Source organism: Eretmochelys imbricata, chromosome 9 (assembly GCF_965152235.1).
Source record: "Eretmochelys imbricata isolate rEreImb1 chromosome 9, rEreImb1.hap1, whole genome shotgun sequence".
Lineage (NCBI taxonomy): Eukaryota > Metazoa > Chordata > Testudines > Cheloniidae > Eretmochelys > Eretmochelys imbricata.
Genome location: NC_135580.1, coordinates 54,321,493 through 54,382,440, shown reverse-complemented (window position 1 = coordinate 54,382,440; position 60,948 = coordinate 54,321,493). Strand labels below are relative to the sequence as shown.

The 60,948-nt window shown below is 45.5% G+C and overlaps 2 protein-coding genes across 11 annotated transcripts; both read right to left on the bottom strand.

Annotated features, from left to right (window-relative positions):
• Positions 1 to 743: 743 nt before the first annotated feature.
• Positions 744 to 31,346, bottom strand: RNF168 (ring finger protein 168). Of its 10 annotated transcripts, XM_077825833.1 has the most exons (11): positions 31,127 to 31,345; positions 28,958 to 29,042; positions 22,378 to 22,462; positions 21,695 to 21,823; positions 12,197 to 12,540; positions 8,300 to 8,376; positions 6,338 to 6,514; positions 5,342 to 5,466; positions 3,854 to 3,941; positions 2,067 to 3,136; positions 744 to 1,777 (listed from the first exon to the last, which is right to left on the bottom strand). In XM_077825833.1, exons 5-11 carry the CDS (start codon positions 12,495 to 12,497, stop codon positions 1,693 to 1,695), a joined length of 1,923 nt encoding a protein of 640 aa, XP_077681959.1. In that variant the 5' UTR covers positions 12,498 to 12,540; positions 21,695 to 21,823; positions 22,378 to 22,462; positions 28,958 to 29,042; positions 31,127 to 31,345; the 3' UTR covers positions 744 to 1,692. The 10 variants fall into 10 exon arrangements, with proteins under 10 accessions (XP_077681959.1, XP_077681964.1, XP_077681960.1 ...); XM_077825838.1 differs by lacking the exon at positions 21,695 to 21,823; XM_077825834.1 differs by lacking the exon at positions 28,958 to 29,042.
• Positions 31,347 to 34,548: 3,202 nt separating this feature from the next.
• On the bottom strand, positions 34,549 to 37,371 carry SMCO1 (single-pass membrane protein with coiled-coil domains 1). Its single transcript, XM_077827234.1, has 3 exons — positions 37,346 to 37,371; positions 36,741 to 36,890; positions 34,549 to 35,202 (listed from the first exon to the last, which is right to left on the bottom strand). The coding sequence occupies exons 1-3, from the start codon at positions 37,369 to 37,371 to the stop codon at positions 34,779 to 34,781; spliced, it is 600 nt and encodes a 199-aa protein (XP_077683360.1). The 3' UTR covers positions 34,549 to 34,778.
• Positions 37,372 to 60,948: the final 23,577 nt, after the last annotated feature.

Genomic DNA, 60,948 nt, shown 5'->3' with positions numbered 1-60,948 from the left:
TTAGGATATTTTATAAAGAAAAATACAGTAAGTGAAGCCTTCTACACAAGGGTTGAGAAAGCAATAACCTGGGCAAAGTGGAGAATGGTTTTGTTTTGGGTCTGGTGTTTTTTTTATTTTAAATGTATCATCTCACCTATTGTCTTTGTTAGACTGAAAAGCTCTTCTGGGAAAGTACCATTTATGCATATAATGCTCATACCATGCTGCTATTATTATTGTCATAAACATCAGAAGACAAAAAGTCATGCACAGCTTTTTGGCTTGTCCCACTGCTTATGCTTTCCAGAAATTATTTTAAAATGCTGTTTACACCAGTGGTTCTTAAACATGGGTCCAGGGCCCCCTGGAGGGCCATGAGCAGGTTTCAGGGGGCCACCAGGCAGGGCCAGTGTTAGACTTGCTGGGGCCCAGGGCAGAAAGCTGAAGCCCCATTGTGTGGGGCTGAACCCCAGGGCTCCCAGCCCTGCCACCTGGGGCTGAAGCTTGAGCAACTTAACTTTGTGGGGACTCCTGCAGTGTGGGGCCCCAGGCAACTGCTCTCCTTGCTACACCAATGCTGGCTCTGGCTTTTATATGCAGAAAAAACAGTTGTGGCACAGACAGGCCATGGAGTTTTTGTAGCTCGTTGGGGGGCCTCGAAGAAAAAGGTTGAGAATCCCTGGTTTACACCCAAAATTTAAAAACAGGTATTTTTAGTCTTCCCTAGGAAAAGAATGGCAAAATAATTAATTCAAGTTACATAGTGATGAAAGCCATTTTAATTGATACAAAGTCAGAAGAAACAGCAGCTGTATTGTGGCTTGGGAACATCTCACACTTAAACCATGAAAAGTGCTTGACCTTAAAGACTAAACTCAGAGCCAAAACACAGTTTTTGTTTTGGAATTTTTCATTCCAAGTACACCCAAACTAATTGTTGTTCAAACAAATGTACAGATCAAAATAAGATTCAAACATTTACTGTAATACTCATTCACTAAAAATGTGAATATACATAGAATAGTGTCATCAATATTTCTGTATATTAACATTTAGGTAAACATTTGGCAAGTCCAAATGAAACAAAATTGTTAATTTTTGTTTCCTCACAATGCAGACAAATAGTAAACTGGGAATTTCAGAGAAGTAACGAGGAAGGAGAAATGTGGGCAAATGAGAACCCTTTATCTATCTTTTGTAGCCTGCAATAACTTTTCCTCACAGGCCTGAAGTTTCTTGTATTCTAGACAAACAGCAATTCAGATGAATTATAAAACTCTGATATTATTTGCTTATTTGAACAAAAACATTTAACATGTACCAAAAAAGCAAAGCAGGAGGAAAATGGTTACTGACATAAAGGGATGATATCCTACAAAGACAACAAAAAGAAAGGGTACTCTTATAACCAGCCAAATAAACTAACTCAAAACTGGGAATAAACCTAGTCCTTATTCACACTTGTTGATTCATTAATTATAACTTATTCCAAATTATAGTCTCTTTATCTTGACTTTTCCTCCCCCACCCCCCATTTTCCAGTCTGGTGATTTTGTATATTATATACTTTTGATGAAATTCATCATATTGTTATAGAAAAATAAGTAATGCTAATTTATCCAATATTTTCTATAGTAATCTAATTATAAAACTGTGAGGGAAAAAAACTACAACAGACATGGTTAACTGTCATATCTTCACCAGCCAACACTAATCAAGCAGGGTGAGGTTCCAGTCCAGGCCTTCAACATAATGCAGAGTAGCTGTGTTGATGGAAGTCTGTAGTGCTGTAGCCCTGCAGTGAACAAATAATTGAAGATACAGACTCGTTCTGTATTTAGTTAAGAAATTAACTAAAACTAATAAGGTCTGGAGAAAAGGAAGGCATTAGAGGCTCCTTGGCTCAACAGCACTGTATAATTCTGAGTGCATTTATGCTCTAAAATGATCCTCCTTTAATACAATCAACTTAAAAGTAGCTGTTTACAAGAAGCTTTATCTGATACCAGGAAGGATACTGCTTTATTTCCCATCCACCCCACTGTGCCTTCATAGTCCTATTGATCGTTTACTTTGAAACAGACCTCTTAAACATCTGAAGGATTGTCTTTTGCTTATTCTTGGTCAACAGAGATTGGATATCCTTTGAGGCACAGCTGTTGACACAGTTCAACACTTTTCCTCCTCTGACACTGGGCGATTTCATCTGGAGCTTGGTGGGAGGCTGCCAGTTCTCATTGTGGGAGCTTCTTCGCAGTTTCCGATGACTCATTTCAGTCTGGCTCTTGGGAGATGTCGACTCACTTGCAGTCTTATGACTACCTCTCCCAGTTGGAGATTCCTCCAAAGATGGAGATGCTTTAGGACGCAGAAGGTACTCATCTGGAGAGCCTTTCTTTCGGTTTAATGTCTTTTGCTCCCTGTTTATCTCTCTCTGAAGTTGTAGAGCCAGGAGCCTGTCTTGCTCCTCTTGCTTACGCCTCTCATAAAGCTGCTTCTCCAAATCTATATGCATTTGCACATTAAGATCATTTACATTCTCCTCTTGGTCTTCAAAAGTTTCTGGAAAAATTTTCCTCCTTTTATCAATCAAGCATAAATCAACTGCTGCTTCAGTTGGAGATTCTTGAGATTTTCTTTTTGGAGTTTCCTTACTGTTCTGTAACACATTTTGTTTCTTTCCTTCAACTGAGCAGTTTGCAGCCACTTCCATGAGATTATGGGATGCATCCCTGTTCTCTAATTTGCCAGACGTCACAGAATCAACCACTTCCTGAAGAGAAGAGCTAATTTCTACACATTTTTCAAAGTCTATGTTTTCTGTACATGTAGAGTTATCATTTTCAAAGGCACTTCTGGCTACCTCTCCACTAGAAGAAGGAAGTCCAGTATCAGGCCTTTCCTGTTTTGTGACATTGCGAAGTGCATTTGTAATTTTATCTACCTGATAGTTTGCTCCTGACAGACCTTCCCACTCAATGGGATGAGACCCCACTACAGGAGAGGTATTTAAATAAGTCAGACATGATTCTAAAAATGAATCCTTAACATTTCTGTCTTGAACAGTGGAGAAAGTTTGTGGAGACAATGTTGGCATTTCCTCTCTATCCTTTTCTTGCCACATTAAGATGTCCTCTTCAGTGTTATTATTTTCCTACAGAAAAGATAAGGCAAAACTGAAAACAAACCGATCAAATACAGCTTGGTGAAAAGTTATTCTATAAACTTTTACTTCTGTTCAGAAACGTTTATTGTGCTCTGATAAGCTTTTATATAAATAGAAAATTTGATAAAATAAAAAGCACGTTTCATTTCTGTTGGCTGCATTAGCTCTGAAAGCTAGAGGGTATTAAGTTGGATTCTTTTCTGGCCTGTGCACCAACAGAACTATTAACCAAGTCACCATTGTACAATTCTTGTTGGGGATGATGCACAAGTCAAAATGAATACAAGCTTGCCTTCCAGATGCTATGTTGAATTTGCAGTTAGAATATTTTTTTTGGTCAGAAAAGTAGAGGTCTCAAACATAAGGCGAAATTACCCCTGTTTAGCAGACCTTAACAATGAATTTTCTGGCTCCAACACTTGATATCAGAGAATCAGAATATATATTTGGATCTTGCAATTTTTCACAGAGTAACAAAAATATATTTTGCCTAGTCAGTGATACAGATTGTATGGATGAAATGCTTTCTAAGGCCATTTCTGAAATTCTGTTTAAATACAACCTTTACCTTTTTAAGATGACAGTGTGTTCATTTTTATGGCTATATATGTACTTCCAGTCTATATACCCTCAACAAAAAGAAAAGAACATGCAACTACTAATAAATTGTGCCATATATAACTTCAATATGGAGACATAGATTACCATAGAAAAGGAGTTATTCCTGCCTTTCTCTGCTTTTTTAGAGAGCGACATTGATACCGAGGCACAAGGTGATTTTGGAGACAGATACCTTAAGGGGGGGGAAAAAAGCACATAGTAAGACAAAACTTTAAGCATCAAATTAAAGTCTGAGAGTCCTCCACATTTCTCTGAATCTTCAGATCAGTGTAGGTGAGTGTCCCACTATTATCTTTCACATTATCCTGTGCTGAAATACTGTAACATTCAGTAGCTTCTAGTTACCATAGATTACCAAAAAAAAAAAAAAAGTATGCTAAAAAAAGTAATGCAGATCACCACTAGAATCCAAAGATTACGCGATAGCTTATTTTACAAATGAAAAACCATTTACCTATAGTCGTTTTGAAGGTGATTTATTGCATCAACAAGAAACAAATTCTTGCCATTACACTTTCTAAGCCTCCTTGAAGCCATGAGAAATAGTTCATATTTACTTTAAAAGGCAATAGTGATTACCCAGTGTGGCTACCAGCCACAGCTGGAGGACCATAAAGGGTCAAGTTCTCTGATCCTAACTGGAAGACTGGATGGCATACAAGTCCATAAGGACTGAAGAACACTTCTCTGAAAAGGTTTCTACTCCTTTTCTTCTCTGAAAAAGTGAACTTAAAAACGAAAGGTTTCAGAGTAGCAGCCGTGCTAGTCTGTATCTGCAGAAAGAAAAGGAGTACTTGTGGCACCTTAGAGACTAACAAATTTATTTGAGCATAAGCTTTCGTGAGCTACAGCTCACTTCATCGGATGCATCCGATGAAGTGAGCTAGTGCCACAAGTACTCCTTTTCTTTTTAAAAAAGAAAAGAAGTTAACAGAAACTGATCTGCCAGGAACAGAACTAAAGGTGAGTAACCAAAGGGGCCACAGTGATCAAGTTTAAAGAATATATCAACATAGAATAAATTCAGCCTAAGTAGGCCAATGAGACTACAACAGGATATCGAGGCAGAACACAGTGATCTTAAAGTGAGGTTACAATCGAAAGAGTCAACTATGCAAAGGCGGCACTTGTTATTCAGTAGATCTACCTGTATATGTCAAATCTTATCTGTTTACTGACGTTTTCACTATTTGCACTGCAGCTACAGGAGAACAAGACTGATTCTATTCTTGGCCATACATCAACAGAATTACTAAACGAGCTCCAACTGCAGAATCTCTATTGCTATGTCATCTCAGAGTAAGAACACAACTTGACTTTCAGATTCCAGGTTGAATTTGCTCTACTGACAATTAGAAAATCCATCTTTTTATCTGTTACCTGAGCAAGTTTGATAAGGAAGTAGTTGAGAGAATCAACACAGAATGCCAATGTGCTCTTTTACAGGGGTACATTTTCAAGTTTAGCCGCACTTATTTCTTTCCAAACTAAAAACCATATTTCTCCTTTCACATGCTGTGTATGTTGTGGAAATGTACCAACAAATCTTGGACAGAAAGCTTGATTACTTACTTTTGGATGTCTCCAGAGTTGCTTGATTTGTTCTTTGTCTTGCATGAACTAATTGGAGATGGGCCAGACGTGTGACTGTTTGCAAGTAAAGGAGTGCTGAACATGTGTTCACTGGTGGACTTGTTCTTTAATGACAGGAAACATATAGAAATTAGACAAAATTGAAAATAATTGTGCTTCTGTACACAGGATTAGTTATTTGCACGAATTTTTTGGTGCAAACAAGAAGTATAGATAGGGAACTGCATTCAGCATGCATTAAATTTACCTGGAGGCAGTGATATCAGGAGAAGAGGAGTTTTTCCATTAGTGATAAATCCATTGTTTTTCATTAGTATACTGGACGCTTGCTAGAACATGGGATTTGGGATCCATGCGCAGTACCGCGTTAACGTGGGGGGACAGCGTTATAGCAGGGACTGCGTTAAAATGAACTGCAATTAAAGTAATTTGGGGATCTATGGCTGCGACCATGTTATATGTGAATTCGCACTATATAGACGTGCGTTCTAGTGAGGGTCCAGTGTATTACCACAAAATGGCAGGTTATATCAAAATGCAACTGAGGCATGTACATCCCACATCTATATATATTTCAATGGTTAGGATTCTTCTAAGTTACTCTTTCTCAAACAATGCCATTGCGTTTTCCACTCCTAAACACAGGCTACAGACATTAACCTCCTCCAAAAAAGCATTTTTTAAATGACGGGAGAAGAGAGGAGCTCCTGGTATCCAAGAAGGTGGTTACTATGGATGAGATTTTAAATTAACTACTGGTAAGCACTTCAAAAAGTGGAAATTTTTATTTTCTCCTCTCTTTTGTTGGATTTTAAACTTATTTAAGCACTGAATATTTAATGTTGGGTTCCAATATAAAATTTGAAGAATTTTTTTGGAATTCTTCATAAGGATTTTTGCATATGCTCTGGAAGATATAAAGATCACTCACTTTGAGAAACACACTGCTCTAATGCCCCCTAGAGCCAAACTCACCAGATTGATACTCAGCTCCCATGCCAGCTCTTCATCTTGTTTAAGCTGTTCATCCATCTCTCTTTGCCTTTCTTCTGCCAGCCTGTGCTCTTCTTCTTCCTCTGCTAATAGCCTTTGAATGTACTCCTCACTTGCTTTGCTCTCCTCTTGTTCATGTGCCCACCTCTCTGCCTTCACCTGTAAGAGAAGTTTCTAAAAGATCTCAAATTAAATTTCAAGTGAATCTGCAGACAACACATTAATTACACTAGTACCTCTCTATCTTGCACTTCATTAATATGAACAAAACATTCACAAAAAGGCACTCTTCATGTTCTCAGCAAACATTTAATAGCAGAGTGCTGTGAAACTTCACTATTAAGACTTCACTAATTTTAGCATATATACAGGATGCAATCTAGGATACTATTAAGTATTAAAGAATCAAGTACACTAATGAGCTACTTTTTAATTCTTAGAAAACTGCATTTTCAAACTTGCTAATTTGCAGGATTCAGTGATTTGCAAAGGGTCTCCCAGTCAGTGTGAAAAGGTTACTTACCTGCAGCTAGAATTCTCCAACTACGTGTATCTACAGAGAACCTTGAGAAAAACATGTGCCGCAATACAGTAGACTGGAAACCATCCACATTGCAATGACTGCTGAAGCTGTTCATTCTCTCATACAGCCGATCATTTAATGCAGGGATATGGAAGATGGCATAGCACTCACCTCTTTCAATTCCTTTCTAACCCTTTAGAGCATCAAAAGAACTTTAACATAGTAGGGTGGGTGAGTATGGCTTTCTTGATGCAATATACTGAGAACTCCAGTTATGGGTTAAAAATCTTTTCTTCCTTTAGGAATTACCTCTGCAGACTTTCTTTCTTGGGAGATCAGCCAGAAGAAACCACCCCAGTCAGACTAAAGGCACTGTGTTTGTTCTGCATTACTTGACTACAGATTGGAAAAGCCTGAACTACAGAGTGGAGGTGTAGAAGTGGCCCAGAGAAGCATGTTTTAAGGTGCTCATGAGTGTCTGACCTTGGCAAACCCTCGCAGGTTTCTGGGCCGAAGACTGGTGGAGTGGGAGGGCCCAGGCTCCCTTACCACCCTCTAACCACAAGGCGCCATCTCTTTCAAGTGCCAGCCATCACAACCTTTCTCCATTCTTCCATCAATGCCAGCCTTGACATCCCTATAATCTCTTTCCACACATGCTGTAAGAGGAAGGTCGCACATGATCACTGGGTTCACTCAACTTCCTTGTTGCCATAATGAAAAACAATGCAGCCATCAGGAAAAGGTGGTACAAGAACATTCATACTTTGGTTCAAATCGAAAATCTATAAAACATTATTAGTACCATGTTTAATTCCACTTAGAAGGGTCCTAAAGTCGAGAGTAAAAAAGAAGCAAGTGATCGAATAATTCCTGCACTGAGCCCAACAATTTGTGGTTAAACAAGAGCATGTCTTTAAAGAAACATCCAATCTTTATTGAAAGATGAAGATTGAGAATTAGTCACATTCCTTGGTAAACTACTCCAATGGCCACCTACGACAACTTAAATCAGGTGTACAATTTTCTTGTTTGAATTTTTATAGCTTTGACTTCCGGACATTTGATATTGTTATGCCCTTGTGTGCTAGATTAAAGAGCTCAGTAGTATCAAATGCCCTCTCCCTGGATAGTGTCTTGTACATCATGATCAAGTCACCTCCTAACCTTCTCTTTAATAAGAAAAACTGAACTCAAGTCTGTCACTGTAAGGTGTGTTACCAAACCTCAAACCATTCTTGTAGCTCTTTCCTCTTCAATTTTCCAACACAGCACTAAACTTACTTTCTATTTTAAAAGAAAGAAAGAGGAAAGTTATTCTAATTAAATAGTCAAATACTGGAGTCATTCTATACATACAAGATTCAAATAAATCAATAGTCAAGGCAGTTACTACTTTAAACAGAATTTTCTAGACTTACCTTGCTAATCTCTGCCTCATATTCCTCTCTCAGTTCCCCAGGCTTGCTTAGCTGATGCAGTGGTTGGGATATGCAAACTAATCCAGAGAAAGAGAGAAGGGGAGTGTGGGGAAAACAAAATGATCACTTTAGATAGCTCAGATTTTTATAGATTATTTTCATCCTATAGTCCATTACAATTTCATATTATCCTAGTTTAACTTAAACCTAAAATATGCAGAACACAATCATATCCAATACTGCACCTTAACTCAACTGTGTCCACCTAGTGGGAACATGCAGTATGTTCCAATTCAGTGAGAAAGCAAATACATCTCTCAAATCACTTCCAGCTTCCCTCATCTTCTATGACAGGGGTGGGCAAACTTTTTGGCCTGAGGGGTTCTGAAACTGTATGGAGGGCTGGGTAGGGAAGGCTGTGCCTCCCCAAACAGCCTGGCCCCTGCCCCCTATCTGCCTCTCTCAGAACCTCCCACCCATCCAACCCCCCCTGCTCCCTGTCCCAACCCCTATCCACACCCCCGCCCTCTGACAGGCCCCCCGGGACTCCCACGCCTATCCAACCTCCCCTGTTCCCTGACCACTCCCCCCGATTACCTCCCCAAAACCTCCACCCCATCCAACCGCCCCCTGCTCCCGGACTGCCCCCCAGGATTCCCTACCCCTTATCCAACCCCCCGCTCCCTTACCATGCCGCTCAGAGCGGCATGTCTGGCAGCCACGCCACCCAGTCCGAACGCTGCCCGGCAGGAGCTTGCAGCCCCGTCTCCCAGAGTGCTGGCGGCACAGCGAGCTGAGGCTGCAGGGAAGGGGGGACAGCAGGGGAGGAGCCAGGGGCCAGCCTCCCCGGCTGGAAGCTCAAGGGCCGGGCAGGATGGTCCCACGGGCCAGATGTGGCCCACAGGCCGTAGTTTGCCCACCTCTGCTCTATGAGGAAAATGGCCAGGCTTCCTTACACTTTAGGATAGTGCAGCATGAAATGTAAAGATCTTAAAGCTGACCTTCAAAGGAAAAAAAAGAGTCTGTGCCCTCTTTTGTTCTTTATAGTACATAAAGACAGCCTGAAATGTGTGTTGCTCTGTTGATTTGAAGCTATTTCACAGGATTCTCACTCTTGAGCGCTAAAAATTCTTGACTGGATAGAACTCTCAAAGCTAATCTGTTGCAGGGCTTCACCTCCATATATCAACAGAGGAACATTCCCAGCCTGGATTGGCAGTGATAGAGCTCACTGGTGTCCTCAGATGTCAGTTTCTTTTTCAAATAAATGGAAGAAATTTATCAATTCATAGCTGTACAGGTAAAGCCACTCAAACTCTGATGACAGTGAATGGACAAGTGAGATTCCTGTAAGATTATTATTTTCAAAGAAGCAAAATTAAGCATGTCTCTCTCCTTCTTGATGAAGGATATGATGCCCTGATTACTTGTTTGAAATTTCTGGGATATCAGGCTCTGAAGGTTCTTAGAGCAATCAGAACTGCCCTTATTTTGCAAACACTAATGTGCAGGTTTCATCAGTGGAGCAAGTTCATAGCATGTGCCTATAATTTTATCACTGCCTGATCTAGTGTGTATTGTTGCTATTTTTATTAAATGGGACATTTCTTGAGCTATTTACTTTCTAAAAGTAAGCGTCCTTTCCAAAGTCTTGGCTGGGACGATTTAGTTGGTGTTGGTCCTGCTTTGAGCAGGGGTTGGACTAGATGACCTCCTGAGGTCTCTTCCAACCCTAATATTCTATAGTCATAACATCTTCACATGAAGACAAAATCTGTATAAAACAGCCACAAATAGCCAGGAAACCCAATTTAACACCAAGAGACAATCTGTGTTCCTGTTGCGAGCTTTATTTGGGGCCATCAGGCCTAGGGTGCAGGCTGCAGTGCAACAACCTCCCATAGTTTTGGGATTCCCTTGTCAGGCAGTCTGAGGGCCTGGCTGTCAAGTTACAGTCTGTCATCCCCCTGTGCTTCCTGGGTTCTCTCAGTCAGCCAGCAGAGGAGGGAAGGGGTACCAAGGTCCTCTCTCTCCAATGGGAAAGTGGTGAGGAGACAGTCTCAGACCCTCTTAGCTAATACACTAGACCAGCCTCTCCTGGGCCACTTCCTACATCTCCTGCTCTCTCTTTGGCTAGGGGTGAAATCCCCACACACTGCTTCCCTCTCAGCAAAGGGTTGCTCTCACAGTCTCAACAATTCAGATAATCATCTGGGGCTTCCCAGTTCACTTTCAGTGTCTAGTTGTTTCCTCTTGTTGGAGTGGGACAGAAGGGGGTGAGGCCCCTCGCCTCTTGGTCAGATCTTACTCCAGTCCAGACCTTTCCCCTATAGATCGCTTTGTCCCAGAAGCTACAGGACCTTACGCCTAAGGAAATTCTGCGCCACTGCGCAATGCAGAATTTTGCAGAAATTAATGTTGTATGTGCAGAATTTCCTTTAGCCCACAAAAATGGGCTGCAGTGCTGCTGGCCACCACTAGGGTCCAGTGGACCTGGAAGAGCCCAACTTTCACATAGAAGACACTGCCCATCATAGTCTCCTGAGCAACAAGTCTGTCTTTTGATATTTAAATACAGAACAGCAAAGATACTGAAATAATTTGTTGAAAATCCTGAGGAAACCTCAGGAGTAAATAAAATCAACCGATGTCAGTGAAAGCGTTCAGCCCTCCAAAACTATTTGGTTGGAACTTCCAAAGTCAATATGAAGTTGGAGGGTTAAGACCCAAGGCTGAGAATCATGATGATGATGATGATGATGATATCTAAAGAATTTTTTTCAATTTATTTTACCTTAGAAATATCAGGAATGTCAACATGGGAGCTGAGGTTGATATAACTATGTTGCTCAGGGGCATGGATTTTTCACTCCCATGAGCGACACAGTTATTCCGATATAGGTCTATAGTGTAGACCTGGCCTAAATAAAAATCATTCTAACTCTCAGTTAACCACGTTTCACTTCCTTATGACTGTGATGCCAATCCTAGTAGTTGTCAGAACCTTGGGCTTGAACCCATACCCACCGTTTTGTTTGGAAGTAGCCTAGGCCATCAGGCCACACCGACACATTAGGTTACAAGGGAATTCACAGACTTGGTGGGCCAGCTTTCAGGGTTCCATGACCTGCTTCTTGACTGACCACAGGATCTTGACCCTGATTGGTTGGTGACTATATATAAACTTACTGCCTCACTTCTGGGCTTGTCTGAGCAAGAAGCCATTGCCTGCTAGTTGCTAGTCAGACACACCTGACCCTGCCTTGCCCCACTTGACCTCATCTGGCTGCCTCGCCCTAACCCCAGCACCCTCCTCGCTGTACCTTCCCCTTGGATTAGATCTTCCAGCGGTCCCTTGTGTTAACTCTGACCACCACTTGGGACTACCCATTGCCCTGCCCAACTTCCCGCCATTACAGTAGTCTATCCAGCAGTCTCCCAGGCTGTGACCTGGTGTCAGTAAAATGTAGCCAGGGCTTGGGTATTTTTAACCATGTCACTCATACTATGTTGGTGATCAAATAAAAAGACCCAAGCACCATTTACATTTACAGCCTCCTCTATTACCACTACTGGTAATTTTCCTTGCATAGACAAGATGCCCATTTTTTGTGTAAAACACAAAACAGAAAAACAAATGTGCACTTTTGAGAAAACGAACATACATGTAGCTTGCCTTCTTTATATTACATAAAAAAGGGCACAAGCTCATTTCTTTCCTTTGCAAATTACCTTTAACAACAGCAAACTAGTGTGAGACTGCATTTCCCAGATGATTCAATAATTTAGCTGTGCCAGCAATTACTTTATGATCTCACTTCATGACATTCAAGCTCACTAATACCAATTACTTTGCGACAGCACAAACAGATACAAGACAAATGTCATTTTACTTACTGTCCTCTTCCAGATCCTGTCCATTAACTCTGCGCTGGCATTCTTCTGGGTAATTCTTTTGAATCCTTTCCCACAGTTCCCAATTGATAAGAGTATTTTTGCGGGCATTATATCGTGCCCAAGAAGAGACCCGCCGGCGGCAAAAAGGGCAGTACAGACTTGCCTTCTCTACTGTCAACTGGAAACAAGAGTTACAGAGTGTGTGGTTGCATGGCAGGGTCACTGGCTCCACAAAAATTTCCATGCAGATTTGGCAAAGACAGTCAGTCAAGGAAAGCGGAGCCTCAGATCTCTTTGACATTTTGATTCCAAGCAAAAGAAGGAGGTTAATGCAACATCAGTACCTGAAGCCAAAACAAAAAACGCATTTCTTAGTTGGTACTATCAAGAATACAATTTAAAACAGAGTTTAAAATGTTTGCTGAATAACGTATAAAAAGGCTTGCGCTATCAAAATGTGTGCTTAATCAGCTATTTTTGTTCATCACACCCAAGATTCCAGATTTGCAGAGTAAACTGGAAATCCTTCTCAAAGTCATCCTGAAATGTTACACAAAATGCTTGGAAATGAACTGCAAAGTTTTGCACAAATCCTAAATGCTCTATTATAAAATTCCAAAATAGAAGGGGGAAAAAATGTATGCAGGGCTTGAAAATTTACATGCATCCACTAGCTACGGTGAAAAATACTTTTCCCAACATACCCCTTTTCCCTTACAAAGATATGCCCCTTGCAACGCCACTTGTGGGATGGGGAGTATGCTGAACACGCAGGTGAGAAGCCAAGCCCATTTGCCCTATTTCCCCAGCCCCTCAGTTCAGGGACAGGGAAGGTATTGAGATTTCTACCAGGGTGATTCCCTTAATTAAATGGCGGATGAAATTCAATGTTGATAAATGCAAAGTAATACATTTTGGAAAACATAATCCCAACTATACATATGAAATGATGGGTTCTGAATTACCTATTACTAGGGCCCCACCAAATTTACAGCTGTGAAAAATGATTAACAGACTGTGAAATATGATCTCCCCTGTGAAATCTGGACCCCAGCCAGCAGCTCCTATCCTGCACAGGGCTCTAGCTGCTAGTGCCCGCCAGGGATTGAAACAACTTCTTCCCCTGCAAGACCACTCCCAGGGAAGGTCAGATCCATCTCTGGGATTCTCCCCAGCTGCAGGAAGCTCCACAGCTCCAGCTGTTACACCCCTCCTCCCTGCCCCAGAGGCTGTGGCTCCAGCTGTCACCCCTCTGTGTGGAGAAGCTGCGGCTCCAGCTGTCAGCCGGCCACGGGGAAGGGAAACTGCAGGAACCAGACCTATGGTAACTCATCCTGCAATACCCTGCAACCCTCACATCTGTGCTGCTGGTGGCTTTAGAGATGGGTGCCCAGGCAGCAGCCTTCCTCTCTGGCTGCCCAGCTCTGAAGGCAGTGCTCCTGCCAGCAGCAGGGCAGAAATAAGAGTGGCAATCCCACAATCCTGCTACAATAGCCTTGCGGCCCCACCACCACCACCTGACCACCTTTTGGTTCAGGACCTTCACGGTTACAACACCGTGAAATTTCAGATACAGTAACTCCTCGCTTAACCTTGTAGTTATCTTCCTGAAAAAGGCTACTTTAAGCGAAATGATGTTAAGCAAATCCAATTTCCCCATAATAATTAATGTAAACAGGGGCGTTAGGTTCCAGGAAATTTTTTTTCATCAGACAGAAGACATGTATATATATATATACACACACACATACACACACACACACACACACACACACACACACAGAGTATAACTTTTAAACAAACAATTTAATACTGTACACAGCAATGATGATTGTGAAGCTTGGCTGAGGTGGTGAAGTCAGAGGGTGGAAAAGGGGATATTTCTTAGGGAATACCTTACTGCTAAATGATAAACTAGCACTTGGCTGAGCCCTCAAGGGTTAACACATGTTGTTAACGTAACCTCACACTCTACAAGGCAGCACAAATGGAGGGAGGGGAGACTGCATGGCAGAGAGAGACAGAGACATCACTGCCCACACTCTAAGTACACTGCCTTTTTAAGTAGATAAGTAAATTGAGACAGCAGCTACTGCCAGCAAGCTCGCTCTGTCCTGAGCCCTATCGTGTGTCCCCCCTGCTCTGAGGAGATGGGGTGCAGGAGCAGAGGGAAGGGGGGCACCCTGATATTAGCACCCCTGTTCCCCCTCCTTACCTCCCCGCACAGCAAGTAGCAGGCTTTCAGGAGCAGCTCCAAGCCAGAAGGCAGGCAGGAGCAGCACAAGGCAGTGGGGGGAGGGACAGCTGAACTGACTGGCAATTGACAGCCTGCTGGGCGGCTGCAGCACAGGGAACAGGGAGCTGACGGGGCGGGGGGCTGCCTGCCGACCCTGGTTCCAAGCCCCCACCAGCTAGCTCCAATGGGCTGCTCTTCCTGCAAGCAGTGGACAAAGCAGGCGGCTGCCAAACAACGTTATAAGGGAGCATTGCGCAACTTTAAACAAGCATGTTCTCTAACTGATCAGCAACATAACAAAACATTAACCCGGCCAGTGAGGAGTTACTGTGTAAACATCTGAAAATGTGAAATTAACTAATTTTAAACACACACACACACACACACACACACACACACACACACACACACACTAAAATTGACCAAAATAAACCATGAATTTGGTAGGGCCCTAATAATAAGACCATAACTATCATAATGCCACTATACAAATCCATGGTAGGCCCACACCTTGAATACTGCATGCAGTTCCAGTTGCCTTATCCCAAAAAATACATTTTAGAAGTGGAAAAGACAGAGAGAACGGCAACAAAAATGATTAAGTGTACAGAACAACTTTCATCTAAGAAGAGATTAAAAAGACTGGGACTATTCAGCTTGGATCAGAGATGACTAAGGGGGTGTATGATAGATCAGGGGTTCTCAAATTGGGGGTGGTGACCCTCAGGGGGTCACAAGGTTATTACGTGGGGGACGCAAGCTATCACCCTTCACCCCAAACCCTGCTTTGCCTCCAGCATTTATAAAAGTGATAAATATATATATTATAAAAAACTGTGTTTTTAATTTATAAGGCGGGGGCTTGCTGCGTGAAAGGGGTCACCAATACAAAAGTTTGAGAACCACTGAACTAGTAGGACTATATATTTGAAGCCACTTATTCCACACCATTACTGGAAAAGATGAGCAGTCTCTCCTCCCTCTTGCTGTGTTTCCCGGGGGAACATTTCCAACACTGTACATATTTTCTAGCCTCTGGTTTGAGGTCCCCTTTCTCAGTCAACACCTCCATTAACTGCATCATGAAATTTGTCTATTCTTGTCTGTTTAACTGTTACCAACATGATTCTGAACACTAGTAAAGAAAACTGACAAGAGTCTGGTCAGATTTTACTGACTTCATCTGGCAAAGCTCTGAACAGAAGCATAGGCAGTGGGATTGTCAGCAGACTTAGCCCTGGTCTACACTACGAGTTTAGGTCGGATTTAGCAGCGTTAGATTGGTTTAGCCCTGCTCCCGTCCACACTACAAAGCCATTTTTTCCCCAACTTTAAGGGCTCTTAAAACTGGTTTCTGTACTCCTCCCTGATGAGTGGATTAGCGCAGAAATCAACCTTGCTGGGTCCAATTTGGGGTAGTGCAGATGCAATTCAACGATACTGGCCTCCGGGAGCTATCCCAGAGTGCTCCATTGTGACTGCTCTGGACAGCACTCTCAACTCAGATGCACTGGCCAGGTAGACAGGAAAAGCCCCGCGAACTTCTGAATTTCATTTCCTATTTGGCCAGCGTGGTGAGCTGATCAGCACAGGTGACCATGCAGAGCTCTTCAGCACAGGTGACCATGCAGTCCCAGAATCACAAAGAGCTCCAGCATGGACTGAATGGGAAGTACTGTATCTGATCACTGTATAGGAAGACGAATCCGTGCTATCAGAACTCCGTTCGAAAAGACGAAATGCCAAAATATTTGAAAAAAATCTCCAAGGGCATGAAGGACAGAGGCTATAACAGGGACCCGCAGCAGTGCTGTGTGAAACTTAAGGAGCTCAGGTAAGCCTACTAAAGAACCAGAGAGGCAAACGGCTGCTCTGGGTCAGAGCCCCAGACATGCCACTTCTATGATGAGCTGCATGCCATTCTAGGGGGTGCCCCTACAACTACCCCAGCCCTGTGTGTGGACTCCGTCAATGGACTCTCACGCAACAGGGATGCGGATTTTGGGGACGAGGAAGAGGAGGAGGTTGAACCACAGCAAGCAAGCGGAGAAACCGTTTTCCCCGACAGCCAGGAACTGTTTCTCACCCTGGATCTAGTACCCTCCCAACCCACCGAAGGTGGGCTCCCGGATCTAGAAGGCGGAGAAGGGACTTCTGGTGAGTGTACCTTTGTAAATATAATACACGGTTTAAAAGCAGGCATGTTTAAAGATTAATTTGCCCTGAAGACTTGGGATGCATTCGCGGCCAGTACAGCTACTGGAAAAGTCTGTTAACACGTCTGGGGATGGACTGGAAATCCTCCAGGGACATCTCAGTGCAGCTCTCCTGGATGTATTCCCAAAGCCTTTGCAAAAGGTTTCTGGGGAAGGGCAGCCTTCTTCCGTCCTCCATGGTAGGACACTTTACCATGGCACACCAGCAGCATGTAGTCTGGAATCATTGCATAACAAAGCATGGCAGCGTATGGTCCCGGTGTTTGCTGGCATTCAAGCAACATCCGTTCTTTATCGCTCTGTGTTATCCTCAGGAGAGTGATATCATTCATGGTCACCTGGTTGAAATAGGGGAATTTTATTAAGGGGACATTCAGAGGTGGCCGTTCCTGCTGGGCTGTTTGCCTGTGGCTGAACAGAAATCTTCCCTGCTGTTACCCACGCGGTGGGGGGAGGGGTGAAGCGATCATCCCAGAGAATTGGGTGTGTATGGGGGGGAAGAGGGTGAGTTGGGTTTGTGCTGCACGTTAACCTGAAAACCGCAGCCCCTCCTTTTAAATGGCCAACCCAACGGGTGCTTGGTATGTGAAATGAGGGCACTGCTGTTTGAAACCATCCCCACATCTTAGGAAGGTTAAAGAAGCCAAAAGACTGTGGCTGCAATTCTGTTGCCCACCGGCCCTGTGCGTGTCATCTCTCACACCATACCGGCAGGCCCTCAATATAAGGGGCAAAATGCGACCTTGTAAACAAAGCACACATACTATGTAATGTTAACAGCTTGGTTCACCATGAAAGAGTCTACCCCTTGTTCTCTAAAATGTGTCTTTTTAAAGACTAATCTCCCTTTTTTCCCCTCCTGCAGTGGCAAATGTTTCATCGCTCCACGTATCATCTCCGTCCCAGAGGCTATCAAAGATTAGAAGTAAAAAAAAACAAAAAACAAAAAAAAAACCCACACACTCGCGATGAAATGTTCTCTAAGCTCATGCAGGCCTCCTACACTGAAAGAGCCCAGCACAATGCATGGAGGGAGACAATGTCAGAGTCCAGGAAAGCACAAAATGAACGCGAGGATAGGAGGGACGAGCAAGAGGAGAGCTGGCGTCAGCATGATGAGAGGAGGCAGGATGCAATGCTGAGGCTACTGGAGGATCAAACTGATATACTCCGGCGTATAGCTGAGGTGCAGGAAAGGCAGCAGGAGCACAGACCACCGCTGCAGCCCCTGTGTAACTAACCGCCCTCCTCCCCAAGTTCCATAGCCTCCTCACCCAGACACCCAAGAATGTGGTGGGGGGCCTCCAGGCACCCAACCACTCTACCCCAGAGGACTGCCCAAGCAACAGAAAGCTAGCATTCAATAAGTTTTGAAGTGCAGTGTGGCTTTGTCCTTCCGTCCTCCCTTACTCCCCCACCCCACCCGGTGCTTCCCTACTCCCACCCCTCCCGGGCTACCTTGGCAGTTATCCCCCCATTTGTGTGACAAATTAATAAAGAATGCATGAATTTGAAACAACAATGGCTTTATTGCCTCTGCAAGCGGTGATCAAAGGGGGGAGAGGAGGGCGGTTGGCTTACAGGGAAGTAGAGTGAACCAAGGGGCAGGGGTTTTCATCAAGGAGAAACAAACAGAACTGTCATACTGTAGCCTGGCCAGTTATGAAACTGGTTTTCAAAGCTTCTATGATGTGCACCACACCCTGCTGTGCTCTTCTAACTGCCCTGGTGTCTGGCTGCGCGTAATCAGCCTCAACCTCCCGCCCACCATAAACGTCTCCCCCTTACTCTCACAGATATTGTGGAGCACACATCAAGCAGTAATAATGATGGGAATATTGGTTTCGCTGAGGTCTAATCTTGTCAGTAAACTGCACCAGGGTGCTTTTAAACATCCAAATGCACAGCCTATGGTTGAACAGCTCCTGACTACTGTCCAGGGTGCCTGTGTATAGCTTCATGAGCCATGACATTAAGGGGTAGGCTCGCTCTCCAAGGATAACTATAGGCATTTCAACATCCTCAATGGTTATTTTCTGGTCTGGAAAGTAAGTTCCTTGCTGCAGCCGTTCCTACAGACCAAAGTTCCTGACGATGCAAGCGTCATGTACCTTTCCCGGCCATCCCACGTTGATGTTGGTGAAACGTCCCTTGTGATCCACCAGTGCTTGCAGCACCACTGAAAAAGTACCCCTTGCGGTTTATGTACTCGCTGCCTTGGTGGTCTGGTCCCAAGATAGGGATATGTGTTCCATCTATGACCCCACCAGAGTTAGGGAATCCCATTGCAGCAAAGCCATCCACTATGACCTTCACATTTCCCAGAGTCACTACCCTTGATAGTAGCAGCTCAGTGATCGCGTTAGCTACTTGCATCACAGCAGCCCCCACAGTAGATTTGCCCACTCCAAATTGATTCCCGACTGACTGGTAGCTGTCTGGCGTTGCAAGCTTCCAGAGGGCTATCACCACTCGCTTGTGAACTGTGACGGCTGCTCTCATCTTGGTATTCATGCGCTTCAGGGCAGGGGAAAGCAAGTCACAAAGTTCCATGAAAGTGCCCTTACGCATGCGAAAGTTTTGCAGCCATTGGGAATCGTCCCAGACCTGCAACACTGTGCGGTCCCACCAGTCTGTGCTTGTTTCCCAGGCCCAGAATCGGCGTTCCACGGCATGAGCCTGCCCCATTGCCACCAGGATGGCCAAATTGCTGGGGCCCGTACTTTGAGAGAAGTCTGTGTCTATGTCCTCATCACTGTCCTCACCGCACTGCCATCGCCTGCTTTTGCAGGTTCTGGTTCTGCATATACTGCTGGATAATGTGCATGATGTCTAGAACAGTCACAACTGCCGCGGTGATCTGAGCGGGCTCCATGCTTGCCGTGGTATGGCGTGAGCAGGAGAGCAGAGTGGCAGCAGAAGCAGCGGGTGGAAGACGATGCTGACAGCAATATGGCGCCCGCGCAGAAAAAGGCACAAAAAGATTGTTGGCTGTTGTTTTCATGGAGGCAGGGAGTGGGGAGAAAGGGGTAGGCTGGCAGCAGACAGTGCAGTACGACTGCTAGCTGTCAGTCTCCTGGGTGGTCACAGTGCTGCTGGCTGGAAGAGCGACCTGAGGCAGAATGGTCCTCTCAAGGATTGAACTCACAACCCTGGGTTTAGCAGGCCAATGCTCAAACCACTGAGCTATCCCTCTGCCAATATTCCAGGCAGGACTGAATCTCCATTAGACAAAACTTAAAGAAGAGAATGACTGAGTCACTCCTGTTTATGTCCAGGGGCCCCTGACAGACCTCATTGAGGTCTTCCAGGAGCACCTGTGTCTGCCCAGGCGCCCCAACCGACCACACCGAGGTCGGCCAAGAGCTCCCAGGAGATGGGGAGGACGGCTACCAGTCGTAATGCACCAGCTGGGGGGGAGGGATAGCTCAGTGGTTTGAGCATTGGCCTGCTAAACCCAGGGTTGTGAGTTGAATTCTTGAGGGGGCCATTTAGAGATCTGGGGCAAAAACTGGGGATTGGTCCTGCTTTGAGCAAGGGGTTGGACTAGATGACCTCCTGAGGTCCCTTCCAACCCTGATATTCTGATTCTATGATCTGCTGCCACAAGGCAATGAGCTGCTGCTATGTAGCAATGCAGTCCCGCACCTGCCAGCACCCAGGAGATGTACGGCGACAGTGAGCTGAGAGGGCTCCGTGGTTGCTGTGGTATGGCATCTGCATAGGTAACCCAGAAAAAAGGCACAAAACGATTGTCTGCCGTTGCTTTCAGGGAGGGAGGGCCTGGCAACATACCCCGAACCACCCCTGCAATGTTTTTTGCCCCATCAGGCACTGGGATCTCAACCCAGAATTCCAATGGGGGGCGGAGACTGTGGGAAAGCTACCTACAGTGCAATGCTCTGGAAGTCGACGCTAGCCTTGGTACTGTGGACGCACTCCGCCGACTTAATTGCTTTCTAAAAAATCGACTTCTATAAATTCGACCTAATTTCGTAGTGTAGATATACCCTTAGGGAAGCAACACTATATCTGAGACATGTTTGGAAGGTCATTTTCACAACTATAGAAAATACTTTATTTTGCAAAGTTTAGGGAACTCCTTGCTCAAGAAAGCTTCCTACTCACCATTGGCATGTGGATTTTTTGAGCCCTGATGTTGCTACACCCCAGTTTTTAAACAATCACTTGGAGGAACCCCTTCAGTGGGCCAGAACCCCATTAGATCTCATTGCTCCGAGACCATGCATCCTCACTGCCTCCTGGACTGAGCTACTGGCTCCCGCTCTCCTACTTCACATTGTAAGCTCCACACAGCGAGTCCAAATGAGATAGCCCCCTGGTAGAGACTTGTACACTCTTCAGGGACTAATGCACCCCAGCCAGTATTTGCAGTAAAGCCCCAAACAGTGTTTTCAAAACAGAATAGGATTTATTCGTCAACTGGACCACCACATTAGAAGTCCTTAGATTAGCATTCAGACATGACGCTTAAAGTACATAGTCCATTCTGGCCAAGACCAAATTCATCAGATGAGCTGTAATGAATTCTATTTTCAAGTTCTCTCTCTCTGGTGTCCTTTCTTAGTAAATTCAAAAGGTAAGAGAACCCATATCTCATCCAGAGCCCACACTTATCCCCACACCTCCCAGTCCCTTGCTCTCCAGGCAGGGCCAAGCTTTGTTCACAACCCCCCCCCCAACCAGAGCTTCCCACTGTTGAGCACTGATTCATTAGTCACTGGAGCGTGCATTGTCTCTCTGGACTGGTTCTTGATCTGGGTTCATTTCAGCCAATTCCTTCATGATTTTATTTATTCCACTCAGACAGGGAGGTGACAAACATACCTATGTCTCTTAGTCTGCCCTTAAAGCAAACTTAATCCTTCCCCCACCAATGAGAAGCAATACAAAGTATGAGGGGAAACTGAGGTGCACAGAGGATTCAAAAATATTATAGAAAATTCCCACTTTGTCACATCTGATCATAACCATTATTAATAATGAAATCAAAATGTGTATTTTAACAAGGTTAGAGACATTTACCTACTCAAGATCCTGAGCTGAAGACATTCTAGTTCTTCTGAGTGATATCACAAGTGTTATAAGCAGTAGTATCTGTGATATCATTCAATTCAGGCAGAAAAAAAGTCTACAGCACACATTTGTCAGGACCTAAGAGAGGTAATCTTGTTAAAATACTATTTACACTTTTTAAAATAGTCGCATGTGCTTTTCTTACACTAGAATCTCAAGAGTTTTCAACTTTCAGTAAAGCCTTTCCAGCTTATCTGAAGATAAACATTTTTCAAAGAAATCATAAGTACATAATCAAAATTAAGCTAATATTGCTCATGGCAACTTAACTTTTGAGTAATTTGATAACAGAATATTTATTTTTGCATCTGTATTCTCAAGTTACTTTTGCCAGCTGTGTACACAATTATATCACAGTTGTTGCTTTGTGTTCATAAACATATGTCTTCCATTAGTCAAGGTTTCAATGCATTGCATCCACATGTCCTTTAAAAGTTGCTACTACTACAGGACCCCAATTTTAGCATCATCTGAAGTTAACCTTCAGTATTGTTCTGTGGATCAACAACGGTTCTTGCTCAAAAGGATAGTTTATTTGCATTCACCTGGTTGACTAACCTAGGGCTAAAAAGCTGAAATGAAGTAATCAAAACTGAAAAGCATGCAAAAAAATGAAATGATATGCTGTATACCTTTGGTTGTCCAATAAGAATTTGTGATACTTTTATGGACCATCCCATACCTTCCTCACAGCATTTTCCATCTGCTCTAATAGTACTGTGGAACACAAAATACATTTCATAGGCCCTGATTTAAAAAAAAACAAACAAACATATGGATCACTGATACTCAGACTGAGGCTCGGGAATGCAAGCAGCTCTTTAATTTGCCTCCAGCACATTTTTGCAGCACATGATATTAAAGCACTATGTGATTTCATTATTAACCAATCAGGATGTACTTTTACTATGTTATTAACCAATTGCTGTTGATAAAATAATAATACTTGGTCAGTCATTTAGTTGTGAGAAAATATATCTATATATTAAAAATAGTAAATGAAACAATGAATTCACACTACAGTGGCTCTTTTGGGTAATGCTGATTGCTAATTTGGCTCCTGAACCACTGAGGTCGGAGTATCACTGATATAGATCAGAGCAGAACAAGTGACAATATATAATAATGAATAAGTGTTTTGTAAATGCTCCAAGTTACAAAAGCTTAAGTTTAAATAACCTCTCCCAATGATATCCTCAGAACTACAGGGAACATTTATATAGGTAACAGTTAACCCATTCAGCTTGCATCCAGGACACTCTGACAACTAAAGAGGAGTGGGTAGAGACTGTTGGAATATGCAGTCCAATAACCAAGCTTTGGACATTCTGGGATGCATGCTATGAAATGCAGCACTCACTTTCATAAAACATTATTATGGACAATGATGGAAGAGACTCTGATCACCTGACCAGGATGGTGATAGTGTCTGTGAAATGCTCAGGGAGATTAGAGAGGCTATAAAAATAAAAAAAAACACCTCACTAATAATGGGGGATTTCAACTACCCCCATATTGACTGGGTACATGTCACCTCAGGAGGGGATGCAGAGATAAAGTTTCTTGACACTTTAAATGACACCTTTCTTGGAGCAGTTAGTCCTGGAACCCACAAGATGAGAGGCAATTCTTGATTTAGTCCTAAATGGAGCACAGGATCTGGCCCAAGAGGTGAATATAGCTGAACCGCTTGGTAATAGTGAGCATACCATAATAAAATTTAACATTCCTGTGGGGATGGGAGGACACCACAGTAGCATTTAATTTCAGAAAAGGAAACTACACAAAAATGAGGAAGTGAGATAAATAGAAATTAAAAACTACAGTGCCAAAAGTGAAATCCCTGTAAGCAGCATGGAAACTTTTTAATAGAGGCTCAATTTAAAAGTATACCCCAAATTAAAAAACATAGAGGATCAAAAAAGTGCCACCATGGCTAAAAAAAAAGTAAGAAGTAGTGAGAGGCAAAAAGGCATCCTTTAAAAAGTGGAAGTTAAATCCTATTGAGGAAAACAGAAAGGAGCATAAACTGTGGCAAGTGAAGTGTAAAATATAACTGGGAAGGTCTAAAAAGAATTTGAAGAACAGCTAGCCAAAGAGTCAAAAAGTAAGAGCAAAAAAATTTTTAAGTATATCAGAAGCAGGAAGCCTGCTAAACAATCAGTGGGGCTACTGGACGATCAAGATGCTAAAGTGGGACCCGCGATCGGCCGAACCTGCGGACGCGGCAGGTAAACAAACCGGCCCGACTCGCCAGGGGCTTTCCCTGAACAAGCGGCGTCCCAAGTTTGGGAAACACTGATCTAGATGATGGAATGGATTGCATCCTCAGCAAGTTCGCAGATGACACTAAGCTTGAGGGAGAGGTAGATACGCTGGAGGGTAGGGATATGGTCCAGAGTGACCTAGACAAATTGGAGGATTGGACCAAAAGAAATCTGATGAGGTTCAACAATGACTAGTGCAGAGTCCTGCACTTAGGATGGAAGAATCCCATGAACTGCTAAAACAGGCTAGGGAGCAACTGGCTAAGCGGCCGTTCTGCAGAAAAGGACCTGGGGATTACAGTGGACGAGAAGCTGGATAGGAGTCAACAGTGTGCCTTTGTAGCCAAGAAATCTAACTGCATATTGGGCTGCATTAGAAGGAGTGTTGCCAGCAGATCAAGGGAAGGGATTATTCCCCTCTATTCCGCACTGGTGAGGCCACACATGGAGTACTGCGTCCAGTTTTGGGCCCCCCACTACAAAAAGGATGTGGAGAAATTGGAAAGAGTCCGGTGAAGGGCAACGAAAATGATTAGGGGGCTGGGGCACATGACTTATGAAAGGCTGAGGGAGCTGGGGTTATTTAGTTTGCAGAAGAGAAGAGTGAGGGGGGATTTGATAGCAGCCTTCAACTAGCTGAAGGGGGGTTCCAAAGAGGATGGAGCTTGGCTGTTCTCAGTGGTGGCAGATGACAGAACAAGAAGCAGTGGTCTCAAGTTGCAGTGGGGGAGGTCTAGGTTGGATATTGGGAACAACTATTTCACTAGGCCCTGGTCCACACTGGGGGGGGGGAATCAATCTAAGTTACGCAACTTCAGCTATGTAAATAACATAGCTGAAGTCGACGTACTTTGATCGACTTACCGTGGTGTCTTCGCTGTGGTGAGTCGACTGCTGTTGTTCCCCCGTCGACTCTGCCTGTGCCTCTCGTGACACTGGAGTACAGGAGATGACAGGAGCATGCTCGGTGGTCAATTTATTGCATCTAGACTAGACGTGATAAATTGATCCCTGCTGGATTGATCACTGCCCGCCGATCCGGCAGGTAGTGAAGACATACCCTAGGAGTGCGGTGAAGCACTGGAATGGGTTACCTAGGGAGGTGGTGGAATCTCCATCCTTAGAGATTTTTAAGTCCCAGCTTGACAAAGCCCTGGCTGGGATGATTTAGTTGGGGTTGGTCCTGCTTTGAGTAGGGAGTTGGATTAGATGACCTCCTGAGGTCTCTTCCAACTCTAATCTTCTATGATTCTATGATCTTGGAGTTATTGTGGGTAGTTCTCTGAAAACATCCACCCAATGTGCATCAGCAGTCAAGAAAGCTAACAGTGTTAGGAATCGTTAGGAAAGGGATAGAATAAGAAGACAGAAAATGAGGAAGTGTATTGCCTCTACATAAATTCATGGTACACCCATATCTTGAATACTGCGTGCAGATCTGGTCACCCCATCTCAAAAAGATATATTGGAATTGGAAAAGGTTCAGAAAAGGGCAACAAAAATTATTAGGGGTATGGAACGGCTTCCATATAAGTAGAGATTAATAAGACTGGGACTTCTCAGCTTGGAAAAGAAACAACTAACAGGAATATGACAGAGGTCTATAAAATCATGACCGGTGTGGACAAAGTAAATAAGGAAGTGTTATTTACTCCTTCTCGGAACACAAGAACTAGGTGTCACTAAATGAAATTAATGGGCAGCAGGTTTAAAACAAACAAAAGGAAGTATTTCTTCACACAACATACAGTCAACCTGTGGAACTCTTTGCCAGAGGATGTTGTGAAGACCAAGACTATAACAGGGTTCAAAAAGGAATTAGATAAATTCATGGAGAACAGGTGCATGAATGGCTATTAGCCAGGATTTGCAGGGATGCAAACCACGCTCTGAAGTGTCCCTAGCCTCTGTTTGCCACAAGCTGGGAATGAGCGACAGGGGATGGATCACTTGATGATTACCTGATCTGTTCATTTCCTCTGAAGCACCTGGCATTGGCCACCGTTGGAAGACAGGATACTGGGCTATATGGACCATTGGTCTGACCCAGTATGGCCGTTCTTTTGTTTTTAAATGCAGAAGATAATCTGTCTGATCTGCTGGGCCCCTGCTGATTCTATGTTATAGAAGGAGAATATATAAGAACCTGAAGCATCCCTACACTACCGTTAGAATAGCATTGAAAAGCGCCTAGAACAGTGGTTCTCAAACTTTTGTACTGGTGACCCCTTTCACACAGCAAGCCTCTCAGTGTGACCCCCTTTATAAATTAAAAACTTTTTTACATTGAACATTATTATAAATGCTGGATGCAAAGCAGGGTTTGGGAGTGGAGGTTGACACCTTGCGACCCCCCGAGGGGTCACAATCCCCAGTTTGAGAACCCCTGGCCTAGAAAGTCCATAGATCTTTCTGCAGGACTCTCAGCTATTTCACTTTTGTACACACTGACAGAAGCAATGTATCGTGAGCCTCAAAGCTTCACATCATATTAAATATGAATTATTATAGTTGGCTTAAGCTTCTTCAAGCTGGTGAAAGAAGCTTGTACCAGTGAGCAAGGACACGGTCTCCTTTCATTTGATTCTCCCTTTGTTAAAGGAAACAGACTCTGGATATCTTTTGTAATAAACAGGGCCGCATCCAAGTTACCTGGCTCCATCATCAATTTCTCCTCCTATCTATAATAACCTGCAAGACCCCAAATCTTTGACTAACTGCTTGGGTCAAAAGAAGTAATAGAATGCTCAAAAATGATGAGAAGAAAGGAAAAATAAAGTAGGAAGGTTGTGCAAAACCTTCCCTGATGTGATGCCAGTGCGCTTGGCACTGCACAAAGAATGCAGCCCTGGCTCCATAGATTATAATCTAAATCAGACAAATAACATAGCTCTGACTCAATACATAGTCTCAAAGTGGCACAGATTAAAAATCCAAAAGTAGAATAATCAATAGAAGGCTTCAAAGAAAACATTTTAAGGAAGAATCAGAAAACAACAGAAAGTAGCTTGGCACATAAGGAGAGAGGAAGAATTTTCTGAATAAACGGAAGCTTAAGAGAGAGGGAATATAAGGAAAGTAAATTTGCTGTGCTGGGACTTGGAGGATAAACTTGATGCAGATTGTGAGGAAAGGACAGTGAACAGGGAAGTGACACAGTCAGAGCAATGAGAGAAGTGCAATTTTCACAGCAGCATTTTATACAGACTGGAGGTGAACAAGGTGAAGTCTGATGACTTATGATGAGATTACTGGTTCTGTGGATGAAGGGAAAGCAGTGGATGTATTGTTTCTTGACTTTAGCAAAGCTTTTGACACGGTCTCCCACAGTATTCTTGTCAGCAAGTTAAAGAAGTATGGGCTGGATGAATGCACTATAAGGTGGGTAGAAAGTTGGCTAGATTGTCGGGGTCAACGGGTAGTGATCAATGGCTCCATGTCTAGTTGGCAGCCGGTGTCAAGTGCAGTGCCCCAGGGGTCGGTCCTGGGGCCGGTTTTGTTCAATATCTTCATAAATGATCTGGTGGATGGTGTGGTTTGCACTCTCAGCAAATTTGCGGATGATACTAAACTGGGAGGAGTGGTAGATACGCTGGAGGGCAGGGATAGGATACAGAGGGACCTAGACAAATTGGAGGATTGGGCCAAAAGAAATCTGATGAGGTTCAATAAGGATAAGTGCAGGGTCCTGCACTTAGGACGGAAGAACCCAATGCACAGCTACAGACTAGGGACTGAATGGCTAGGCAGCAGTTCTGCGGAAAAGGACCTAGGGGTGATAGTGGACGAGAAGCTGGATATGAGTCAGCAGTGTGCCCTTGTTGCCAAGAAGGCCAATGGCATTTTGGGATGTATATGTAGGGGCATAGCGAGCAGATCGAGGGACGTGATCATCCCCCTCTATTCGACATTGGTGAGGCCTCATCTGGAGTACTGTGTCCAGTTTTGGGCCCCACACTACAAGAAGGATGTGGATAAATTGGAGAGAGTCCAGCGAAGGGCAACAAAAATGATTAGGGGTCTGGAACACATGACTTATGAGGAGAGGCTGAGGGAACTGGGATTGTTTAGTCTGCAGAAGAGAAGAATGAGGGGGGATTTGATAGCTGCTTTCAACTACCTGAGAGGTGGTTCCAGAGAGGATGTTCTAGACTATTCTCAGTGGTAGAAGAGGACAGGACAAGGAGTAATGGTCTCAAGTTGCAGTGGGGGAGGTTTAGGTTGGATATTAGGAAAAACTTTTTCACTAGGAGGGTGGTGAAACACTGGAATGCGTTACCTAGTGAGGTGGTAGAAACTCCTTCCTTAGAAGTTTTTAAGGTCAGGCTTGACAAAGCCCTGGCTGGGATGATTTAATTGGGGATTGGTCCTGCTTTGAGCAGGGGGTTGGACTAGATGACCTCCTGAGGTCCCTTCCAACCCTGATATTCTATGATTCTATGATGAGGAGACTGTAGCAGATGATGCAAGGAATAACCTACACACGGACAAGGGCTCTAATAGTAGGTGTTAAAGGATTTTAGAGCTGTTCTAAAGGAGCTTAGCTTTAAGGATACAGTTCCAAAAATTCTGGGTACTGTTCATTTTTTTAACAGGATAAATTACTTTTATTTGACCTTTTAAGTGCAACCTGTATTTTATGTTCACTCTTCAATAGTTGAGCAGATTTGTTGGTAACTATTCAACTGATTCATTTACAGAAAACAGGCTTTAAGAGTAGTGTATGCACATGTTGCCATTACAGTGACTGAACTATTCAGTGCCAGGATACCTGAATAAATGGGCTCTCTTTTTATGAATATTTAAATGGACAAAGCAGGAGAAAAGCATTAGACTTAAAAGATGTTCTATTTTTGCATTTATAAGGACTTTTCTATAAAAAGCACAGCTGTGTATCCAGTATAATGTTCAGATTTACAGGTGTAACGCACAGAGGGGCACTTACACCACAGCAGTGAAGGCTGCATTGGCATCTCACCAGCAGCTTGGGGTTTGCTTGCCACTTGCATTTTTCAGATGCACGCGCTTGCCTGTATTTTTGCACACATAAATAAGAACAGGGTTTCAGCGGTTACCCCTCGCCCCCAACTGATCCTCTTGGCCCCCCTCCAGTGCAGGGCCTCCTTCCCCCAACCTGCCCCTCACCTTCCAATGCAGTAGGGTTGCCAACTTTCTAATCGCACAAATTTGAACACCCTTGCCCCACCTCTTCTGAGGCCCCACCCCCAACTCACTCCATCCCTCCACTCCTTCGCTCATTTTCACCGAGCTGGGGGTTGGGGCGTAGGAGGGGACTAGGGCTGTGGCTGGGGGTGCAGGCTCCAGGGTGGGGCCAGAAATGAGGGGTTCAGGGTACGGGAGGGGACTTAGAGCTAGGGCAAGGTGTTGGAGCATGGGAGAGGGTGTGGGCTCCAGGAGGGGGCTCAGGGCTGGGGCAAAGGTGCGGCAGGGAGTACAGCCTCCAGGAGGGAGTTTGGGTGCGAGAGGGGGCTCTGGGCTGAGGTGCGGGAGGGGATGTGGGGTGCAGGTTTCAGGAGGGATTCTGGGTGCGGGAGGGGGCTCAGTCTCCGGGAGGGAGTTAGGGTGCAGATTCCAGGATGGGGCAAGGGATTCGCGTGTAGGGTGCAGACTCTGAGAGGGAGTTTGGGTGCAGGACGGGAGTGAGGGTTGAGGTGCAGGAGGGGTGTGGGGCATGGGCTCCAGGAGGGAGCTTGGGTGCAGGGGAGGGCTCAGAACTGGGGCAGGGGGTTGGGATGCAGTAGAGGGTTCAGGGTGCAGGCTCCAGACAGGCAGCACTTATCTTAGGAGGCTCCCTGGAAGCATCGACGTGTCCCTCGGCTCCTAGGCAGAGGGGCAAGCAGGGAACTCTGCGCAGTGTGTACTGCCTCCCCATGCAGGCACCACCCCCGTAGCTCCCACTGGCTATGGTTCCCAGCCAATGGGAGCTGCAGAGCCAGCACTCAGGCCATGGCTGTCCTCCACCTAGGAACCAGATGGACATGTCACCACTTCCAGGAGATGCGCAGAGCCAGGTAAGGAGCCTGCCAACCATGGCCGTTGCTACCAATTATGGTGCCCTAAGCACCACGAGCACCTGCTCTTCCCCCCTTCTCCCCCCAGCAGAGGATGTGAGCTGTGCTCAAGGCCTGCGGGGCCTGGGAGGCAGGAGTTTTGGGGGGCTCCACAGGCCCAAAGTGGCCCGGGGTATTAGCATGGGGCCTGACGCCAGCAGTAGGAAGTGGAACAACCCAGCCCCAGCCAGCTCTGCTTCCCGCACCCCGGCCCCAGCCGTGTCGCTTGCGTGGGTGAGGGTAGGGGCTGGGGAAAGGACTGCCCCTGCGTTCACCAGTAGCAGGAGTGGAACGACCTGGCCCCAGCCTGCTCTGCTTCCCCCGCCCCAGCCGTGTCACTTGGGGAGGGAGAAGGACTACCCCCTGCACTCACCGGCAGCGGGAAGCGGAGCGACGCAGCTGGGAGCTGGAAGAGTGGAGCAGGCTGGAGCCGGGTTGCTCCACTTCCTGCCGATAAGTGCAGTCAGTCAGGGAAGAGGCAGGGGTGGGAAAGAGGTGGAATGGAGAGCAGGCCGGTGACAGAGCATGGGGGAAGACTAAGAGTTGTCCCGGGACCACACCACCCTAGGGACAGCCCTGCCCCTTGTAGTGAGTGTAGCCCACAAAGGGGCCAGCCAGGGGATAGGGCTGGCCATCAGAGCTGCTGCCATGTATGCAGCATGCAACTGCCTAGGGCACCATGAAATGTGGGGCAATTTGGTGCCCCACACAGCTGTGTATTCTGCATATGCCGAGGGATGGCCCTGCTGCCAGCCCTGCACCAACTGGACTTTTAACGGCCCAGTCAGCAGTGCTGACCAGAACCTCCCGGGTTTTCCAATACGACTGGGCTTTCCAGCCAAAAAACAGACACCTGACAACCCTAGCGGTGGTCCAAGGGCCTAGAGCCCTCTTCCCCCTCAGGGTCCCTGCCTATGCCCCCAGTGCAGGGGCCCAGGGATCTCTCCCCACCAGTTCAGTGGCCTGTTACCCCCAGGAATCAACATAAGCTGGGCCTGAAGCCTCCACTAACCACCACCCCCGAGCTACAGCCTGACACTCACCGCCCGCCTCAGCTCGAAGCCGCACGAGTGCAACGGATTCTTAACCCTCTCTCTCCCTCGGCGACAACCAGCTGATGTCATCGCGGCAGGCGCGCGCGGCCCGCACTTCTGGATCCCACGGCTTCCGCCTTCCCCAGGGTCCCGCCCCCGTCCTCTGGCGCGCCGTAGGGCGGGAGCCGCGGCTTGGCTTCTAAAGGCCCCGCCGGGAGCGAGGAAGGAAGGAGAGGCCAGGGCTACTGAGGGGAAAGGCCGGGCCCCAGTCCCACCCCCAGCTTGCCTGGCTTCGGCCGCCCAACCCCGTTACAGGGCCTGGCCTGGCTGGCTCCGCCCTCGCTCAGGCGGCGGGCGGAGGCATCTCATTTCAGGCAGGGCGGGCCCCAGGAAAAGGAACGCGGAGAAACGACGAGGGGCTGCCAGGAGCCGCTCGTGGGTCAGAAACTTATCTCCCGCCCGGCCATGCCTGCTGCTGGGAGAGGCCGGGGCGCGGCCAGAGCCGCGCTGGGAGCTGCCTGCTGCTGGGGCACGGCTGAACGTGCCGGCTCCTCTTTGATATGGCTGCCCTTTCCTACATCCAGTCTGGGCCCTTAGCTTGCTCTGGCACAGCTGGCCGAGTGGAGCCGGGGGAGTGGAAGCCAGGCTGTAGTCTTTGGGGGGGAGGGAAAGCTCAGTGGTTTGAGCGTTGGCCTGCTAAACCCAGGGTTGCAAGTTCAGTCCTTGAATAGGCCACTTAGGGATCTAGGGCAAAAATGGGGGATTGGCCCTGCTTTGAGCAGGGGGTTGGACTAGATAATTTCCTGAGGTCCCTTCCAACCCTGATCTTCTATGATTTCCCCACCGCTGCAATCCTAACTACAAGGAAACTCTTAAATATACCCCCCTCCCCCAGCCATTTAAAGTATCATCTTTAGTTGGAATTAGAAACTTTTAATATAAGATATCCCAGGGTATTATGATAATAATGCAAATTTCTAGACCCATAAAAAAAACCCTGGCAGATTAAATTATTTTTCTGGTAATTGGCAAATTTTTAAAAAACCTGGCCAGGCCTGTCAAATACTGGCCAGATGGTAACCCTACCTGCAGGAGTCAGGCAATACTATTTAATATTTTCATTAATTACTTGGAGAGTGGAGAGTATGCTAATGAATTCTGTAGATGACACAAAGCTGAGGGAAAGGAGTACTTGTGGCACCTTAGAGACTAACCAATTTATTTGAGCATAAGCTTTCGTGAGCTACAGCTCACTTCAGCTGAAGGGTTGCAATCACTTTGGAGGATGCACTTAGAATTCAAAATGAACTTGCCAAATAGGTAATTGATCTGAACTGGGACCAGTGCTATTCAACATAGTCACTAATGATCTGTAAAAGGGGGTGAACAGGGCCATGGCAATGTTTTCAAATGACACAAAATTATTCCAAATTTTTAAGTCCAAATCTGACTGTAAAGAGGTACTCGAGGAACTAACAAAACTGAGTGACTAAGCAACAGAATGGCAGACAAACTTCAACAATGACAAGTGCAAATAATCTCTCTCTATATATATATAAAATGATGGGTTCTAAATTAGCTGTTACCACTCCAGAAAGAGATCTTGGAGTTACTGTGGATAGTTCTCTGAAAACTTTAGCTGTGTTCAAAAGGGCTTACTGAATGTTAGGCGCTATTAGGAAAGGAATAGAAAATCAAGACAAAATATTATAGCACCAATATTTAAATCCAGGGTGCACCCACACCTTGAATAGTGTATCCAGTTCTCGTCTCCACATCTCAAAAGAGATATAGTGGAACTGAAAAAGGTTCAGAGAAGGGCAACAAAGATTATCAAAGCTATAGAATGGCTTCCATATCAGTAGAGCCTAAAATGAGTAGGGCTGTTAAGATTAGAAAAGAGATGATTAAGGGGACATATGACAGAACAGTATAAAATAATAGTGTGGAAAAAGTGAATAGAGACATGTTAGTTATCCTTTTCCACAATACAAAAACCAGGGGTTAGGCAATGAAATTAATAGACAGCAGGTTTAATACAAACATAAGGAAGTACTTTTTCACACCACACACAGTCAATCCGAAGAACTCATTACCATGGGATATTGTGATGGCTGAAAGTAAACTGCGTTCAAAAAAGAACTAGATAAGCTCATGAAAGATGTGTCCAGCAACTAGAATGGCTATTAGCCAAGAGGGTCAGGGATATGACTCCATGCTCAGTGTGACCCTAAACCTCTGAATGCCAGAAGGTGAAGACTTGGGTGGATCTCTCCAAAATTGCCACTGTCAGAGTCAGGATACTGTGCTATATGAACCATTGGTCTGATCCAATATGGCAGTTCATAAGAAATCAACAAGATGAAATTCAGTAAAGACAAGTGTAAAGTACTACCCTAAGGAAGGAAAAATCAAATGCACAACTACAAAATGGAATAACTGGCCAGGGTTAGTGTTGCTAAAGAGTATCTGAGGGTTATAGTGGATCATAAATTGAATATGAGTCAAAAATGTGATGAAGTTGCAAAAAGGGGTAATATCAGTCTTGGGTCTATTAACAGGAGTATCATATATGAAACACAGGAGGTAATTGTCCTGTTCTAGTCAGCACTAGTGAGGCCTCAGCGGGAGTAGTGTGTCCAATTCTGGGTGTCACACTTCAGAAAAGATAGGGATAAACTGTCGAGAGTCCAGAGGTGAGCTGTTGTTGTAAAAAATAAGTTGTTTAGAAAACCTGACCTATGAGGAAAGGTTAAAAAAAACTGCACAAGTGTAGTCTTGAAAAAAGACTGAAGGGGACCTGGTAAATCTTTAAATACATTAAGTGCAGTTGTAAAGAGGATGGTGATCAATTGTTCTGTATCTTCACTGAAGGAAGGACAAGAACTAATAGGCTTAATCTGCAGTCAGGGAGATTTTAAATTAGATATTTCTGGCTATAAGGGTAGTTCAGTTCTGGAATAGGCTTTTAAGGGAGATTGTGGAATCCCCATCATTGGAAGTTAAGTACAGGTTGGACAGACACTTGTCAGGGATGGTCTTAAGTATGCTTGGTCCTGCCTCAGGACGGTGGACTGGACTTGATGACTTCAGGAGATCCCTTGCAGTCCTATATTCCTAGGATTCTGTGAAAATACTGATTTTCCACAGACCAGTAACACACATTAAACAATAAACCAAGGAGTTTTATTACAAGAAATTAGTGTCTCTGTTGCATACTACAGTTTACAGCTTTCATAGACATGCAATGAGAATACAAAGTACAGTAAAGCAGATTTTATGCTGGAAAATGTTGGCATTTGAACTCTTCAGCATTATGCAAGTGTCAAAATCTTTAGCTAAGAGACAGAAGAATCTTTGTGTCCTTCCCAGCAGCCTCTGGCTACACATTTACGTGTACATACTGAGCTTGTACATGATGGTGCCGAAAATCTTTTTGACTGGTGTATTGATTCTGGGAATCTGCTTGGCTTTTCAGACTCATGATACACATTAGCATGTCATGGTTGAGAGTGTTTGTATGTATGGATCTGTGTGTTGATATACACATGCACGAAAGTAGTTGGGGTATGTAATTGCATGTTTATGTAGGAACCTCTTTAGGTTGTAAGCTTGTTTGTCCTAAGTGGGTAAGGGAGTTTTAAGAAATCTGCCACATAGGTTATTTTTGGACAAGGGTTACTTTCTTTTTTGGATCCCTCTGTGCTCTGCCATTCTCTACCACCTGCACAGCACACAGCAGGCTCTCTTGAAGGATCTGGTTCTTCACGACCTTGGTTATCATTGTGCTGATATCACTGGTGTACTTTTGCCTCTGGTTAGCTGGGTAATACTGTGCTTCAGAGCAATGTATGATGAAAAAGGTGCATAGAGCTAGGACATCTCCTTCTTGCAGCCCCAGCATCTCCAGCACTGCTTCCCACACCAGTCTAATTTTCTGGTTCTTGCCTTTGTGCCTCATGACAGAGGCTAAGGTGGGGAGGCCTCCCGCCAGATCTGGCAGCTTCACTCTGACACGGGAATGTAAGCAGCAAAGCATTTCACTGACATAGCTGTAGAAAAGATTTATCTCCACTGAAGTGAACCTGCCATGGAGATGGAGACAGAAACCACTTCTCAGACAAAAATACTTCCCATATACTTCAGTTCATTCCCATTTAGGTAATAAGTGGAGAATTCATGTGATCTGTAACCCCAGTAATCCTTGGTAATGCAACCATCACATCACAGTAACCCTTCTACTTAAAAGGCAAACACACAGTTATCATTTTCAACAAGGAGTCCGGTGGCACCTTAAAGACTAACAGATATATTTGAGCATAAGCTTTCGTGGGTAAAAACCCCACTTCTTCAGATGCATGGAGTGAAAATTACAGATGCAGATATAAATATACTGACACATGAAGAGAAGGGAGTTACCTCACAAGTGGAGAACCAGTGCTGACAGGGCCAATTCGATCAGGGTGGATGTCCACTCCCAATAATAGATGAGGAGGTGTCAATTCCAGGAGAGGCAAAGCTGCTTTTGTAATGAGCCAGCCACTCCCAGTCCCTATTCAAGCCCAAATTAATGGTGTTAAATTTGCAAATGAATTTTAGTTCTGCTATTTCTCTTTGAAGTCTGTTTCTGAAGTATTTTTGTTCAAGTATAGCTACTTTCAAATCTGTTACAGAATGTCCAGGAAGATTGAAGTGTTCTCCTACTGGCTTTTGTATGTTACCATTCCTGATGTCCGATTTGCGTCCATTTATTCTTTTATGTAGGGACTGTCCGGTTTGGCCAATGTATCTACACCATCAGAGGACCCAACCACATCAGCCACACCATCAGGGCTCATTCATCTGCACGTCTACTAATGTTATATATGCCATCATGTGCCAGCAATGCCCCTCTGCCATGTATTTAGACCCCAGTTCTGCAGAGGATTAAGCATGTGTGTAATTTTACTCATAAGAAGTCCCACTGAGTTCAGTGAGACTACTTATGTGCCCATAGTTACACATCTGTAAGTTTTCATAGGATCAGGTCAGAGTTATCTAAAAGTAGCCTGTTTTTCAAAGCACTATGCACCTGAGCTGCCATTGCTTTCCATGGGAACTGTGAGTAGCTCAGGACCTTTTAAAAAAAGCCTGTTATTTAGATGACTAAATATGGATATGGGAGCCTAACTTCAGGCACCAAAATGTGAAAGATTTGGCCTTATTTGCTAGCAGAACAAAACCAGGGCATTAATAAGATTCTGATTGTTACTGCTTATAGTGGGACACAATTATCTGAAAGATTTTGAAAGAGCATATGGTGTCTCTGGTATTCTTAGAAATGGTGTAGGTTTTTAAGATATAATAATATTTAGTGCATATTTAAAATTTCTTTAGAAGTTTTTGCACTTGGAATGGAATTTGCCTTGCATTTGCTGAGATCAACAAACTATATTCTCTTGTGGTAAAAGGCAATTCAAAGCCACATCCCTGGATATAGAAAGAGTTTTATTCTTTTCACTCAATGTAGCATAAGCCTATTCATCTTCACCTGCACATATACAATTTACACGTTTCTCAATTCTCTAATCTCCCAGCTGATGCATGGAGGGGAAACTGAGCTGTTTTTAATTCTGTGGCTCACCTGTGCTCCAGCAAGGATATCCACATCTCATCCTCGTCCACCTGCTTCTCCAGGGTTTTATCCTGAAACTGCAGCTTCTGTGTCAGTTTATCCATGGCAGAGTTCAGCTCTTTGAACTGAGTCTCCACAATCTGCAGCCTGTTTTCCACCCTATGGAATATAAGAACTGGAGTCATTATTAGAATCAGTATATCTGAACTTCTACACTGAAAGAGGGCTCCATTTCTGCTGCATTATGACTAACTTCAGATCCAGTTTAAGATTCCTCCATTTTACTTGGAAGTCATTCTGACTCCTTTTGAAGGTGTTTGCCAGTTGAGCGTCAGTTGCTTGATGTAGTCTGGGTCCTTTAGAAGTAGTCATAACATAACCTTGACTGTCTTTGAAAACTATCTGAATTAATGTATCAGACACCCTCATTCTTATCATAAGAGATTAAATGTCTACTAATAGTGACCTATCAAGCTCAGTCTAATCTCATTGAGGGTTTCATTTTAGCACCCAAATTGATCCTATATAACATTTAAATCAGCCCTGTATAAAATCTGCCATGAAAATATAATAATACCTAATACTTAAATAATACTGTAATACTTAAAACCAGCCTTTTCCTTGCCTCCTTCAGTACCATGGCTGGTGACTTCCTAGTCCCTACTAACTCTCCCTACATAGGTGCTAGAACTAGGGGTGCTACTACACCCCCTGGCTTAAAGTGGTTTCCATCATATACATGGCTTATAGGGTGGTTCTATGGCTCTCAGCACTCCTGTCCTTCTACTGCAAGGTTTTCCTTTTATAGGAACATTTTTCCCCAGCATGCTTTTCTAGAGGTGGCTCTTTAAATATGGCAGAACCAAATAGCTGCAGCACTAAAAAGGCTATTTCCAGCTAGTAAGTACTTGTTATGTTTTCCTTCTGATTTCTAAGAAAGTGGTTGTTAGGGGGCTTATTCCTTCACCCACTTACTTCCCTGGTCCTTCTCGCATGAACAGAGAGCAACAATACCCAAAGTCCAAAGGTGCAAACAATTTGATGTTTATTGGGGTGAACTTCCAGCAAGCATGATTCCAGTTTCCTTCCTTAGTATCCTCCTTCCCAGCTCTGACACCACAGAGCCTTACACCTGTGTCCCTGTTCCCATTCCTACCCTTAGCCAAACATGATTCCAACTTCCTTACTCCCATTCCCTGTTCCCATTTCCCCCTTTAGCAAAACATGATTCCAATTTTCTTACCCCCATTCCCTGTTCCCATCTCCCCCACCCCCACCCACTCACTCACTTCCTCCCTCATTGACTACAGATTATATAGTAAAACTTGAGTTCTGCTTAGCTATACCTTAACCAATCATTTTCCTGAAATTTAACTAACCAATCCTAACATATTGTAACATGATTATGTAACCAATTATATCCCACCACCTTAATTAGTTTACACCCAGCAAAATTAATTATACAGCAGACAGGAGCAATCACAGAACCAGACAGAGATTATACAGACAAACAATAGCAAAGTGGAAACTATAATGACAAGACAATACAGAAGTGAGGGTTTCACATCCCAGCTATTGATAAGTGAGTTCTTGCCAGACAGGATGCTATCAAACTAAGTTTCCTTTTACATTTTCTAGGCACTTCCCTTTCTCTGGAGGTGATAAGAATACAATCCTGTCCTGATAGTGCCTAACAGACCAATAGCACCTTATTTCAATGTGACTAGTTTGGAATGTGAGGATGTGACCGTTCGCTTCCCAGCTTATGGCTGCCTCTGCTGCTTAGCCAAAGGCCTTAGCCTAAGAACAGGGCCTCAGACTGTCACAGTAAGAGAAGGCCCTTACACCAGCAGATAGTGATTTTGATTCTTTCTTTTATACCTCTAGAACTAGCCAAGCAATAAGAATACACCTAAATTCTTAAAGTACAGGCCTTTGCAGACAGGCCTGAATATCTATATCCTAACACTCCACCCCTTTTTTTTCTTTTTCTTTTGGGATCCTCCTGCCCAGGTATCCCTGGAAAAGCATAGGACATATGGCGACACATTTCCTGATAGGGCCAGGCATCAAGGTGGAAGATGTCGATATTCCATTTGTCCCACTGCCCCTTGTGTAGTATAGTGCCCTGCACCTTCTCTCATACGGGCATACCACACCTATTCCAATTAGTGTTCCAGACTTCCCATTAGAGTGGGCCTGAGAAGGTTGGGTCCGGGTTGTCTAGTACACTGCAGGGTTTGGAGGGCTTATTACATTACTTATAGGTTATCTCCCTATGCAACGTAACACAAGTACAGTTAACAATTCAAAATCCACAGCAACACTGAGTCCTGACCACTGCAGTATGGTCCAACATCCGAGACACCCCCAAAACACTGCCTCTCCTCCTTCGATGGGGTCACGATCTTGTGTCCAGTTGCTGGCAGTTGCAACAAGCTGCCCCTGGAGGTTTTGCTTGCTTTTGTCCATATCATAAGTCCATTGAATGTTCACAGAGAAATGGGATATTATCCAAACCAACTTGACCACTTGGTATGGAATCAGGCAGTAGGCACTGGCTTATTTACAGCAATAAGATTCACAGATCCGTTTGTGCACCAAAGTCCATATAGCAGCATGTACATGTGTGTAGTTTGGTTATGAGCTGGTGTAATTGTGCCCCCAGTAATATGTACATTCCCAGCAAAACACCTTATACACAGTACACCCAGTTGTCCACCCCTTGCATAGGCCATTGATCCTGCTCCTCTGTAGTCATAGGAGAGGGGCACATCCAAACATCTTCTATTGATTTACACTATTTTACACACCCCTCCATTGATTCCCAGTGAGCTCCTCCCCTTTTCATTATTTCCATAGGGCTTGTGGGGGCCACCTTAGTTGCCATTCCATTTCCAGGTACCACGGTAGCTATTACACAGATGCTGGCCTCCTAGTTGAGCATTTTGCATTCCCATACACATCTCCCCCCCAAGGTCAGCCTTTTGAAGCCATCCCCCACCCATATCATGAGGTTTTCTGTTCATTAAAACACAGCAATGCTAGCAACAAGACAAACACCACAGACAAACAACACAAAACACAGATCCATGGTATTCTGGGTTATTCTTCTGCTGGCGCCAGCTTGCTTGTAGAGTGTCTGAAAAACAAAAGAAACAGCTTCCACCCCCATGGTGGGGACAGACTATTGCTTAATAATAATACCACTTTCTTTTACAAATTTCCTTGCTAATTGCAGGAAAAACAGAAGAATTACCTCCAGGCTGTCCTTATTTCGTTCTATAGTCAGGCTAGTGAATTACCTCACTCACTGGTCATTTATGAAATTCATGAGATGGCGTACCTCAGTTTCTCCTCTTGTACAACAGACCAAGTTTGCAATAGTTTCTCTGCTGTACCAAGCTTTAAGTTTATTCTGAGGTAATAGCTGAGACACAGCTTCAGATTTTAGCACTGTACACACATACACACACACACACACCCCTTAAGGTTAACCTGTCCCCTTTATTTTCAGGCTTGACTTGTTTTTTTCACCTCCCTTTCCTGGAGGGCCATAATCTGAGTCTTCTAGTAGCTTGTTTGCTGACCGGATGTATTCATTATTTGCAGCTCCTTTGTGCCCATCAGCTAGGTAATTTGCATTTACACAGAGGCTTACTAGCTTGCTTCTGGATCCAAAGCTGTTAGCAGCTCAGACACTGTCTTAAAAGGGAAACATTTCACTTCCACCAGAGTTCTGATTACTTTCCACTTTCATCTCCTGCTCCAAAACACACACAGATCTGAAAAAGAGAAAGCACAACCTATTGTGGCCCCTTTTGGAGCACTATTAGGATTTTAATGAAGTACCATGTTTTATTTGCATTTCTTTTACCCCTTCTCCAATATACACTGCACACGTCCTGGGAAAATGCACATTCCTTCCATATAGTTTAACCTCCATAACATTATATTAGCCATATTAATTTTACACAAGGTGTAACTGCCTCCCCCATGCCCACAGAGTTTTCATGCACACCCGCCAAAGCAACAATCTGATCCCCCAGAGCCATCCCAAGGCTCAGTGTTCCCATCATTCCTCCCCTTTTCCTTTTACCTGTGCACATACAAAATTCTCTTTTACCTAACATCCCTTGCACTGTGATTACTCAAATACACAACTGTACCCGATTACACTTCCAGCTTGTACAACTAGACACAACCAGGAGCAGCCAAGTTAAGTTCCAATAGAAACCCCTTCCATCCTTTAGTGATTTTGATTACATTAGCCAAAAGTCAAATAATTTTGATGAGATTCTCTCTCTGCCTGCTGCCTGCAGCAGTCCCTTATAGACCATTTCTGTGGGAAAAGGGCCCATTTTCCCTCAGAATAGCTGTAAAGGCTTCTGGGGACAGAAGCGTAGTGATGGTAGTAGCCACTCTACCTGACCCCCTTGGATAATTTAATTACCAAGCTTCCATCCAATGTGACTGCACAGAGTTGCACATACAGTTACATTTATATAACTGGGTTTTATCATTAAACAAAAACTTCCTTCTTGACATCTCACGTAAGTATCCAAAGTACCCTCCATTAAAACTTCAGAAAAACAAAAGAGTGTGGAAAGGCAGGTTGCAATTTGAAACTTTTTTTTTTCTTTCTCTCCACTCCCCCAGGACCAAGTCCCAGCTCCAGTTGCTAAAGGTCATCTGTTAACTCTGCTTTTGACTATGGACCCTTTTGTGCCAAATCATCTTTAACTACCCCTAACTAATTTACAACCCTTCAGCAGCCCTTGCTGAAGCAGCACCAAACTTGAAAGATTACTGGCAGCTTACCATAATGCTGCCCTTACTTCAAACCTCTCACAAGCAGACTGAAGTGCCTCCTTTCCCTGGAAGGCATTCAGTCCCCATGGGCAGGGACCTTCTTCCACTACCCATGTACCAAGGAGGGTGGGCTCCTCAGCCACCCCCCATCCCTCTGGGTCCCCTAACACTTCCTCCATTTCCTTTTTAATCTCATCCCAGGTTGACCCCTGTACCTGGTATGGGCCCTGGTTCTCCCTTATCCATTTATCCAAAAAATCCTTTACCCTGGCTTGCCAGAACCCGCAACTACCATCACGAGAGTTCGCGATACCCCCTCCAAGCAGCTGCACGGACTGTTGGGGAGGGGGACTTACAGGCTGCCACTCACCTATCCAATGCGATGCATCCGAATCACGGCACCAAGATGTTAGGGGGCTTATTCCTTCACCCACTTACTTCCCTGGTCCTTCTCGCATGAACAGAGAGCGACAATACCCAAAGTCCAAAGGTGCAAACAATTCGATGTTTATTGGGGTGAACTTCCAGCAAGCATGATTCCAGTTTCCTTCCTTAGTATCCTCCTTCCCAGCTCTGACACCACAGAGCCTTACACCTGTGTCCCTGTTCCCATTCCTACCCTTAGCCAAACATGATTCCAACTTCCTTACTCCCGTTCCCTGTTCCCATTTCCCCCTTTAGCAAAACATGATTCCAATTTTCTTACTCCCATTCCCTGTTCCCATCTCCCCCACACACATGCCCATGCCCACCCCCACCCACTCACTTCCTCATTGACTACAGATTATATAGTAAAACTTGAGTTCTGCTTAGCTATACCTTAACCAATCATTTTCCTGAAATTTAACTAACCAATCCTAACATATTGTAACATGATTATGTAACCAATTATATCCCACCACCTTAATTAGTTTACACCCAGCAAAATTAATTATACAGCAGACAGGAGCAATCACAGAACCAGACAGAGATTATACAGACAAACAATAGCAAAGTGGAAACTATAATGACAAGACAATACAGAAGTGAGGGTTTCACATCCCAGCTATTGATAAGTGAGTTCTTGCCAGACAGGATGCTATCAAACTAAGTTTCCTTTTACATTTTCTAGGCACTTCCCTTTCTCTGGAGGTGATAGGAATACAATCCTGTCCTGATAGTGCCTAACAGCCCAATAGCACCTTATTTCAATGTGACTAGTTTGGAATGTGAGGATGTGACCGTTCGCTTCCCAGCTTATGGCTGCCTCTGCTGCTTAGCCAAAGGCCTTAGCCTAAGAACAGGGCCTCAGACTGTCACAGTAAGAGAAGGCCCTTACACCAGCAAATAGTGATTTTGATTCTTTCTTTTATACCTCTAGAACTAGCCAAGCGATAAGAATACACCTAAATTCTTAAAGTACAGGCCTTTGCAGACAGGCCTGAATATCTATATCCTAACAGTGGTCTATTTTCATATTTCCTATGAATAATATAACTAAAAGAGGTGTTGGGAACACTGGGGCATGGCCACTAGGTAACTCGAGGGGATGGAAGACCACGAGTGTCGATGAAGCCCCCTTGCACTAGGCCCCGGTGTCCTTGGCCCCCCCTCCTGCCTGGAGGCACTCGCAGCAGCTCTGCGTACTAGGCCCAAGTGTCCTTGGCCCCCCTGCCTGGAGGCACACACAGCAGTTATGCTGAGAATCTGCAACAGTATGTTGCAGAGTCAGACTGCCTGAAACTAAGCAAGGCCAAACAGGGGAGATATGGAAGAACAATGCTGAATAAAGCAGCTTTATGTATAGTTTAACAAATGATCCAGAGAATCAGGGAACTAGCTGGGAACTGGATTGGCTGGCTATATGGATACTTGGGGCAGCTTGCTATTGGATAAGTATGCTGGGAAAAAGGATGTATAAAAGCCTGTGTAACTTCCTGCTCTGTTGTGCAGGATTTGAGATTTTATTCTCCCTGTACCTTTTTGCAGCTGCAAATAAACTTTTCTGCTTCTCCACCCCGTTGTGATTATTGGGTGTAGCACACCGGGTAACGAACCAACTCAAGCTGTTGTTCAGCCTCTCGGCACTGGGTGCCGGCAACAGCTTTTGGCGTCCCTGGGTGGGCGACGAGGCTGCAATTTAGCCTTGCCCGGACCCCTCCTGGAGGTCGAGGATTGCGGCGAGAACCGACGCCCAGCGCGCACCGGTGAGTTCATCGGGGGCCTCGGAGGAGACGCGATTTGATCGACCCCAGAGGGCACAACGGTGCAACGCACTCATATAGTGGAGAAGCTGTTGTGGATGGCGGTGAAGAACCGGTCCCTTAGACATGGGGGAGGAGCAGCTGCAGGCCACGGTGAAGAACCGGTCCCTTGGATAAGGTAGGAACCTTTTGAAATCCGGATTATATGCTCTGTTGGAACCTGGGGACACCCAGAGTTACCCTGTAGGTATGGGACAGGGACAGAGCTCAGAGGTTAGGGCACGGTGTACGCCCCTAGAGTGCATTCTAGCAAACTGGAAGGTATTTGGTGCGGATCCGATGACTAAGAGCCAATTAAAACGATTCTGTACAGTTGACTGGCCTCAATATCAACTAGAGGACCAGGAGTGGTGGCCACCAGGAGGGTCAATTAATTACAACACGATCCTTCAGTTACTCCTGTTCTGTCAGAGAACAAGGAAATGGAATGAACATATGTATGCGCATTTGTTTCTGACTTTATGTACTCGACCAGATATTTTACAGCACTGTAATCTGACTCCGACTGGTTCGGTAGCAGCTAATGTTAGTCCCCAGACCCCCAACCCCCACTGTAATGGCAGAGCCGGTGTCCCCTTCGGCCCCCACACTCCCACCGTATAAGGGTAGGATGCCTCGGGTTACAGAGATTGCCCCCTCGGTGGGACTCTATCCTTTGCTTACCGAGACTGTTGTGGCTTGCCCAGGGGCAGATGGACGTCAGGCTACCACTATGCAAGTTTACACCCATGTGCCATTCAATCCAATAGACTTAGCAGCTTTTAAAACACAGGCTGGGGAATTCTCAACGAACCCAAACAGGTTTATTTCAGTCTTTGAGGAGTGCCTCAGTAGTCACAAGCCGATTGAAACGACTGTAATATCCTCCTGAGAACCCTGTTGTCTGAGGTGGAGAGGGATCAGGTTACAGCTAAGGCAAGGGGAGCATCAGCGTTCAAGCGAAAAAAAAGAAAGGAATCTATCTGTCAAGTTCCTCTCCAAATAATTGTAAGCGGCTCAGGGCATTTCTGGGTATGGCAGGCTTTTGCAGGATATGGATCCCAGAGTTTGGACTGTGGGCTAAACCCCTGTACGACTGTGTAAAAGGAGTGGATCTACCCCTTCTATTGGACCCCAGAGGCTGATAGGGCATTTAAAATCCTGAAAAGAAAATTAATGGAAGCCCCAGCTCTGGACCTGCCGGATCTCTCTAAGCCGTTTCAGTTGTATGTACATGAACGAAGGGGTGTGGTCCTAGGGGTGCTTACACAGCTGTTAGGAGCATGGAGACATCCCGTGGCTTATTTTTCTAAGCAATTGGATCAGGTTGCAAAGGGTTGGCCGGCATGTTTACAGGCGGTCGCAGCTACTGCCCTATTGCTTGAGGAAGCGGAGAAGCTAACATTGGGAGGGGTTATGCAAATCTATACTCCCCATATGGTCCAAGCCTTATTGGATGCAAAGGGAGGGCTTTGGCTCACCCAGGCTCGGATTGCTCGGTACCAGGCTAAGCTGTTAGAGAACTCTGAAGTCACCTTACAGCCTTGCCCCTCCCTTAACCCAGCCACCCTCTTGCCAGAAACAGAGGAACAGAAACATAACTGTTTAGAGATCATAGATGTCTAGTACTCCAGCTGTCCGGATTTAAAGGATGTACCCCTCCCAAATGCAGATTATGAGTGGTACACTGATGGTAGCAGTACTGTAATAGATGGGCAAAGGAGGGCGGGTTATGCTGTTGTGACCCTCCATGACACTGTGGAAGTTGAAGGTTTGCCTGCTGGGACCTCTGCCCAGCTTGCCGAACTAATAGCCCTGACCCGTGCACTTGAACTGTCAAAAGGAAAGTGGGTCAATATTTTTACTGATTCAAAGTATGCTTTTGGTGTGCTGCATACTCATGCTGGCAGGGAAGCACTTATCCAACTAAAGGGAAAATACTTTATCACTTCCGGACTCCGACCCCTGGCTGCCCAGGTACAAGCGGACTGCTTAGTCTGCCAAAAGAATAACCCCCGACCGGGACATCCTGTGCCACCAGCTGCCCTAGAACCCACTCCGGGCCCTGGACAAGTGTGGCAAATAGACTTTACTGAGTTTCCCCGGACCCAAGGGTTCAAATAGCTCCTTGTCATAGTGGATTGGTTCAGCGGACGGCCAGAAGCCTTCCCATGCCGTAACTGCACTGCCAGAACAGTGGCCCTCAAGTTTGTTAAGGAGATCATTCCTCGCTTTGTACTCCCCCTGTGGATGGAATCTGACAACGGGACACACTTCACATCAAAAATCATTCAAAGCATCTCACATGCCTTACAGATCCCCCGGAAACTCCATACGCCCTGGATACCGCAAGCCAGTGGTGTAGTGGAGCGTACCAATCAGACCCTTAAACGGCATCTCTCAAAAGTGTGCCAAGAAGCCTCACTGCAATGGCCTGATGCTTTGCCCCTCGTCCTACTCTGTATCCACGTTCTCCCTAAGGGTAGATTAGGGCTCAGTCCCTTTGAAATTATGTTTGGAAGGGCATGGCCTATGAATGGCACCCCGGTTCTGTCAGGGGAATGGGAGTTGGGTAATGGTTTTTTGTCACAGTATATGTGTTCCCTGTCTGCTGTTCTCTTTTTCTCTTCACAGGTATACCAAGGATTCCCAGCCTCTCCCCTTGGACTCTCCCGTTCACTCCTTACAGCCCGCTGACTCTGTGCTTGTTCGCACCTGGAAAGACGAGCCTCTCCAGGAAAAGTGGAAAGGACCCTATACCGTCCTGCTGATCTCCCATACAGCGGCAAAGATCGAGGGACACAAGAACTGGATCCATCACTCTCGTCTGAAGGCAGTACCTGCCCCCTCGTCAGCAGGACAGTGGACCGTCCAACCTGCTGACTCCTCATCTAGTGACGATCTCGGGCTAAAGCTACTGTTTAAAAGACACAAATAGCGGGCATCTTAATGCTAAAATGGGCCCACCCGGCTACTGGAGACCCTGGGTTGGGAAGACTCTGGTAATAATTAATTGGGTAACATTGTTATTCTCTGTATTGGTATTTCCAAACTGTGCATATCGGGAGCATAACTCCTTTGTTTTGCTTGCGCACCATGTTGCTAATTTAACAAACCAGACAGATTGCTCGGTATGTGCTCCAACTCCACTATCCCCCAAAATGGGAATGCCCCTTGACATGCTGCCCTTGACCCTAGCAGAATTAGCCACCACCAAAGAGCAGGAAAGAACGGACTCGCCGTTCTGGAATAAGTCCTCTTTACAGCAGGCCACCTATCAGGACCAGGAGTATTCAGTTGCAGTACTCACTGAGGGAGTATTATGTTTTACCTGAAACCAATCTGATGACTATGGGCATCCTGTGGGAAAGAGCTCCTGTGTTATTACACAGTGGGCTGATGGGTATTAAATAAAGACCAACAGGGGAGGCCAACAGTGTGGGTATAATGGTTCCTCCCCTTTTAGGGAAACACTTACAAATAATCTTACCACAAAAAAGGGGTTTGGAAATGTAACTTGCTGTCCAGTTAATATCTCCAATGTAGCAAGCCAATGGTGGGTTTGTAGTGATCCCTATGGCGAGTGTAATTTGAACAGCACAATTAGAAACGCCCCCACTTGTACCCAATCAAAAAAAATAAGATGCTCCCATAGAGGCATATAAATTGTTTAAAAAAGCAGCCAAAGCAGCCTTAAATATCCCAGGAATCCCCTTAAGAAACAGTCCTTAGTAGGCCCTACAAAGTCACTATTTTGTATGTGGCCGAAAGGCTTACAAGGTGCTGCCAGCCAACTGGACAGGTAGGTGTTATATAGCTCATGGAGTTCCTCATCTTTCCATAACTGCCACACTGCCCAAAGAAAAGATTAGAAATGCCCGAGACACCACTGTTGAGTCACGAGAAAAGACCCTGCGGCGACTGACTAAGGCATTGGAGGGCAATATGAAGAATCCCCTCACAACTGAGAAGCTGGTAGGGTGCTCTGTACTGGGAATAGCGCCACTGGTTTCCGGGCCAGCCATGGCATGCATAGGCCACTATACTATAAGGCTGCAGATGGTACTTAAGAAGGTGGCCTTAAAGTTAAAAAACTCGGTTAGTAATTTAGGGTCAGCAGTAAAAACTTTAAATAAAGAGGTACAGCAGCTCAGGACGTTTTCCCTCCAAAACAGGCTGGCTTTGGACTATCTCTTGGCATCCCAAGGAGGGGTTTGTGCCCTCGTCAGGCCCCGATGTTGTGTATATGTAAATGATAGCAGTTATGAAATCTATAAAAAGGTGGTACAGGCTGAGGCCCATGCCCGAGCCGGAGCACAGGTTGCCTATACTGCCCCAGAAAACGATTGGTTGCAAACCTTGTTTTCAGGCTGGGGTTTGTCGTCTTGGCTTGGTGGTTTATTTAGCCTGCTATTGAAAATTCTCTTTCCTGTATTGCTTGTATTACTGGTATTATGCTGTGCAGTATCATGTGTCAGGGCCCTTTTGCAAAAGTTAATAAGTCATTCTCTTCAGGGCTATCACAAAGTGCTTATGCAAAGTCATATTGTAAAGAAATAAGTAGCCCAAGTGAGAAAACTCAGAGCCAAGGCTGTTGAGTGTTCTCAAAGGGGGGAGTTGTTGGGAACACTGGGGCATGGCCACTAGGTAACTCGAGGGGATGGAAGACCACGAGTGTCGATGAAGCCCCCTTGCACTAGGCCCCGGTGTCCTTGGCCCCCCCTCCTGCCTGGAGGCACTCGCAGCAGCTCTGCGTACTAGGCCCAAGTGTCCTTGGCCCCCCTGCCTGGAGGCACACACAGCAGTTATGCTGAGAATCTGCAACAGTATGTTGCAGAGTCAGACTGCCTGAAACTAAGCAAGGCCAAACAGGGGAGATATGGAAGAACAATGCTGAATAAAGCAGCTTTATGTATAGTTTAACAAATGATCCAGAGAATCAGGGAACTAGCTGGGAACTGGATTGGCTGGCTATATGGATACTTGGGGCAGCTTGCTATTGGATAAGTATGCTGGGAAAAAGGATGTATAAAAGCCTGTGTAACTTCCTGCTCTGTTGTGCAGGATTTGAGATTTTATTCTCCCTGTACCTTTTTGCAGCTGCAAATAAACTTTTCTGCTTCTCCACCCCGTTGTGATTATTGGGTGTAGCACACCGGGTAACGAACCAACTCAAGCTGTTGTTCAGCCTCTCGGCACTGGGTGCCGGCAACAGAGGTATCTTGATTTTAAAGTTTCTCCATGTGACCTCTATCAGAAAGTTTATTTTATGAGGTGCTATTGTGTTGAACTTATGTCAAAACACGAGGAGGCAGGGAACATGCTTTATATTCCTTCGCTGCTGTTCTGTAGATGTAAAGGCGTGGAATATGCTGGTTACCGTCCATTTTGATAGTGTTCCTCAGGAATAATTTAGGGTAACAGCTTAACTAAGTTCCTAAGATCCCAGTTAAATTGTTCTCCCAAGGTGCAACTTTCGGGTATTTCTAGGATCTTGAAGCTGTTGAAACACTTTAGACTGAAAGGTTTTTTGCCTAGATTTCATAAAAATAACAAGGGATCCCACAACTGGCCAAGAATTGATTAATTAGAAGTTCAGTTAGCCTTGATTTATTTTTTTTAATGGAATGAACTTCAGGCTATCTTGAAAAACTGTCTATGGCACCTAACAGCTATTGAATTGCAAGTCTCTGTTCCACAGCAGTCTGGTCCATGGGTATTCTTACTACTGTTTTATTCATTTTGCGATAGTGCTGAGGAGCCCAAGTCATGGACCAGGACCCTATTATGCAAGGCACTGACTGTATAAACACAGAATGAAAAGACTGGTCCTGCTCCAAAGACTTTGAGATCTGTTGCATTTGGTGAGCTCCCTAGACTAAGAGTATAATTCTTTGCCTTACAAATATTACATTTCCTGGTCTATTTTTTCACCTTTATCTGATGTTTTTGTAATGCCAAAATATCCAGTAGTTTTCAGGTCATAGCATAATCTCTGTCTCTTTTCACTTTAGGTGGTAGGAACAGTTGATACTCAAACCTATTAACAGCTGATTTCCACCCCCTTTTTTTCTGTAATATACAATGAGAATTTTTTTGGCAACTAACTTCAAATAAAATTTTGCGTTAACCATGCTTACATCTCATTTTACTCATAAAAGTGTAAACATTTTCATATAAATGTTTGCCAAAAGGGAATTTTAGGCTAGTAACAGAGATTTGTTTAATCACAAAGGAAATTTGTTTAATGAGAAAATGAAATTCATGTTGGGCAGAAATAGAATTAGCTTACAAAGGTCAGAGTAACTCATTTCGGTAGAATGGGTCTTTGTCCCCTTCTAGTGGCTGGTTATCACACTTATTCCTTAATGTAATAGTCAGCACACCAGCTCCAGCAGTACAGTAGTACTTCATTAGCAGTGAAGGAGTAAGAGTTCAAACCCTACTATTTATATGAAGATATCAGTTAGAGAATAGGAACAATACTATGATTTAAGTGACTAATCACACAGCTCACAGACTAGATACTCAAAGGAATAGCTGTCAGGAAACACTTTGTGTCATGGAGTCACCGGGTCAATGGTCTGGAACTACTCCATATGAAGCCAGTCAGGACTCTAGGGGAGCATGCCTCCTCTCTCTGAGCATAATGTCTCCAGGGCAAGAAGCTTACACAGCTTCTTCCTGGGTCTGACCTCGGAGCATTCATCATCTGCTTCCACACCGTGTGCTTGCCACAGCAAGTCTGCCCAGGCAGGGCTCCTGGGGAAGCCAGAGGGCCCTGCATCCAAACTCCGCAGTCAGACGTGACTCTCAGCCAACCAGTAAAACAGGTTTATTAGTCAATAGGAACACAGCATAGGACAGAACTTGTTAGCACAGAAATCAGTGACTTTCACCCAAGTCCATCTTGGGGGGAAGAGAGCCCAGAGCCAGGGCTCTGGTCCTCCCCCTGAGCCCCAAGCCAGCCTAGACTGACTCGCTTCCAGCTGTCTGGCCCCTGCCCTGCTTGTTGCTCCTCCTCCAGCCTTTGTCTCGCTTCCTGGGCCAAGAGTCACCTGGTCGCATCCCCCTCCTGGGTCTCAGGTTATGAAGGGGCGGTTATAGCATCAGTGCAGGCAGCTGGAACAGCCTCCGCAAAAGTCACACCCCCTTATTCCCACCACCTAGACATTGGTGCAATACATAGGGAAACTGAGGTACACACAGCATTCATGCAAAACAGTAAGACTCACATAGGCTCACATACAACATAACAAGGGAAAATCCCCACTTTGTCACATCTCTCCCCCCTTCGAGACTGAACTGAGTGGGGTCACTTTCCCCAGTGATCGGGGGAAGTTCATGCCCCCCTCTCCGGGACAAAGCATCAGCTATAACATTTGCACTCCCCTTAACATGGACCACCTCCATCTCATAATCCTGAAAGGACAGACTCCACCTCAGGAGCTTGGCATTGGCATCTCTCATCTGGTGCAGCCACGGCAGGGCGAGTGGTCCAGATACTCAGTGAAGCGCCGCCCAAATAGATCCGGCTGCAGCCTTTTAGAGCCCACTCTGTGGCCAGGCATTCCTTCTCTATGGCTGCATAGCTCTGCTCCTGGGGCAGCAGCTTCCTGCTCAGGTACATGATCTGGTGTTTCTCCCCCTTTGCATTGGCCTGCCTCGGTACCATACCCTACCCTGTCTGTGAGGCATCGGTGAACACCATAAAGGTCTTGTCAGTCTGGGTTTCCCAGCACCGGGCCCTTGACCAGATCCTCCTTCAGTGTACAGAGAGCCCTCTGGCACTGCCCGGTCCAGACCAGCTTTTCTGGCTTACCATTCTTGCATAGCTCAGTGATGGGAGCTGACACAGAGCTAAAGTGGGGCACAAACCTCCAGTAGTGCCCCACCATCCCAATAAAGGTCTGGGCCTGTTTCTTAGTCTGGGGAGCAGGTCAGTCTTTGATTGCCCGCACCTTGGCTGGCTCTGGCTTTAGGCAGCCGCTCCCCACCTTGTGACCCAGGTACGACACCTCTGCCATCCCCACCTTACACATCTCAGCTTTTACAGTCAGCCCTGCATCCTGGAGGTGACTCAGCTCCCTCTTCGCCTAGGACACCTGGTCCTCCCAGGTCTGGCTAATGGCACAGATATAATCAACGTAGGCTAGGGTAAAATTCTCCATCCCCCTCAGTAACTGATCCACCTGTCGCTGGTTGGTGACAGGCGCCTCCTTGAGGCTGAAAGATAGGACTAGGGACTTGTAAACCCCCAAAGGGGTGAGAAAAGCAGGTTTCAACCTGGCATCTGGATCCAAAGGCACCTGCCAGGAGCCTTTGGTAAAATCCCTGGTATTGGGGTACCGAGTTCCACCCCAACTTGTCTAGGATTTCATCAGGCCTAGGTATGGCAGGCACAAGACATGGTGATGGCATTGAGCTTCTGATAGGCCACACAGAACTGGATCGACCCATCTTTCCTGGGGACAGCACCACAGGAGAGGCCCCCAGGGCTGGTGGATGGCTGGATCACCCCTAAAGCCAGCATGTCTCTGACCTCTCCCTCCAGGGGCTGTGCTGTGTTCCCCATTACTCTGAGTGGGGAACACCTGATGGGAGGGCCAGCTCCCAGATCCCCACAGTGGACAGCATGGTTAGTGAGCCCAGGCCAGTTGGAAAACAGCTGTTGGTATGAATGCAGCATCTCTCTGATCTCTGCCTGCAGGGCATGGGTTAGCCGGTCAGAGAGGGGAACTGATTCCAGCAAGGGACCGGCTCTGGTCTCAGGGAAGAGACCCACCAGGGATCTTCCCCCTTCTCCCACTGGCCATATATGGCCAATACCAGCCTCTCCCTGTCACAATACACTTCATCATGTTGACCTGGTCCCCTCAATGGCTGTGAGCCTGGTTGGGCAGTTCCACCACATCGTCTCCTCATTCAGCTGCTTGATGACCTTGAAAGGCCCGTCCCAGGCAGCTTGCAGCTTATTCTTCCTCACCGGGATGAGAACCCTCACCTGGTCACCGGTGCCAGAGGCTGACTGGTCATACCAGACTTTCTGCCTCCCTTGGGTCCTGGCTAGATTCTCCCTGGCCGGACCCATGAGCTCAGCGAGAAAGTCAGTACATACTCCACCCCTGATTATCCTTCGGGGGAGGCCTTCCCCTACCATCCGTCCCTCACCAAGCCCAGGGCCACCTTCTGAAAAGGCTCCTCTATGACAGGCAGGTGTCCCAAGGCTGCTTTACCCTTCTTCGAGGCCATTTGCACCTCTGGACCATAGGCGCTGACTCCATGGGTGCTCTGGGGCTAGAGCACCCACGGGGAAAAATTAGTGGGTGCTCTGCACCCACTGGCAACCAAGCTCCCCTCCCCCCTCCCCCCTGCCCCATCTCCTCCTCTTCCTCCTCCCCTGAGCGCACCACGTCCCCGCTCCTCCGCCTATGTCCCAGCGCTTCCTGCCCGACCGCCACCAAACAGGTGTTTGGCCACTCCGGTGGGGGAGGAGGGAGAGGAGCGGGAACGTGGCACCGTCAGGGGAGGCAGCAGGGAAGAGGCAGGGCTGGGGCAGGGATTTGGGGAAGGAGCTGGAATACGGGCAGAGAGGGGGCGGAGTTGGGGTGGGAACTTTGGGAAAGGGGTTGGAATGGGGGCAGGGCAGGGGTGGAGTCGGGGCGGGGCCGGAGGCAGAGGGGGGTTGAGCATCCACCAGCGGGAGCAGAAGTTGGCGCCTATGCCCTGGACAAGGCAGCCTTGGTTGGCAGCTGTCCCACCCTGGCTGTGGTTCCTCACACTCAGCTGGGGTCTCTGATCCCCCGGGGTCAGCTTTGCCCCTGATGTCCCAGTGAGGGCAGGCAGAGAGCCCATTGCTTTGCCCACAGCATCAGAGCCAGCGTGAGCCATCTCCCCCGTGTGCAGGGAGGCGGGGAGCATCTCTCTGTCCCACTCAGCTCCAGGGCTCTGGTTACAGACAGACAGGTATCCTGAGCTTAGCAGCTCCTCCTCCCTGCCAGCCAGGTCATTTGTATTTTCACTGACCGCTTCAGTCGCAGCCGTTTGGTTCCCTGGATTCAAATTCAAATCCTCTGTCCTTACAGGAGCATGGCCTGGATCCTGTCCCAAATAGACACAGACATCCTCCAACAGGACTTCGCAGCTGATATCTTGGAGAACCCCAACTACCAGCCAGCCCGACTCCTCCTGTGTCTGCACAGGGACCTGGGCCATAGCAGGGGGAGGGGCTTCATCCCTTGGATCCTCAACCAGGTCACACAGCCCCTCAGCACCTGGTGAGGCTGCACCACCTGGGGCCTGACAACAGTTCTCTCTGTCCCAGGGTCTCCCCACCCCAGGAATGTCTCCGCATTGACCACCACCTTCCACTCCCACTGAGAGTCCGAGGGGCCTGAGCCCAGGAGAGTCCACGCAGACATATGCTAGGGCCAGGAGTGAGAGCCAGTCTGCCACCCCGCCCTTTTGGCTAAACAGCTCTATGGCCTTGGGACCCAGGAAGGGGGCTAGACAACAGAGCCTTTCTGCAGAGCCAGCCTCAATCCAATTGCCAGCCTTCCCAAAGGCCGTGAGACAGGCATCTATATCTCCCCTCTCCTTAACCTGGGGCAGCAATTTAATGTCGAGGTTCCCTGCAGAATTGGCACCCCAGGGTCCATCCCCACTCACGCCTAGACGGGTCCCTCTGCCTCTCAGCTCAGCCATCTCCAGTTTATGCTGCCTCTGTCTCTCCTGCTGATCTGCTTCATGTCTTCCCTATCTCTCATGGTCCTCTGACTCCTTCAATCTCAGTTTCAATTCCATCTGTCTCAGATCCAACGATGGGGAACCTGGTGGAGACCCCCAGCTGGTCAGGGACACGGGTTTCCAGGACACCTGGATGCCCCAAGCCTCTCTCGTGGCCCCAGCTGGGTCAGGAACTAGCGCAGGCCCTGGGGCTGCCTGGCTGCTCCCAGCGTCTCTCGCGGCCCCAGCTGGGTCAGGAACCAGCTCCTTAGAGCGATCCTCCTCTTCCAACTGAGCAATCAGCTGTGCCTTAGTGAGCTTTCCAATGCGCAGCCCTCTTTCTCTGCACAGCTCTACTATGTCCTCCTTAAGGAGATGCTTATAGGCCATCTCCATGCTGTTCCCAAGTGGTCACGGACTCAGAGGCCTGTGCTCTTTTAGCACCCCATGGTCCCTGGGAGGAACCCCTTCAGTGCAACAGCCCTTCTCGGGGGTCCACCTCTCTTGGGGTTAAGCCGTAGGCTCCTCCGCCTCCTGGAACTGCACCTCTTGGAGCCTGCAGCATGTCCGACTCTCTCTAATCCCCCTTCGTTTTACTGCTCCCCAGTCACTTACTGCAGGATGCTCTGTCCATGGGGTGTACTTTATCCCACGTCTGCCACTGGTTGTCATGGAGTCACTGGGTCAGTGCTCTAGAACTACTCTGTATGAAGCCAATCAGGACTCTGGGGGAGCATGCCTCCTCTCTCTGAGCTTACTGTCTCCATGGCAAGAAGCTGTCATAAATATAAGGGGAAGGGTAAACCCCTTTGAAATTCCTCCTGGCCAGGGGAAAGCTCCTCTCACCTGTAAAGGGTTAAGAAGCTAAAGGTAACCTCGCTGGCACCTGACCAAAATGACCAATGAGGAGACAAGATACTTTCAAAAGCTGGGAGGAGGGAGAGAAACAAAGGGTCTGTGTCTGTCTGTATGCTGCTTTTGCCAGGGACAGAACAGGAATGGAGTCTTAGAACTTTTAGTAAGTAATCTAGCTAGGTATGTGTTAGATTATGATTTCTTTAAATGGCTGAGAAAAGAATTGTGCTGAATAGAATAACTATTTCTGTCTGTGTATCTTTTTTGTAACTTAAGGTTTTGCCTAGAGGGGTTCTCTATGTTTTTTAATCTAATTACCCTGTAAGATATCTACCATCCTGATTTTACAGGGGGGATTTCTTTATTTCTATTTACTTCTATTTTCTATTAAAAGTCTTCTTGTAAAAAACTGAATGCTTTTTCATTGTTCTCAGATCCAAGGGTTTGGGTCTGTGGTCACCTATGCAAATTGGTGAGGCTTTTTATCCAACATTTCCCAGGAAAGGGGGGGTGCAAGTGTTGGGAGGATTGTTCATTGTTCTTAAGATCCAAGGGTCTGGGTCTGTAGTCACCTAGGCAAATTGGTGAGGCTTTTTACCAAACCTTGTCCAGGAAGTGGGGTGCAGGGTTTTGGGAAGTATTTTGGGGGGAAAGACGCGTCCAAACAGCTCTTCCCCAGTAACCAGTATTAGTTTGGTGGTGGTAGCGGCCATTCCAAGGACAACGGGTGGAATACTTTGTACCTTGGGGAAGTTTTGACCTAAGCTGGTAAAGATAAGCTTAGGAGGTTTTTCATGCAGGTCCCCACATCTGTACCCTAGAGTTCAGAGTGGGGGAGGAACCTTGACAGAAGCTTACACAGCTTCGACCTTCCTGGGTCTGATCTTCGAGCATTCAGCATCCCCTTCCATACCGTGTGCTTCCCACAGTAAGCCTGCCCAGGCAGGGCTCCTGGGGAAGCCAGAGGGCCCTGCATCCAAACTCCGCAGTCAGACGTGACTCTCAGCCAACCAGTAAAACAGGTTTATTAGTTGACAGGAACACAGCGTAGGACAGAACTTGTTAGAACAGAAATCAGAGACTTTCAGCCAAGTCCATCTTGGGAGGAAGAGAGCCCAGAGCCAGGGCTCTGGTCCTCCCCCTGAGCCCCAAGCCAGCCTAGACTGACTCGCTTCCAGCTGTCTGGCCCCTGCCCTGCTTGTTGCTCCTCCTCCGGCCTTTGTCTCGCTTCCTGGGCCAAGAGTCACCTGGTCGCATCCCCCTCCTGGGTCTCAGGTTATGAAGGGGTGGCTATAGCATCAGTGCAGGCAGCTGGATCAGCCTCCGCAAAAGTCACACCCCCTTATTCCTACCACCTAGACATTGGTGCAATACATAGAGAAACTGAGGTACACACAGCATTCATGCAAAACAGTAAGACTCACATAGGCTCACATACAACATAACAAGGGAAAATCCCCACTTCATCACACTTTGTCAACAATCTACAGCCTGAAACTTATTTAGGTAACATTTGCTGGAAAACACGAGCAAACATATTTGTAAAAGTAAGGTTGTGGATAAGTCAGAGATAAAAGGCTGAGCGAATTATTCATTACAGATTGTAACAGCTCATTGATAGAGTTGCGTGAACAAAGATTCATGGTTTCTGTTCTCACAAGCTTTCTTCTACATAAATGGTGAAAATGGCCAATAGATTTAATTACTGATGAAAATGGGTCACCACTGTTGCAATAATTTTTCTCTGCTGCCTTTAATATTTAATAATGTTGCTTTAATATTCCTTGGCTTTTCCAGCCATTTCTGGTCTTGGGAGAAACTGCTCCCAGCCTCTAAGCTACGTGCACTGAAGAATTCACAAGTGTACGTTCTGAAAATGCCAATTCACACTGCAGTGACCACTTGAAATTATGAAGTGGTTTTACAATATTATGATACATGGAAATGACCCTTCATTAATAAGAGCAAACCCCAGGAAAATTTTGCATCTTGAGCCTTTGGGGAATAGATCAGCTCTACATTGCCCCAATATTCACTTTGCCAACGAAAATGTATTTCTCACTCATCAAAGGATAATGGTAGGTTATCTGACTTTTTAAATAACTCACATTTCTTTGGGTTCCATTTCAAAATAAGAATTATTTTACACTTACACTTACACAAACTGATGCAATTACAAATGTGGGAAAACATCAGGATGGCATCCACATATAGCGAACAGGAGAGAAGAATGCAGGGCAGGATGGTCCTGTGTTTAAGACACAGGGCTGGCAGTCAGGAAAACTTGATTTTGTTACTAGCTGTGTCACTGAACCTCTGTGATTCTGGGCAAATAAATTAACTTTGTGCCTGTTTTTTTTAAGTAAAATGGGACTAGTTAGATTTCCTAATCTCACTGGGGTTTTATGAGAATTTATTAATAATTGTGAGGCACTCAGATTATAGAGTGATGAGTCTCTTTACTTTTTGAAAGTGGTAACCAATGAGGTTGCTACTAAATTAATACCACCTTGTGTCAATCTTATTCTGTACAAGTTCAAAACAAATCCTGATCCTTTACAAGAAAGCTTTTAAAACCTTCCTGCTGCTCTTCCTGTAAATATACAGCACTGCACTTAGAATACATCCAGTAAAAACAGAGCTCACATTCTTATGAAGGTTATTGAATACTATATGGAAAAAAGAGGCTTTTTAAAAATACATTATTTAATGCTGATGGCTTTTCTTTCCGAGTTTAGATCCTTTCCAGAAAATCAGACACCATCATTTTTATTAGTTTTAGAGCTAAGCTACAGATGTTCATATTCCAGGTGTGTGTGTTCATGGACTTGTGTCCTGACACGTAGACTGTCAGATCTTTGGGGAAAAGATTATCTTCTTTGTTAATTGTCTCTAACATGTCTAGCACAGTGGGGCATTGATCTTTGGGATTCCTTTCCTAGGTACTTCCATAATACAAATAATCTGCATACAAATATGAAGATGTTAAGATATTAGAAATGTTCATTGAAATACTGCATCCCAGCAGCAATAATATATTTGTTTTACAGCAGCCACTTTTACTACAATGATATTTATTTAAGCAGACACCACCTTTACACATACTCAAGCTTCCCTTGTTATATAACATTTGCAGAATAATGTCAGACCTGGGATTTCCGCATATAAACTATTTTTTTTTAAAAGGGACTATTTTTTAACCATCTCCAGTAACTATAGGAGCATTTTCAAATCTTTTTCTTTCCTTCTCTTCTAATTTTAATATGAACTGTTAACTATTTAAATTAGAAAAATAGTCTGCAAATTAAAGAAAGTGGTTATATGTGACCAGGCAATTGATGAGATACACAATATGAAGTAGAGTTTCCTCTGTGAGGTGCCTTCCTTCCTTTCTTGTCTTTTGAATCCACTGGGTTCTGAGCTATTTGCCTCTAACCCATCCTGGGCCTGAGCTCTTCTAAAAACACTTGTTCAGAAATGGACCTTATCAGAACATTAGCATATGGTTCAATATGGAAATATTAGAATTTCCTGCTGGTCCATAACCAAATTGCAACATTTAAAAAAAGAGATCATTTATAATTGGGGATCAAGAGGTTGCATTCAGGCTGATGGCAAAGCACTTGTGCACCCTGGTCACAGGGTTAAATACTTGCGAACTATATGCAAAAGCTTATTCACAAAACAGGCGGTTGGTTGTTTTCAGAGATAAAGGAGAAACAAGGAGACTCCTTGTGATCTGAGGCCCATCAGCCGCTAAGTTCATGTTTATACCCCCTCTATTTCCCATAAAGAATTAAGAAACAAGTACAGGCTCATCTAATATACAGACCTGTCACTCCGGTAGTTGTTAGTTTCGTCCCTTGCCCATCTTGCTATAGCCCCTTCCCAGCACAATGGAGCCTTGCCTTGTTCCTCCTTGTAGTACTAACACACACAGCCCTTTGTGACCTGTTTAATGTCTTGTTCAGGGAGTGCAGAGATATGGCCTCTTTGGTCATCCTCATGGGGAACAAGAAGAGAAGAAATGCAATTTTAATAGGCTTGAATCTTCTCTCTTGTGGGCAGTCAGCAACAGCATGGACAGGAGATCTGACTTCTGCTAAAGGTCACTTTCCACTGAAGGCTTTTTATAGCCAGTACATCCAAATATAGTTCAGAAACACACAAACACGTTACTTAATGAATTATGAATTTGGTGCAGCTCCTCCAACACAAACACCCCACTTGTCTTTCTTTGTATATGAATTACTCTTATTTAAAGGTGATCTGAAAAGGGGGTTGTGCCCTGTTCAGCTTCTTCCTGATATATTATTATTTGTATTACTGTAGCATTTATGGACGAGGGCTCCATTGTGCTAGCTGGTGGACAAACAGAACAAAAATACCTGGCTTTTATATAGAGACAAGGTGGGTGAGGTAATGTCTTTTATTGGACCAGCTTCTGACATCACAAGAATCAAAGGTTTTTGCTACAAACATTAGTTGATTACCAGCTAACTTGTTAGCTATCATGTTTGTCCATGCTACTCTGGACACTATAAACATTTGTGTGCTAGCAGACTAGCATCACTATATCTGAAAAAAGAGAGAGAAATGGGGCTTTTTATAATTTTTGATTAATCTCTGGCTCTCCTTTTCATCCTCAGACTGGAGGCTGGGCCCTACCATGCCTGTCCCTCCAATGAACTGTGGTAGTGCAGAGAGATAGAAGGAGCCAGCATGGGGCTGGGTGAGTAAAGAGCTAAAAATGAACATAAATTGCTAGCCCTAACATTGTGCACCATTTCTTGCTCTTTTTCCTTCTCTCCTACCTGTCTTTCATTGCAATGTCATTGCCTTTCAATTTTTCTCCCTTTTAATTATTTGGTTACCTCTTGTCTCTCCTCATACCACTTTCTTACCCCCCACCTTATTTCTTGTTCCCCCTATTCCCATAGCTTCCTGCATTGCCGTGAGGGACTTTAACTCTATTTTTTTGAACTGTTGAGTGAGACACTTCCTAATTGTTAAAAAGTTAATTCCAGAAGCGTGTCGACTGTCCTTTTGCTCAGGATATGAGGATCACAAAGATGAGAGCAGCACAAAGATTCACACTGCCATAGAGATGATACCCTTATACCTTGAAATGCACATCTGACAGAAGGCATTACTTTATTGTCACCATGGAAATGTAGGAGTGTTAAATATTCAAAAGCAAAGGATAAAAAAATAAGATAAAGCATATACAATTGTAAGGAATCTTTTAATCTTTACTGATGCATAAGACGTTGTGACGGGTTCAGTCATAGAGACCCCCTTGCGACTGTCACCTGACGTGCTTAAACTAACTCTGAGCCCATTTTCCCTGCCTGGTTGGGACTCCAGGACCCTGTCTTGTTGAGCCAGACATGCTACTCTACTGCAACACAGACCCAGGGTCTGAACCACGCCCTGAAAGCTGCAGACTTTAACCAAAACTGCTCAGCAGGTTTCCTGTCTCCAGCACCCAGACACCCAGCTCCCAATGGGATCCAAAATCCAAATAAATATGTTTTACTTTGTATAAAGCTTATACAGGCTAAACTCATAAATTGTCCCCCCTCTATAATACTTATAGAGAG

Coding starts and splice junctions, on each gene's coding strand:
- RNF168 (XM_077825840.1), bottom strand. CDS start 12,497: ATGTCAAAGAGATCTGAGGCTCCGCTTTCCTTGACTGACTGTCTTTGC. Junction 5,467..6,337: donor GGGAGCTGAGTATCAATCTG/GTGAGTTTGGCT, acceptor CTGTCATTAAAG/AACAAGTCCACCAGTGAACA. Junction 3,137..3,853: donor GGAATAACTCCTTTTCTATG/GTAATCTATGTC, acceptor TCTTTTCTGTAG/GAAAATAATAACACTGAAGA.
- SMCO1 (XM_077827234.1), bottom strand. CDS start 37,371: ATGGTACTGAAGGAGGCAAGGAAAAG. Junction 36,891..37,345: donor CTGAAGGAGGCAAGGAAAAG/GCTGGTTTTAAG, acceptor TATATTCCATAG/GGTGGAAAACAGGCTGCAGA. Junction 35,203..36,740: donor ATATCCTTGCTGGAGCACAG/GTGAGCCACAGA, acceptor TCTCCATGGCAG/GTTCACTTCAGTGGAGATAA.